This window comes from Megalops cyprinoides, chromosome 12 (assembly GCF_013368585.1).
Source record: "Megalops cyprinoides isolate fMegCyp1 chromosome 12, fMegCyp1.pri, whole genome shotgun sequence".
Lineage (NCBI taxonomy): Eukaryota > Metazoa > Chordata > Actinopteri > Elopiformes > Megalopidae > Megalops > Megalops cyprinoides.
Window position 1 is genome coordinate 23,441,671 of NC_050594.1, and position 72,089 is coordinate 23,513,759.

The 72,089-nt window shown below is 38.1% G+C and overlaps 3 protein-coding genes across 3 annotated transcripts in view; 2 read left to right on the forward strand and 1 right to left on the reverse strand.

Annotated features, from left to right (window-relative positions):
* Window positions 1–2,566: 2,566 nt before the first annotated feature.
* On the forward strand, window positions 2,567–9,769 carry LOC118787276 (adenylate kinase 7-like). Its single transcript, XM_036542788.1, has 18 exons — window positions 2,567–2,656; window positions 3,170–3,355; window positions 3,462–3,570; window positions 3,665–3,759; window positions 3,899–4,009; window positions 4,133–4,216; window positions 4,321–4,409; window positions 4,518–4,608; window positions 4,695–4,772; window positions 4,995–5,144; window positions 5,949–6,077; window positions 6,325–6,436; window positions 6,681–6,809; window positions 6,903–6,968; window positions 8,002–8,199; window positions 8,448–8,668; window positions 9,361–9,519; window positions 9,734–9,769. Exons 1-18 carry the CDS (start codon window positions 2,567–2,569, stop codon window positions 9,767–9,769), a joined length of 2,133 nt encoding a protein of 710 aa, XP_036398681.1.
* A 1,182-nt stretch (window positions 9,770–10,951) lies between these two features.
* Window positions 10,952–30,026, forward strand: LOC118786650 (poly(A) polymerase type 3-like). The gene is made up of 23 exons (XM_036541856.1): window positions 10,952–11,102; window positions 12,189–12,359; window positions 13,294–13,360; window positions 13,584–13,665; window positions 14,043–14,152; window positions 14,581–14,634; window positions 15,930–16,041; window positions 16,415–16,504; window positions 16,817–16,955; window positions 17,422–17,494; window positions 18,158–18,278; window positions 18,622–18,706; window positions 22,964–23,017; window positions 23,336–23,455; window positions 23,581–23,690; window positions 24,321–24,442; window positions 24,706–24,842; window positions 25,174–25,256; window positions 25,337–25,539; window positions 26,011–26,088; window positions 26,285–26,341; window positions 27,940–27,981; window positions 28,762–30,026. Exons 1-23 carry the CDS (start codon window positions 11,095–11,097, stop codon window positions 28,855–28,857), a joined length of 2,214 nt encoding a protein of 737 aa, XP_036397749.1. The 5' UTR covers window positions 10,952–11,094; the 3' UTR covers window positions 28,858–30,026.
* An 18,617-nt stretch (window positions 30,027–48,643) lies between these two features.
* The window catches only part of si:dkey-288a3.2 (protein phosphatase 1 regulatory subunit 37), a 28,957-nt gene continuing 5,511 nt past the window's right edge, over window positions 48,644–72,089 (reverse strand). The window contains exons 3-11 of the mRNA XM_036542296.1: window positions 66,799–66,844; window positions 62,677–62,777; window positions 62,408–62,527; window positions 61,457–61,604; window positions 58,813–58,968; window positions 58,491–58,603; window positions 53,730–53,868; window positions 53,304–53,470; window positions 48,644–48,964 (exon numbers count right to left, since the gene is read on the reverse strand). Of these exons, the coding sequence (XP_036398189.1) occupies window positions 48,644–48,964; window positions 53,304–53,470; window positions 53,730–53,868; window positions 58,491–58,603; window positions 58,813–58,968; window positions 61,457–61,604; window positions 62,408–62,527; window positions 62,677–62,777; window positions 66,799–66,844 (1,311 nt within the window). The remainder of the gene's footprint in view (window positions 48,965–53,303; window positions 53,471–53,729; window positions 53,869–58,490; window positions 58,604–58,812; window positions 58,969–61,456; window positions 61,605–62,407; window positions 62,528–62,676; window positions 62,778–66,798; window positions 66,845–72,089) is intronic.

The following is a 72,089-nucleotide window of genomic DNA, read 5'->3' on the forward strand; positions in this document are numbered from 1 at the left end:
ATGTATATAAAAAAACCTTAGCAGTGCAGTGAGTTTAATGCAGAGATAATTTCATGAATTTCTCATCTGTTGTTGATAGATATTTGCTAGCATTAAAGTAGAACAAAAAAGTAGTTTTTGTTCATAAATTTCAGATGTCTCTACCCAGATGGTAATATGACCTTAAAATGACAAAGCTAGCAACAACAATGTTGCAAGCTGCAATGAAAGTAGGCTTACAACGATGTCAACCTTATTTAGTACATTTGAAGGTAATTAGTTTTCTGTAATTTGCAGACCTATTGTCTCCAGCAAGTTTCCTCAGATCAGCTTGGATTTCTTTGTATTCTGCATCAGCTCTCTGAAAATAACTCTTAAACAAATCAGGTTAAATGCGATTCTGACAAGTGATTGGAGAGACTGAAAGTGACATACTCACTGGCCAGTCCTAAACTTGTAGCCTGTTTGGATCCTCTTCTTTCTGTTTGATGTGGCTGTTTCAAACAGAGAGAATGTGCCATATAGCCACAAGTACTGGGCAGTGAGTGATGCATTATCATCAACTGAGAGGGTTTACAAGTTAAATACATATTTTGCCTGAGCAGCTGGACTAATTTATCTAGCAAGCCACCCTAGACTACCACCCTCATGTTTCCTCTGACCTATTTATGAATCAAGTATGCTTACATGGTGTTAGCCGCTTGGGTGGGGGGCTTAGCTATTTGTCATTGACTTATCATGAGTTTTCAGCCCATTTGCATGTTGTATATTGTTAAATTTATTGTGACCTATCCTAAATATAACTATATTAACAGCAGAATTATGGTGAAATAGCAGTGAAATTTGATTCTGAATTTTACCAGTTTGAATTCAAAGGTAGTTCAAAATTATATAATTATAAATTATTATAATTATACTATAATAAAGTTTATAATACATTCTCTGAGATAATGTATTACAAAGGTAGATATTTTACTCAGAATATTAGAGTGGATTATTTACAACTGAATTATTCTGTCATCTCAAAGTAGCATTTCATATGTAGCATACAGGCACAGCTCTTTGCTATAGCAACTTCTCTCTACCAGATATGAGTTTTGGAGGGCATTTTGGGAAGTTTTGCTGTGAAGAGAAGGCAACACTGAAGCATGATATATGGGTGGAAAGATGTGCTCATTCAGCTGTCATTTTAAGAGAAATAATGTATATTGTGATGAAAGCAAAGTTACAGGACTGAAGTTTAATGCAGTGGAAAAACAACAAATTCAAATCTACTGACAAAGCATCCTCCCCACATACACTCACAGAACTTGAATGCTCATCCATTTCTGCTCAAAATGTGGATAATATTATAATATGTGAAATTTCAGTGAAACAGCAGACACATTAGATTGTCGTCCTTCTCCTGAACCTGCAGGGTAGTCCACACTCCTCAGTGTGGGCATTGTGTTAAATTTGTGATACTCAAAAAAAAAAATCTATTGGAAAAGAGGACATTGTGTCTGAAGAAACACACAGTTTGGATTCTACTTTGTCCATTCATTTCTTTAATACCAATCTTAGCATATGTGTCAAAAACACTTCACTGTCACTTTTACAAAGTAAATGTTTGTATGCATATATGTATGTATATGAAAGTGTGTCTTGTGTGAGAAGCTTTGGAAATTTTTGTGCTGAATATCCATATGGTTGTGGCTGTTACATAAGTGGGCATGCACACATGCCTCATACATAAACTCATGGCACACCACTCACTCAGCAATCTAATATGTATTCCCCAGACCACTCAGGTAAGCAGCACCTGTCAAGTACAGTTATCTGGGTGATATACAAGTGTAAGTGATGTATGAAATCAAGTTTGGTTTGCTGTAATTAAGCTGTTTAAGGCAGATGAAGGTAAAGCAGTGGTATGCTGTGTGAATGTGATCTTTCAATTTTAACACTCCAGCAAAAAAAAAATAAATAAATAAATAAATAAAAGAAAGTTTCTCAGTATGTTAAGCTGGAGTCTTTGAAATGATTGCTAAACCAATGAATCCAAGTGATTGACATAATCATAAAAAGCCATGACAAAAGGTGAATAATTCAAAATAATATTTAAACAGCTTTACCTTCTTAGTTGTAGTTCCTTCTTTTTCTTTGTATTATTATTCTGGTTGTTGTAGCCTATAACTAAAAATCACAGAGGCTCCAAAGGGACAATCAGTGGAAACGCCATAGCGACGGTATGCAGCGTTTGGTCTCATCTGAGATAGGGTTTTTGCCGCTTGAAATGTTATTTCGATGTAAGGAGGGAATGCGTTTACAGGAAATTTGGTGAATTTCGCCCTTGACGGACGTGTTCTTTTGTGAGCGTGGCTTGTAACAGTGCTATCATCCAGGTTCAGTAACTTTTAAATCAGCTGCTACATAGTTAATTCGAATCACTTTGCGCTGCTACAAGCCGATCCACATGTTTTTAACATCAGTGAGCTTGCGCAGAATTGAATTGAACTGAGCACAGAATGACGCCCTCAGACGCAACCACATCCAGCAACAAGACTGCGTCTGTTTGCCTAGCAACGGCGAGAGCGAACATTTCAGGAGGATGTCCGGTGAAAATAAAGAAAATAGTCGGTGCGCAAAACGGATTTTTATAAATCGCATCGACACTTACTCATCTAAATGCATTGCGAAGGTAAAACCATTCCTTACGCTATTTCTGAAGCTTTTATTCTGTCCTACCCCTGCCGAAAACTTTTGCACAATGCTGCGAGGGCATGGGCATGCTGGGTTTACTTGTCAATAACACTGGATAAAACTTAAAATTTGTCGCCTGAAAAATAGCTGGCGAATATGTCGATGTAATTAACTGGTTAGTGACACCTGCCTCGGTTTCTTATTACAACGAGCAATAATAAAATGAAGCGACTAAGTTTGTAACGTTGTTGAGCCATTTGTAACATTCGCAGCGGTTTGAACCTCCTGAAGACTATTGTACCACTATACAAATATACAAATATAAAAGAAAGTCCCCAACTACCTCATCTTCTGTGGTAGTCTGTTAACGTTATGTATATATGGGAATTACGTGTGTGTAGCTTTGCGTGTAACTTTGTGTCTATGTATGCGTGTAGTTGGCCATGTGTGCACAGTATGGCCTATGTATCGACCTGTATGCATTACGTATTTATTTATGGTGACGTTGCAGTTTCTGTCTACCTGTGTTGCTGGTGCATCACTGGAGGAGGCCAGCGAGGTCGAGATGGAAGAGGAAGAGGGCATAATGTCTCAGGATGACCAGTCTAAAGTAAAAAAAGGAACTTTTGAAATAGTAGGAACTGTCAGGAGCAAAACACAGGAGGAAAAATCTAGTTTTGTAACGGAACTTTATTGTGTGAGTAAGATACACTGTCTTGGAAAAACGAAAACAAACAACCAACCAAAAAAGTTTGTTAAAAAGTGTTGTCCCTCATGTTTTGATGTGCTGGCTGTTTTTGCAGTCATTGACTCAGCAAGAACTTCTGTTGAAGTTGATGGACTGTGATGTTATCATTTATAACATCTCTGAAAATGCTGAGCAGATAGAGGAAGCATCTTGGGCGATTTCAGGTACTGATGAGCTATATCATCCTGTTGGTCTCTACATTTGACAAAAATGATTACAATGTCCATCAAAGTGATTCTTAATTGAATTCAATTTCAGCCCTGCATGCAGACTTGGACAATTTTAGCGGTTCAAAGATGTTCATCTTGATATCAACTGTGATGACCTGGGCCCTGAGCAAGCCTATTGATCCAGTGAGTGTTTTTGCCTGCATTAATCTTGTCCACTTTTGACTTTACATTATTTTGGCATGCAGTTAAATGGTTAGTTCATGAAATACTGACAAGATTTTTAAATTACTTTAACATTTGAAGTGATCATTTTTTACCATAGGATCAGCCTGAGATTCCCTTCACAGAGGAGGATTACAGAAGACGTCGACCACATCCAAACTTCAAAGATCATATTACTGCAGAGAAACTTGTTGTTAAAATGGGAAAGACAGTAAGCATTATTGCAAGGGCAATACAACAAATTACAGTTTATGGAGAACAATTTTTAAATCTTAATAAAATGTTCTTCTGGTTTGTATCACCCGACCAGCATAACATTAGATTTATCTTTCAGAATGAGTCGAGGCTTTCTACCTATGTTGTAGCTTCAGGGCTGCAGTATGGAATGGGAGAGAACACCTTCCACTTCTTTTTCAAGGCAAGTCATAATATCTGTGATTACTGATGCCATGACAGTTATTGTTGTTCCTGGGTGCAGTTTTTTGCTAATATCTCATGCTTTCTTAAATCCCCCCTTTTTAGACTTCTTGGTTGGGAGAGGTTTACACAGTTCCTGTCTTTGGACCAGGCGACAACATCATTCCTACCATCCATGTCAATGGTTTAGCAGGGTTTGTTCTCATATTTAGTGGAAACACAAAATCTTATACACAACATAAACCTGTGATTCCTGTAAATTTAGATTAAAATGACTATTTGTCCTTGTTTTTCTTTGTAAGTGTGGTCCAGAACGTTATAGATCACAAGCCAAAGACACATTATTTGGTTGCAGTGGATGATTCTAAGAATACACTTCAAGATATTGTGAAGGTGAGCCATATGTTTTAATAAACAATGAGACAGTAATAGGTTCACTGATATAAAATATATAATCGTAGGCTGTGTCCTTCACCTAGGTCATAAGCCAGGTGCTAGGACCAGGAAAAGTTGAGAATGTCCCAAAAGAAGATGCCTTCCTCCTGAGAGATCTTACGGTACATATGAAACAAGTTCACACTCCCACACACACCATGCAGCACTTCTGTAGGCTTTGATGGAAAAAATCTGTTAAATGTGGTTGTTTGCATGTAATGTGGTAGCTCTATTTCAAGCTGTATGTAAATTTGTTCATTACAAAATGCATTTTAGCTCACACTGTCATTAAGATTGTCCGACAGTACTATTAACATGAAAAAATTAATGTGCACTTTCTGTAGCAAACAGACATTGATGGCCTCTTTGTCAATTTGCGGATTGAAGCTGTCTTTCTGAAGGAATATCTGAATCTCCACTGGGTGTGTGAATCTGGAATTGTAGAAAACATTGATAGTGTTGTGGAGGAATACAAGCAATCCAGGGGACTTCTGGTAAGTAAGCAGACGTGGCAGTCTACGTAAGCAGATCATAATCTTGAGCATAATCCTTCAAAATGTTTGTGTACCCTTTTCATTTACTCCTAATCATAATTTATAAATTACACAATCTGCAAATCTGGAAAAAAAACACAACAACGCCAAGGTCAATAACTTGTCTTTATGGTGTTCTTGCTTCTAACCACAATTTGTGTGCAACTTTTTGATGAGATTTACACAAAAACTCCTATGAGAACATCAAAGCCAATCCATTTTTAATGGCTGACAAAATCTCTATGAGAGATGAGGCTGCAAGTATTGCATTAGCCCTAATATTTGTGTCCAGCATATTCTGTTGTCCTTTCAACTTTATTTCTACTCTTTGTACTCATACTTTTTAAGTTGCTCTGGATAAAAGTGGCAACTAAATGACTAAACATGAATGTAAATATAAGGCAGTTTTAATTATGAGGATATTCACATTTAATTAAAACTGCCCTATATTTACATTAATGCTTTGCTCTCAGTCAGGGGAAAATGAATCTTAATGGATGTAATAGAAGAAGTGTATGCATCTACTTAAAAATGTGAAGTATATTTTCTTAGAATGTAATATAGTTTTCTCTTGGAAAATCGAACTTTCGCTTGGCTTCACCATATGTATAATGTATAATGAATGTATCCAAGATAATATAATGGTCATAACAACACCATTAAATGTACATAACTGATATTAATGGTGTGTACGAATGTGTGTGTGTCTGTGTCTGTAGCCTAAATATGTACAGTACAGAAATACCTTTATTTTGTGTTTTCTAGCCAATCCGTATCTGCATCCTGGGACCTCCAGCCATTGGTAAAAGCACAGTGGCAGAGAGGATCTGCAAACATTACAAACTACATCACGTCAAAGTCAAAGATGCCATTACTGAGAGTGTCACACAGCTGGTCAGTTTTCCATGTGAGCTATAGCTGATTTACATGCCCTTTAACTGGGAAGATGATGGGAATAGATATATTTCTGCATCTTCCAGTTTCACTTGAACGTTTTTTATGCCATATTAATTGTTTGTGTTTTAAGCTGTGTTATATTAATAATCTAGGTTTGTCTGCAGCTCTGAAAATGTTCAAGACACATATATATATTACATGGTAGACAAGCAAAGTGAGATAACATTGCTTTCATTATCATCAGGAAAAAATGGTTCAGATGGAAGATGTGGAAGATGAAAATGAGAATGATGACACAGTGGGTGCTGCACAAGAATTCCTTGAAGCTCTAAAAGAGAGCATGGATCAGAATGGAGGTAACTGAGTTACAGTCACAAAAGTAGAAGCAAGCTATTCAATGTCTTGTATCAACTTGTGTTAAAATCTGAAGACTAGCAGGGAAAGAAGATTTCTGAGATTCATACATTGCATACATTGATAGCAATACTCTACTCTAGCATACTTGGATACTGATAATGCATTCCTTTAGCTTAATTCAATCAGATAATGCTGGATAATTATGCTTATATGATTAAGAATGTTGATTGTCTTTTCTTTTAGGCCGTCTGGATGACCAGTTTGTCATTCGAATCATGAAAGACAAGCTCAGTTCAAAGCCCTGCAAAAATCAAGGATTTGTTCTTGATGGTTTCCCTAAAACATATGAGCAAGCCAAGGAGCTATTCAATGGTAATATATGTACAAAATATATACATGTACAAAGACTGTATTGGTTATTAATGTTTTAGTGCCTTAACAAATTTTATTTTGTTTTGTGTCTAGCTGATGAAGATGAACCAGAGGATACAAGGTCAAAACTGCCTCCATTCAACAAAAAAATCATTCCAGGTATGTGATAGGAATGTACATGTACATGTTTCACTCCTGTACATGTGTTTATAAAATTATGTAGAGCAAAAAGAAAGATTATTCATTGTTAAAAATCTGTATTATCCTGTAAACTAACTTGATGAATTGTTCTAGTTGCCCAATTAGCTTGTGATTAGCACAAGCATTAGCTAGGGCAGCGTTTCCCAACCTTGCTCCTGAAGGCACACCATCCTGCATATCTTCTATCTATCCCTGCTCTACCTACCTGACTGAACTCATCAGTGGCACTTTTGATTAGCTGAGCACACCTGATTTAGTCAAGCAGGAAGGATACATAGAAGATATGCAGGACAGTGTGCCTCCAGGAGCAGGGTTGGGAAACAAGGAGCTAGGGGTTACTAAAGTAGCAAATTACTAAAGTAGCAAAACTAGACACAGACATGCAGATACACATACAGAAATCCAGCATGACCACTGAATAATACTCTAGGTTTTGTCTTAAAATTTGATGGCAAACAATAAGACAAGTGGTTTTTATTTGTTTGTCTGTTTTAGTGTAACAGAACATCATTGTGCATCTTGATAATGTTGATAAACTTGAATAAAGCATTCCAATAAATGAGGCAGCATTACAAAAATTGATGAAAGTTGTAAATAGTCGTAGAGACTTAAGCCTTTCAAGGCTTTAATCAAATATTATTTGAATTTACAGATATGTATGCCACTGTTGCTAACTGAGAAAAAAAAAACATTATGGTTTGATTGTTGCGGTTTGATTCTGTGAAAACATTGTTTTTGTTCTAGGTCTTTAATCATGGAAAGTGTATGGTGTCCTACATCTTGGATCAGGGATTTTTCTTTTTTCTTTAGAAAAAGAAAACAACTTGACTGACAGCTCTAAGAACAGATATAGTTACAATTGCAGTGAATAGTTATGACATGTTTAATCAAAACATTGCGCTCTCCATGAGTAAAAGTGAAATAGGACTTTTTAAATTTTATAACATCTGTGCTGCGTTTAGTAATGATACTATTTTAATCTTTGTTTTAGAATTTGTTTTGTCTCTGAATGCAACGGATGCTTTCCTGAAGAACCGTGTGCTAAATCTGCCAGAGAGCGCAGTGGAGGGAACACACTACACGCAGGACCAGTTCCCTCGACGTCTAGCAGCCTTCCGGGAAAACAACGTCGAAGATGAAACTGTCCTCAACTATTTTGATGAATTAGAGATTCACATTGAGCACATTGGTAATGCAACAGTTCAATATCCAGATTTCCTGCGTGAGGAGAAGGTTGCTTGATCCTGGAAGGCCACAGAATCTGCTAATTTGTATTTTACGTTAGCCTTAAAGCAGGTTTAACCCCTGTTACACTCCATGTGTAAAAAAGTGAACTTCACATTTGCAAAAAAATTTTAGATTCCAACCTTACAGAGGAACTGTCTGTGTGAAGATGGCATAGAAGGTAATGCAGATATTATACGCCTTTTCGTTCAGAAATAACCAGCAGTGATGACATGGAGTACTTGATTGTGATGGAGAAAATCAAGGAAGTTGTGGGGGATGCCAGAAACTATGGCTTGACATCAGAGGAGCTCGAGGAGGAAGAGAGAAGGAAGGCTGATGAGAGGCTGAAGGAGGTGGCAACAGAGAAGGCAGAAACTGAGAGAAAAGAGGCCAATGAGGCAGCCAGTAGGGTTGCACGATGGGAGGAATGGGTAAGTTAAGTGGCATGGTTTGCTCCTCCCACTTCAGCGCTGTCATTTATGTGACTAGTTTCATGTTCATGTCAGCAGTATGTTAACTCATATAACTGTCAGCTGCACGTCACACAGGATCAGGTAGTACATTTATCTGATATTAAATTAAGAAGTGTCATTAGCTAAATACTTCAAAAATTGAAAACAATTCATTTGAATGTAGAGTGTTTTATGAAATCCTTTATTAAATGAAAATATGAATATGACATTATTTACTTGAATATCACCATTCAAATTGGTAGTGCTATATGGTCTACAATGTTGTTGTCCTTGAATAAATTTTAAAAATAATAATTTGACACTCATTTCTGACTGTGTGCACAAATGTATCTTTTTTGTTGCAGTGGTTTATCATTCAAGATTGCAATGATGGTCTTTTAGTACGAAACTATGGAATGAGGCATTCTATAGTCTACGCTGCAAATGCCTCATTCCATAGTTTCGTCCCTCCAGTAAGTGGAGTGTATTGTAATATGTTACATATAACCCCTGCAGGATGTTAATCTAAAAGTAATATTTCTTATTTGACAATGGGAAGGCACTCATTTAATGCTGATGACCAAAGAATCAACAGTTAAATAATCATTTTTTTCCACTGGCTAATATTCACACAGTTATATTGTCATGCTTTTTGTTTTTGTGCTCCTCAGAGTAAGCGTATGGAAGAGGTAAATAAGCTGGAGCAGGAACTACTGGAGGCCCAGACAGTTCCCTTGCGAAACTATCTAATGAAGAACGTGATGCCAACCCTCACTCAAGGGCTGATCGAGTGCTGCAAAACAAAACCTGATGATCCAATAGATTTTCTGGTACATTGTCCCCTCATTACCTTTGTTAAAAAATCCAATTATACTTAAATAACAATGTTTGTATTAACCAGAAACATAGCCACGCTACAAAAATATACAGAGAAAGATTATAGTTTTTAATCAAATATTGAAGTTATATGCCCAAATTGTTTTGAAATTGTTAACATTATTGTGATGAAGTTACTATTTTTGTTGTGCATTTTCTCTGTTTCAGGCAGAATACCTCTTCAGAAACAATCCTCAAGTCTGAAGCATACTGCAAGGCATACTGCAAAGTAAATCTATTCCCCTATTCATTGATCATTAATGTAGGGAACATTCTTGCAAGGCAGTGGCATCGAATGAATAATGAATGCACCTGCCCATGTTGAGGTGTATGACATCCAAAAATAATGAGTGTCATTGTATAATAAAGCACACATATGTTTCAGTTTGTTATTGCACTCATTTCAACATACAGGGCAAGTAAAGATAGCCCGTAAGGTGAAGAGGTGGCTTGTGTTTGACAAAAATAGTGAAATGTCCAATATGGCAGTACTCGTGTTTATATTGCAAAACAATATGTATGAATATATGTGTGGAGGCCATGCCATTTGACTTTACAGCAATGTCCAAATGGCAGGCAACAACTATCCATTTAACAACTACCTAGCAAAAATGACAGTCTGTGTCAACAACAAAACTGCTTTTCAAAGTGTTTAAGCAAACTGTCTGCATTTGTTGGGTTGTAATGCACATTGGACAGTCATACAAGGTTAGTGTTTCCTGAACTAGCGAGCTCAGTAAATCATATGTAAAATGTAGCCGCTGTGTTGCTGGTTCCAAAGTGCAGTTGCTGAAAGCCTGTATTTTACATATGATTGATGATGAGTTTGTAACATTTAAACGGTGAACAGTAAATTCCTTGGTCAGGCCAGAAAGCCTCATCATATCTCGTCTCACTGCTTTTTTCTTTCTTCTAAATCTTCAAAACAAACAGTAAATACAACAGACTAAACACAACCTTCATTTACATTCTGAGCAGCACTGAGTAAACACGTAAGCACTTGCCATTGTTTAGTAAGAAACAACAACAAACTAAGTAGGCTATACACACATATACAATAAGCGAAAAATAAATGAAATAAATAAAAATAAAGCACAAGGGGCTAATTCTCCGCGTATACAGCCATTTCTTCACAACGTTTGCGGGCAATTTTAGTAATATAATATCTCATTATTGAAAGCCGTAAAAATGGGGGCAGTCTTGAAAATCTACATTTATGAATAATATTTAGCCGTCATTATTATAATATTTTTACAGAATCTAATGTCCCTGCAAAAATGTGTGTAGAAACTGCTGTGACTAACGAACAGCTTTACGTTAACACTGCCATGAACTACGACAGCACGCTTATGCAACGTCATTCTTCAAGGTTGCTGTGGCAGCAGCCGCGCCATGTTGAGTGGAAATAGAGGGAACCGTCCCTGTTTCAAACGGAAATTTGGAGACCATTTGAAATAAACGTTCAATTAAAATGAAAATTCCATGAAAAGACCATTTGGGGGGGTTTGATTGTATACACTGGAAATATCATGCCTTTGTAAGTATGCTGTATTCTTGCTTTTAGTGTTCTCTCTTTCTAGTTCAAACTAGCCAGTTATTTTGATGTGTCGGACTAGGCCTAACTTGCCACCAAGCTAACGTTTGGAAGTCCACCATAGTTGAACTTGAGTCATGTAAGAGTTTAGCGACAGAATGTTAGGTGGCTTAAGAAAACAGTTTGTTTAGACTACCTAGCATGTTCCTTTTTCCTTGTTCATCTATCATACCCTTGTTATCCCATACGCAAGCTTGTCGATGCCGTGTTTAATTTACGTCACATTTGAATATACTATATTCGCTAGCCTGACTGAACATTACACAACAGTTGCTAACACGGCTAACGTTAGATAGTTTTCTTAGGTTGTGTTTGAGCAGCCGGATAGCCTGCTAGCTCACTGTTGACTGTCAGTGTCACAAACAGGAGCCTGCTAACCGGTATTGTGTCCAGATAAGAACGGACTAGCTTGACAATTAGTCGGTCAGATAAGATTTTACACATAGCACCTCAGCTATCCAAAGTTAGCTTGCGAAAAAACCAAACAGTCTCACTACATATTCTGCTAGTGTCGCTAACTGTGATACTAGTTAGCTAACTCCCCCGCTAACAGAGTTAATGCTTGGTTAATTTGCCACCAATTTGGCAAACGTAAGTAGCAGCGGCTAGTTATGTCGCTAATCGCATTTTGCAGACTAGCTTTCGCAATTCAGAGAACTGTCAGCTGGGTAGTTACGCTAGACAATTAGGTAGCGGCAAGCTACGGACATTTAGCTGGGCAGCTAACTTGGCTTGCAAGGAAGAGATTAATCATTACGAATATTACTTGCTGGCTAGCAAGATAATGATTGACATTAATTTAGATGACTTGTTTTGTATCTCAATTTGATTAAAATATGAACCGTGGAGTTGACTAAACTCAGTTAAGGATCCTAGGTAGCAAGACAACTAACGTTAACTACATAGCTGAAGGCGGCCGAGTAAACATCTAACCTTAGCTAACACGCAAAAAAGACGACCGTTAGTGCCTTTTAAACGAGCGGTTGCTTCTGTCGACTCATTATACTACGCTTTGTTTACTTTGCACAGTCCTATCGTAAACCAAGTGCAAACGTCTCTGCAGTCGTCAAAGCACTATGGCATCACGTCTCCGATCAGCCTTGCCCTCCCCAAAGAGGCAGACCTGGCTCTCACGCAGAAGTTGACGGAGGCGCTGAAACCTTACGGCGTGTTCGAGGAAGAGCTGGAGTTGCAGCGCAGGTAAAATGCAGGGCTTGCCTTTTTCTACATGCTCAGGGAATCTGAGCACAGAGAATGGCCTGTACAGCACTACATGGACCAACATCGCATCTCCACAAATCCACATTGTTGAAATGTCTTTAAATACAAGGAGGGCAGACCATTGCATCTTTGCAGTTCATTTGGAATGGCCTTAAATGTAAATGTAAAATGTTAATTTAACTATTATACTAATTAAAGTACATTTCATTCATATAGCACCTTTATGACACACAGGGGCATGTCCTGAGAATTGCTGTGGCAATACACTAATACAGTACTCAAAAACATGCCCATTAAAAGTAAGACAAATAAAAATAAGAACAGTAATAAAATAACATAAAAAAAAACCACCAGAAGCAAGGTACACTTGGTAATTGTAATGAATCATGTTCAAATCACAGCATTGGAAATAGTGACCACAACAATGGTAATGACAGTAAAACAAAGTTTTAAGCCTGTCAAGATTCATATCTAAGGGACAGGTTGGTTTTAAGCTTGTGAGTTGGTTGATATGGGATTTTCAGAATTGTGCATCCCTTCTTGGATAAAAATATACCTCATTCATGGATTACTTGTGGGAAATGTCATGTTTGTACTCAAGCCACTCGTGCAGTGGAACATTTGGCTAAAGAAAGCATTTGAGACACATAAAACAAGAACCCAGCTACTGTGCCTGTCAGAGATTATAAAACTCAGGGAATGTGTTTGATTACACATACCAAATGTTCATAATTTCAGCCTGGTACATCTGTCAAAACACATTTTATTTGACCTCATTTCATCAGTGGCAAGATATATCTCTACATATCAAACCATCAGTTATATGGTAAAACATGAGGTTAATCAAAAACAGCCCAGGTGATAATGGAAACCTAAAATTGTAAATTCAATGCTTTTTTTTATTTTTATACAGGATACTGGTCTTAGGCAAATTAAACACATTAGTGAAGGAGTGGATCAGAGATATCAGTGAAACAAAGGTATGCCGTTTCATTTTCTAAACTACAATAAAAGTTGTTACTGGGAAATGGGAAAATAAGGCTTGGTAGAGGATCATTTAAAAGGATTTCAATGTGAAAACTATTGAAATGAGTGAAAATAATGAAAAAGTAAATATTAAATATGCCACTCATTGTATTTTACAATTCATTGAAAGACTTGCTTTGTTAATATTTGTTCTGTTTTTTATATTATTCCATACAGAATTTGCCTATGTCAATAATTGAAAATGTTGGAGGGAAAATATTCACATTTGGCTCCTACAGATTAGGAGTTCATACAAAAGGTAATTCGAACTATGTTGTGATGGTGAATTTAGATATGAAATGCAGCCTGCCTGTAAGGCCTCTTAAAGGAGGCACTTGGCATATATGTTTCCAAATGGGTTGATCAGTCTAAACAACATGTTGATGCAGTTAAAATGAAAGTGCTTGGTCAGTGACACATTGTTGTGTTTCCAAAGCTACACACAGAGAACCCCTGAGCGGAATGAATGGGCCTTGAAATGCTTTCTCTAGCAAAAGTTGTTGAGTGGGTGGTCTAAAGAGAATGTGCTATTGTTGTGCCTCTATATGAAGAAATGTACTTTCAGGAAGCTTTCGTACGTTTATATACACATAAAATGTAATGGTTGTAATGTCTCTTGGTGTGGCACTCTTGAAGGTGCTGACATTGATGCTCTCTGCGTTGCCCCACGCCACGTGGAGAGATCTGATTTCTTCTCTTCATTTTACGAGAAGCTGAAAGAACAGGAGGAAGTCAAAGACTTGAGGGTAGGAAAACCCCTCAGTTGTCAAAGCATTAATTAATTGTGCATGTGTTTTGCACTAGGTTGTCATGTACTGTGAAATGAATCATTTTCACTAAAACCTTGTAATAATTTCTGTAGCATAGGTTGTACATCAGACATATTGTGCGATAGTCAGGAACCACTAAATGAACAACCAGTATAAACAAACCACTGGTATTAATAAACCATTGCTGAACTGTATTTAAGAGTAGTACTTAACACAATAATGTCATGTATAATAATAAGGTCTACAACTATGAATTTCTCCAGGACAAATAACATCTGTTAGTATCACTAGAGAAGTATAATATGATTACAGATTTTGTTTAAATTTATATGAAAAATGTGATTCCCAGTGTGAACTGTGACCGTTTGTGTTTATTTATTTACTTATTTTATTTTATTTTCTAGGCTGTGGAGGAAGCATTTGTTCCAGTGATTAAATTGTCCTTTGATGGCATTGAGGTATTTTTCCAAAATTACGAGGACTAGCCTGTAGATGGCCTTGGCCGCTTGTTGTTTTACTAGATATAATTCCATTTCCACCATTTTACTGTTTCTCCAGCTTTATAAATATTTTTAAAGTCTAGGGAATAGGGAATAGCATAGGGAAAACCCTTAGTAGGAAGCTTTTGATAATATGCTGGCATATCATGCATGTTTTGTGAGTCCAGTCCAAATACTGCCTTAAGCTAAGGACACACATACCCGATGGTCAGTCAGATAGTAGGTTGTTGAATATTGACTGTAGTCACTGCAGTGTGTTCCACGCTTAGTCTAAAGTCACCCATCACAGACAGCTGTCAGTCCTGATTGAACGTGTAGAATTGCCATCAGCCATCGTTGAGAGTCACCCATTTCACCCTTCAGCCAGTCAGGGAGAGGGGGGGTGTCTGGATGAGAGGACGAAGTAAACAACAAGGGGAAACGAGTTCGCAACCCAAGAATCAACTTTTTAATTGCAGTTATGACTGCGATTTGAGGAGATGTTAACGAGGACAAATTGATCAGCTTGTTTGAGGAGAGGCCAGTGTTGTACTGTAGAACAGAGAAACTAACATCTAGCAACGAACTTATGAAATCCAGCATGCCACGTAGCTTACATTGTTTAGCTAACTAAGATATTTATCTCACATTAGTTCGAGACATTATTTGGCTGCACAGTAAACAGGGGCGGACATTGAAATTATTGCTGATGAAAAGTGCATATTTTTGCTGCCTCTGTGAGGGACTATATCTTTTTTGTTGTGTGAGACTTGCCTTTACTCGCTTGTAGTTCTTTCCCTTATGCATGCGCACCTACAGCTAATTGAGTGATTACGGACAAGGCACAACAGCAGTCTGTAAAAAAAAAAAAAAAAAAGTTGCCAGCCATAGTCTGTGTTGTCTGTTCCAGCACATTTTTACCAAAGATTATTGGCAGGCCCTGACTGACTGTACCATCAGAGCATGTTGACTGACCATCTGTTGTGTGTGTCCCTACCTTTAGACTGCAGCTGCAATCTATAAAGGCTTAGACTACAGGGACATCTTCAGTCACAGCTAATAGCTATCTATAGATCATTTTTTCATAAGACAGTAAATATTCAAATATAAATGAGCTTATTCCTTAGTTTTGATGTCCATGGAAACTGAAAATTGGAAATTCAGCCTACACTTTACTACATAACTGGTCTTAACATATTTATTAAAAAGCATAATTTTATACATGGTGTAAAATTGTTTATAGTTGTAAATATTTTTTCTCCTTTGTTTATTAGATTGACATTCTGTTTGCCCGGTTAGCACTGCAAACAATTCCTGAAGATCTGGATTTACGAGATGATGGTTTACTCAAGAATTTGGACATCCGTTGTATAAGAAGTCTTAATGGTAAAAGTGATTAAGAAAACTGCAGGGTTCTTTCATGGTACTATTTTGTGGTTACAGGAGTTAAATTCCATTTATACACTTCATTTGGAAAATTCAGCAATATATATATGATAATAGGTAGTTCGGACTAGAATTCTTAGTTTTTTTATCGTTCAAGAAAAATAATTTGTAATTTGTCATTTTTTCCCAATGAGAACTATTAAGTAAATTATTTTACTGTCTGTTGCCATAACAAAGTGCTGTTCATCTGCATTGAGATTAGTGAACGGTTTTCATTAGGCCCAAATCTCTGATTAAACAGATGTTTTCATTTTGAATTTTGAATATATTTATGCAAATTATGTTTAGCAGTCTTATCCACCCTCATTTTTAGGTTGCAGAGTCACTGATGAAATCTTACACTTGGTACCAAACATTGAGAACTTTAGACTTACCTTGAGGGCCATCAAGCTGTGGGCAAAGCGTAAGTTTGGACATATGCATTATATCGGTCATACTTTTTTTAATATTAGAAGGAACTTGAAATGTCAACAAATGTGAATGCATGTTATTTATTCACACGCTCACATACTGTAGTCTGTATATCTGTATTAACTAATGTCAGAAGAAAGTGTGTAGGCTCAACTGTTCTCAGTTCATTCTCTGTTTGTATCTTAATGCGTTATCTTAATCAGTCAGTTTTATGCTGTTGAATGTAAATTATGTGAAACTCCTCTGAACTCCTTGAGTTGAACAGGGATATTTTATGAGTTATTAATGTCTGTGATTCCTTTAGGTCACAATATCTACTCCAACATTCTTGGCTTTTTGGGTGGTGTCTCTTGGGCAATGCTAGTTGCGAGGACCTGCCAGCTGTACCCCAATGCTGTGGCATCCACACTAGTGCACAAATTCTTCCTGGTTTTCTCAAAGTGGTGAGTGCTGAAACATATCCCTTTATGAAGCACTGTCATCCCAGACCATAGTCAGCATTCCCTAGAAGCCCTCTTGTTGTAGTATTCCAAAGTTAAAAATATTAAACTAAATTATCAGAGATTTTGAAAAAGCATTATTTTATAGTGCTATGCTTAGAAATTGAATACATGTGTAGTATTTTAAGCAAACTGGCATTTCCATTAATTACGCGCTGGCTACCTTGAAAACACTAGCTTCTCTCTCATAGTATTCCTGAGCCCTGCTAGATTGTATTGAAGCTGTTATAACTATTGATAAAATTAAAGTTCTTGTCAAAGGCACTGTAACCTAGGCAGTATATTTCAGTACGGGCTGATTTTGTTAACTTTACTGTTGAAAGGGTACTGTTAACCATAGTAGTTGTAAGCATACCAATGCACGATTTTGTGTGATCATGTAGAGTGTGATTTTTCTTACCTCTTTCAGGGAATGGCCAAACCCAGTCCTTCTGAAGCAGCCTGAGGACTGTAATCTCAATCTCCCTGTGTGGGACCCCAGGGTAATGTCTCACTCTACCACATTATCCCTATGGAAATTCTCCATGATCAGACTCTGGAGGATGCAAGCTATTTTCTGTACAGTTATGATTTTTATGCTTTTTCCCCTTTATGGAGTCCTGTTTTTGGAATCGGAAAATTGGTATTGGTGCCATCTTGCTGCGACAATCTCTGTGCTCATGCAGGAGCACAGAAACAAGACAAATGCAATTCTCGAATATACTCACATGTTCTTCCATAAGAAGAAGTGATGCAGCACACCACAGTGGGTACTCATTGGAAGATGGGCATTACCCCACTGACATTTTGTAGGCCCCCAACCAATTTCTTGAAAGTGGTGAGATGAGATAACCCTGACCAACCAACTTGCCTCTATCCCTGGCAAAATGAAGCCAGTTTATTCTGCCACTTTGGGTTCTTGGTTATTGTCAGCAGATGACACAGCCAATTTTTAACCTGGGTCATAGGGCCTAGCCTGCACTCAAAACAACTGCCTTACTGACTGAGTCAATGGGGAGCCCTGCATAGTTTCACTATGTTAATATGGGTCTTTTTTTTAACCACTGTATTGGTAACGATATACGTTTATGCAGAGTCCTGCTGTCAAGAATATAAATGCATGTTTGTAATATTATATTGTAATATGTTTAAAACTGTGTTCACAGGTCACTCCCAGTGACAGGTACCACCTGATGCCAATTATCACCCCAGCTTACCCCCAGCAGAACTCTACCTACAACGTTTCAGTGTCCACCCGGGCGGTCATGATTGATGAGTTCAAACAGGGTTAGTCAAAAATATACACAGAAAAAGTGTGTGTCCTTCCTTCATGGCTTGCTAGTACCGCTGTGATAAAAATAGTATTGAATAATTAGCAACTAATTGGTAAAGTCTTCTAGTTAGTTGTGGGGCTAGTTGAGTTTAATTTGGCCTTTATATACATATATTCATATAGTGTTGAGGAATTATTGGCTGCATTAATAAAACAACAAGGGAAGGAACACTCGTGTGTAATTTAAATTAGTGTGCATGTTAACGTAATATTGATAAGGAAACTTTTTCCAGCACATGTGATTTCAGTGCAGCTATGTAATGCTTACTGCCTATTCAGCTGTATGTTTTTTCACAGGTCTTGCCATCACAGACGAAATTTTGCAGAGTAAAGCAGAGTGGTCCAAACTATTTGAAGCACCAAACTTCTTTCAGAAATACAAGTATGTATTAAACTGTTCATCTTGTTGGACACACATGGTGAGACATATCCCTTTAAATAAAGATTTATTTTTCAAACAAATTAAGCATTTTCTTAGTATACGTGACATGACTTGTATGATTTGTGATCAAGCCAGTGTTGATTTTGAAATAAAGACATATTCAGAGAAGACTCCAAACATTTTATTGACTTACACAATCCCTTTATCACTCTTATTGAGGGTGTTTCTAATCAGAAACTTTGTTTATAAAATAAACAAATTCCTAAAAAATCTGTGGTAAAGAAATTCCATTTTTTACAAATAGCTTTCTATTTGGAGCAGCACAGGCCACAATCAATATTAAAGGGTCCTAGTGCCTATATGTTTTACCAAAGGTAGGTTGGGTAGTTGTTTTGTTAAACATTTGTTTTATTTTCTTGTGACTTCTTAAACTGTATCAATTCCAAATAAAATGCTTTAGTACTCAATTTGCACTATGTATTTCTTGTTAGTCTGTCAGTATTTTTCCCTGTTTTTAGTCCTTCAACATCAGTGCAGACCATGACTGAAAAGTACCATTATGGGTTTAACTGAAACGAGGCTACTTGTTAATTTTGTTGTTCAGTGATTCCTAGGTATTAGAGAGAATGTCTTGACTTGACATCATTCCTGTTTTAAAACACACATTCACAGCAGAAGTTAAAAATGTATTATGATATGCATGTCTTTGTAGTTCCTCATTATTATTATTAACCATATGGAAGATAGTTAGCAGTGGTCTGTTTCCTGGTAGGAGTCAGTTTTTTTAAATTGGGCATTTTTCATAACCAGTACATCATTAGTTTTACAGGGTTTACAAGTTAACCTGAAAGCTGTGCTTTAGACATTCATATATCAAATACCCAGCCAGTGTCCTCATTATAATTGAGTCCAAACCTCAGTAAGGCTTGGAGCAAACAAAAATTTGTTATGGTGAATGGTACCATTTGCATTTGCCTGCAGTCCTGAGTTAGTTTTAACTCATACTTGGACGTCCCAGAGTTTTTAAAATGCACTACAACTCCTGACATGTATTGCTGTGAATATGTAACATATCACTTAAGCGTACTGTGTAGTTTCCATGAGAAATCCGCTTTTAGCTGGCTCCCACTCATGTCTTTTCACTTGTGTGCTAGGCTTCTGTTCTCAGAACCTGATATACAGGCTCTTTAGTCAACCTTATTAATCCGTTTTAAATTTGAATTGTAGGCCCTTGTTCACTGACACCAAAGGGATAAACCCATCTCACTCAGGTTCTCTTTCAAACCTTGAACTAGTCCTTTTCTAGTTGCGAGTTGCTCTTCTTGACTTTTTCTGAAGTTGTGGTTTTCTACATGTTGTATAGGCACAGCATTGTATGATGTAGTGCAACCTGTTGATTTATACAGAGGTCCTAATACTGAAGCTCATTTGTATTACAGTGGAGTCAAGTTTTATGGCGCATAACTATTTGTGATTGGTTTTTGCTATACATCCAAACCTAGACAATATGTCAGATTTAATTTCAGAATCGAATCAAATGCAGATACATCACTTTAACATCTGTATAGGAAATATGGCAGTGCATGGCACTATCCAGTCAAATTGCGGTTTTGATATCGCATTAGTACATCAGGATTTAAGTTGATTGTGCAGGTTGACGGGGTTCCTTGGAAGTTGTATAATTTCAGTTTTTTTTTTGTTTGTTTTTTGGCAGGGTTGGGGGGGGGGTAGGAGTATGGGATTAATACTGGATACTAGAAACTATTTAATGAATTGAATAGTGCAAAAAATACAAAGATTGGAAATATATTGCAAGCTCTGATAAAAATTACCGTAATTTAGGAAAATGTAGAGTAACTAGGGCAATGGTCATGCAAAACCCTGCGGAGTCATGTAAGGCCTATTTCTCTCTAGTGGAAGAGAGGCTTTTTTAAATTAAAAATTTTTTTTTGAGGAATGCAGTTCCATGCACCTTTCATTGTCAAGAACGATATCTTTAGTATTCTGGCAGTCAGCTACCAGGGGTTACATGGATTGAGTGATTCAAGATCGGATTGTTTCTGCCAGTCTTCTTTGAAATTTGAAGGCTTCTCGCATACGGCTGTTTGAGAGAAGGTTCTTCCTCAGTGGAAACGTTTCAGTTAAATTATTGACTACTGAGGATGTCTGTGAGAAGGTATTCTGTTCGTGACATTTGTGTGCTTTGCCCTACTTTTAATGCCCCAATGTCCCATATACACTTATATAGTATGTAATGTAATTCTCACACACACAAATGATATAAAGTAAAAATATTCATATTGTGTGGACTCCGCAATGTGCAGTGGCAGGGAATTAGCCTACTTATAGTGTCTGGCCCTGGTATTATTAAGTTATTTTTCTTGATTTTTTTTTGTCAAGGGAGCAGTGGTATTCAAACGGCACAAATTGAAACGCAGGTGATATCACCTGTCCCAAAACTGCTGTCACCTCTTTCAGGCTTTTGCCTGAAGGAAGTTACAGTTGATAAACATTTTGGCTGAACTGTAAAATGAGTATTGGGTGGACATTAAGATTTTATACTTAAGCTTCATTGATCTTAATCATGCTTTAATGTATGTAAGCTTTTAAATGATCAAATATTTTCCCTCATACCAGTTTTCTGGTACCCAAATATGCTGCATTGGAAGTAGAAAGGGATAAACCTAAGGTCCATACATTTGTGCTACAGTTAATAGGTTGGATGTTATCAGTAATAAAACATGAAAGTTTCTTTTTTTATTAGGATGCTACAGCCATGTTTAATGTACTGTGCTAAATAATATTTATATGGTTTGTGAATTAATGTACTTAATGCTTTGAATAAATAAATCATGTATTCTCGTCTCAGACCTTTTCATTTTACACCAAGGCCTGAAACTTGAACTGTACCTTCCTTTATCTGTCATTTGTAATTCTACTGTTAATTTATTTGTGTTATGGAAGATAATGTATACCTTTTTAGTTATTGTAGTATGTTGCACCATAACCTCTAGTTAAGTTTTTAAATATAAATAGGTTTAGGTCATCAGAAAGCATATTTACTTGTGCATATGACAGACTTGTCATATCCCTCTCAGTTGAATATCAGGGGATTTTGAATTTAGTCTGAGGCCTTTGTTTAGATTATATTGAATTTGATGTATTGATTTTGTAGTTATGCACCATTGATTTACACTTTGTTTTTAAATACATTGGGACATGCTATTTTTTTGGGGGGGGGGGGGATTTAGACAATTATCCATATTCTTAAAGCAGGGACAGATGAGCTAACAGGTGAGGAATATGTTAAACATAAGAGCAGTTTTATTCAGTTTCTGATCTGGTACCCTCCTATGAGTTAACTGTGGTTGGTGTCTTCCAAGTTTTTTGTGTTTTTTTTTTTTTTTTGTCTCTGGATTTATCAGGGACCTCCAGTCAACAGGTCAGTGAAAACTTGTTCAAGTACAAGTACTGTTTTCAGCATGTAGGTCAATTCCCTCCTCTCAGAATTACTTAAATACAGGCAGCTAACTGAAGATTTATTAAATTACCTTTTTCTTTTTGCAATTCTTTTGACCACTAGCATTAAGCTTTATGGTAAAGGTCATGTTCTATGGCAAAATTGTTATTGATTGTCAGTGTAGACTTGCGTATAGTAAAGCTTTGTCATAAGTAGACCTCTTTGGTTTTAATGACTTGAAAAGACACTCATAACTGGGGAAAAGAACATATCCCTGAATTTTAGGACAGGAATTCTGCCTTGTCTAATTGGTACAATTAAAGTAAGCATTTTCTTTGGTCAGTTTTAAGTATGTTTGTTAAGAATTTATTTATTTTGAATTTCTTTTTTTTTTTTTTTTTTTATTGCAAAGGCCAGTGCAAACCTGCACAGCATGCTTGTACTTCCCTCACGGTATTTGACACTTTCAGTTGTGTGCAATTTGTTATCTACCATTTTCCAGTCTTAAAGTGGCCCATCTGTAAATGGCTTCAATGTGTTCCCTAATGTGTCCAATCATTTTATATGTATTTGGTTAACAATAGTAGAGAGATGGCAGTCCTGCTTTTGAATTTGTAGCCTGGCCTCAGATAGAAGACTGAACCTTGACATTGTGTTCCTCATTCTTCCTGTTGTTTTCAGACCTCGTAATTGTGCTACTATTCATGAGTCTGAAGGTGAACAGCTGCACTTGCTTTTGTTTGGGAGATTCTGTTTTAAGCATATAATGGCATTGTTCTGTTTTTTTATATTCCAAGGCATTATATTGTGTTGCTAGCGAGTGCACCAACAGAAAAGCAGCACCTGGAGTGGTGAGTACGACTCTGAAAAACAATGTGGCAAATCTTAATGATTTTTCTTTTTGTTGATTTGCACATATTTCAAGCCCAGTAAACCATTTCAGAAACAAACCGGCACAAAGGATTAATTGAATGATGTTTTTGTGACCCTTGTTTGCTTTATTGAAGACATCATGGATTTTGTTACCTTAGTGTCAACTCGGTGTTTGCCCTTTTTTAGTTCTCGTTTTTTGACAGCAGTTTTTCCTCACATTACTGTTTTCAGCTAATGCAAGCCTGCAGACTGACCTTAAACTGTGACAAAACCCTAATGTGTCATTTTGGTTGAAGGATTGGTCTGGTGGAGTCTAAAATTCGCATCCTGGTTGGGAACTTGGAGAAGAATGAATTCATCACTCTTGCTCACGTGAATCCACAATCCTTTCCCGGTCCTAAAGAAGACAGTGAGAAGTGAGTTTCACAATCTTTTTTTTTTTCCCCCTGCGTCCCCTGAGTCAGCTTTCTGGTGAGGTTTTTAAAAATGTGCATGTTGCATTTACTGTATCACAGTGTTTTGTTTTTGTGTTTTTGATCAGAGAGGAATTCAGCACAATGTGGGTCATAGGGATCGTATTCAAGAAAATGGAGGGATCTGAAAACCTCAATGTTGATCTTACATATGACATTCAGTCATTCACTGACACTGGTAAGCCTGTGTTTAGTCACATTTATTGATATCTGCATGTGAGGTATTTGAACTTTGATTTCGATGATCACATGAAGTGATTGAGAAATTATGGCTTTTTTTAGTCAAAAACAATTAACTTAAACATTAAACATTAATTTTATGTTTATTAGCAGAGTATACCTCCAACAACATTTTACTCCCTCCCAGAGAACAGCTGTTAAATCCATATCAGTGTTTAATAAAAAGGTCAGTCTAATAATTGAGTGAACTGAGCTCAAACAGCAACTGGCGTTGAATAGTAGGCTGGACCTTGCACATTCATCACAAAAAATTTGCTCAGTGTTATTGAGGCATTATGATTTTTGCGAACACAGCAAAAGAGTTGTATCATTTCCAATAAATTATTACTGAAGTCCATTACAGGAAATGAAAATATTTTGAATTTGTGTGTTTTCAGCTGTGTGACAGCATGTACGTTGTGCTGCCTTTTACACATGAAATTTAGTACTGTACTGTTATTATTAACTTTGACTTACCAGTATGATTATTTGTCATACACACTAGACATTGCCATAAAATATATCCATAATGAATCTGTGAATGAATGATCCACAAGGCAAGGGTGTGCTTTGTTTTCAATAACACCAGTTTACAGGCAAGCAATAAGCAGTAAGATGTTCGAGACAGACATGAAGATCACAGCCATGCATGTTAAGAGGAAACAGCTTCACCAGCTGCTGCCAAACCTGGTCATACAGAAACGAAGGAAAGTAAGTTGTACTTAAAAAATCATTTTAATGTATATCATGTTTGTAAAGTTAATTTTCTATTAACCTCAACCTTTCCGTTATTTTGGGTTTTAGTTTACGGTTATAATTGCATACGTTAAAAGCATGTATTTAAGTGCTTGTGAATTTCAAATGCTCTACTGAAAACAGTCTCAAGTTTGGAAATAAAACTGTGTATGAGTTATGAATGTGTGAATGTATGAACTATGATTACATGAGGTCCAAACTCTGCCTGTTTTCATCAGCACTCAACAGAGAGCGTGCGCCTAGTGAATGAGAGCAGTCTGGACCTTTCCCTGGACAGCGACAACAGCATGTCCATACCTTCACCAACTGCTGCCCTCAAGAGCTGCCCGTTCAACCCCAACACCAATCCCCTGCGGTAAGTCCCAGCATTCACTTCAGCCATCAGCCACCCGAGTTCAGGAACCCTACCAGTTTAGCATTAACAGCCTGCTTCCATGGCTTTATGGTAATTACCATCCAGGAAACAAAAGCTTTGAATTGTAAATTTGCTGCACCCTCCTTTCCTTATTTTATTTTTTTTTGTATATGATAAACAATAAAGAATATTCAATGTGACCTTGATCAGATATCACCAGAAACATTCTTTTTAGCAACTATTCCCATGCCACTATTCACAGTCCATTTGTAATGTCTAATAGCAGTTTTCAGATCATTATTTCATATCTCGTTTTTTCTCCCCCTTGAAGGAACAGCCCTGTACCTTCGTTGACCAGCCCTTCAGATACCCAGCCCAAGACTGATGCAGTAGGAAGCGCCATCCCCTCAGGAGGTCTGTGTGATTACCTGTTCTTCTTTGCATATTCCATAACTGCTAGGCATCTGTGATAACTCAACACCGTTTTATCACAGGGGTATCAAATGGCCAGAAGTCCGCCTCTGCCTCCGCTGCCGGTCCTGCTGCCTCCAAACCGGCACTGACCCGTTTGGTGTCCTCCGCACGGACAACAAATCGCACCCCTCCCCCCACGGGAACTCCTACAGCCAGGCCAGCAGCGAAGAGGACTGGCTCCCCTTTGGCGGAGGAGAAGGCCAAGAGGCAGAGAGTGGAGGAGGTTGGCTGGATTTGAATTCTTGCCACATCTATCTGTCATTAATGCTTCCCTCAACTTTAAATCCCTTAATATTTTAACTGTCATGAATGGAGACCTACACAAAATTCAGTATTTTAACATGTTATGCAAAAGACTCAGGGCAGAAATAGTAAACTACAGTTTTCTGTTGTTAAACATAACCATTCATTTAAGTAATAGGCCCATGAGGCACAAAACCATAAGCTCTGGTATCCCTATAGTTTTTTATGCAGTGTAACATTTTTTAAATTAGGTAGGACATGGATGTTGGCTACTAATAAATCTTTATTCTTAAATGCAGCTAGCAAGCTATTTAGTAGTAGGTTGCATTTTAAATATTAAGTGTGATTCATAACGGCTACTTATTTTCATTAATTTGTACATCCCAAATTCAGTTGGAAGATATAGCTAACCAATATTCAGCCAATTGTATTGTCTATGTTTGCCACTCAGGATCCAGAGACAGAAACAGGTGTTTGTCGAGACGGCACTGCAGCTGAACTTGAGGCCAAGTCATCTGTGGAGATGATGGTAACTTTTCTCCTCTCAGACCAGAATATTACACGCCAGTTTTGAATAGTGTTTTAAATCTTTTAAGTAGTTCACAGAGGGAACCTCTCGATTGCTTACTGCTGTAGGTTCATAACTGTAATGGTAAGACTTTTCCTGATCTTTTAAAGCCTAATTGTTATGTACATAATTCCATTTTAATATTTTGTTTCGGCAGAGTGCTGAAGAAATGGCTGAATCACAAGGTGAGGTGAAAATGGAGACTGAAATGAAGGTAAGGACAAAGAAAAAATGCTCATTTCATAATGTCTATAGAATCTTGTTAAGGTAGCATTTACTTTAAAAAACTGTAGTGAGCATCAAAAGAAATGTTAATTTGTTTACAAAAATAAATGATATGGATTTTGGTTATTGATTGAATGTTAATGGAACATGTCTGTTAATGGAAGAGCTTGATTAATTAATCGTCAATTGATTAATTAATCATTGGTGACCGTGATTCGCTTAAGCAACTTTGCCTGTTGCATAGGCATTAATCAGAGAGGTGTTCGCACGCAGGTGATGAGCCACATTAACACATTAACAAGTGAATGTCAAAGCCATTGAGCAAAACTGAGGAGGAGAAACAAAACCAACATGGCCAGCTGAACAGCAGAATAACGCTTTCATGCCACAGGATGGCAAACTGGCCTAAGTAAGTTTAGGTGCTCGCTGTCTGGGGGTGTTCGCAGGCAGCTATTTCTATCCTGACAAGACCGTATCGTCAAAAATAGTCCGTCAGCAATGGGCCCTGATCTAAGAAATCGTGAGTCACAACACCTTGCCCAGATGAAGCATTGTCATGCGTCATCCTCCTTATCATGATTGGGTTTGCACTGCCGGTTCCACTGCATCAGAAATACCAGGGTGCAACAACAACGTCCTCATCCTCAGTGTAGGTTCATGCAGTTGGGTTGCGTTCAGTCGTTACAAGTGGTGGTTTTTAGTGGCTAGAGTCTTCTAGACAGACTGTCACTGTTTGCTCCCCCCATCTATTGGACACCGCACTCTTGTTTGTGTTTTTGCGAAAGGCACTCATCTCTGTCCAGTTGTTGTACACAGAAACTTCATCACCAAAGTACGCTTTCCTCCGTTAGAAGTGTGTTCAGCTGAGATGTTGTTGATACGTATTTATTCTTTTACATCAACTAACACTAGTGAACACAAAGGCCCCCACTGCAGCTGGTGCCTCACAGTTGTGCTACTGATAGGTTGTTGTGAGCTGCCCTTCATGGTGCGCGACAACTGGCAGCACAAAAACAATCAACGTGATGTGTGCTGAGGTGTTGTCTCATGGTCTCCCAGATTATGGCCCATTATTGACTGTCTGACTGTTTGGGTGTGATGTCAACAGTAAAAATGTCTGGCTATGACCTCTCAGTAGTAGATCGCAGTAGTAGCAAAAAAAATGTTGCCTCAATCCAGCATCCAGCATACCAATGACATGAAGGTGTTGCTGTCCTTATGAGCCTTATTAGTTTGTCTCGTTTTTTTACTTCTATAAGGATTGGGATTCAGTAAAATCAGCACATCACGTGTGCTCAGTCACGTCTGGTTAAGGGTTACGCAACAGTCACTTGATCATATTACCGTCAGTTATGAATGGTCAATTAATCAAATTGATGGTGAAAGCATTTAAGCAGTGTACAGAATCCTACATTATCCTCCCTCATCAGCACAGGTATTCTTTTCTAAGGATTTACTACCTTAGCAACAAAAAATATTGATGTTGAAACAATATTTAGTCAGGGACCTAAGCAATTACTGTACTATCATGTACTATCATACACATGAACTGCTCTTTAATTTTTTTTTTTTTTTTTTGCTGTGTAGGATTCAGAGGAGAGGTCCACACCTTCAATTCCAGTTCCAGAGGTAGGACAGTCCAGCCTGGAAGCTTACTACTTTATATATATATATATATATATATATATATATATATATATATATATAAACAAGATAAATTCTTGTAGTCCTGTACCAGAATCCTAAGAAGATACTGATGATTAAAAACTGAAACTGGATCATTTTTATGTTAATGATGTTAAAAAAAAAAATGACAGTGACCATTTTTTGAAATTATCTTGGGGATATTCATAAAATTGGTTTCATCTAAACAGTAACATCATCAGACCATGAGTCAAAATAGACTATATAAAGCAGCATGCCACTGCATTTTACATTTGGCTTCTTTCATTGATGAGTTCATGTGAATAATTACTAAAGTTAGTAAAGTATCGTTGATCATTCATGTTATAAATAATATCATTACAGATGGTTGATGATGGTTGCAGTATCCAGCTAGTTCGTAATGCAAGTGCTGACAGTCACAGAACATCTAGTTGCTTTGAAGATTCATTATGAATTTCATCTTAAAAACATGGCAGAACAATGGCCGCCTCTGGTGTTGCAAGTACAGCTAATACAAATATAACTGGATTTTCAGTAGGTCCAAGCAACTTTTGTTGAACAGCTGACCACAACGTGGAGATGAATAAAATGAAATGAAATTTCATGAGGAAATAATTGTCACAGTGTCGCACATCAGTGCTCTTGATGTTAGCATGCTGCTCAGTTTTTGAGTGTGGTAACATGCATTTTTTAACTTTATTTTTGATATTTAGGATTTGATAAATATGTTTTTGATTCTTGCAGAAAACGCTCAACACAGACCTCTCCGATGTGCCCCTTCTCCCAGCCAATCCCATTCCAGTTGTGAAGAACTCCATCAAATTAAGGCTTAGCCGGTAGGAACACAGAGAATCTCACAAAGCCTAGACTGTGTCAGGTCAGAAGAGGGCGGCTTTGAAAGCTGCAGAAGCAGCAAAGGGTGAAGCTGCAAAGGAGAAAATCGGAATTCCAGCTTTGTCCACTAGGTGGAGACTCAGCCCTTCTGTGACGACTTCAGTGGCATTATCCCCCAGACTGGTAGGGTTTCAGGAAATAATGATACATAAATATGATGTCATACTTTCACACTGTCAGATGTGACTGCTATAGATATATGTGTTTGTGGATTTTTATTTCTGGAAAATGTACATTTTGTTTATATGGAAAATGAAGACAAAAAAAGTCCAGAGCAGATGCTAATGGTGGTTATGTTTTGTGGTAGTGTGCTTTATTTTGATGCAGAGTTACAAGTTGATGTGGGTTTATGCTATCAACACTCAAGATTAAATTCAGTGCTGTCCTACAGCTGTTAGTGAAGACCACTAATCGTCTAAAAATGTCCAGATTTAAGTTTGATGATAATAATTACAATATGGTAGGCGCTGTCAGCTACTCTGTGCCTTTGGGATATGTATGTGGTAGATCATCAAGGTAATGGAATAGTGTCACTAATTGAATTAGCTCAGGTTTGAGTACATAACTTGACCAAAAACATGTCTCCAGATCTTTTTTTTTTAGTTAACGTAGCATCTTTTGATTTTTACCATAGTCAAATATATATATGAAGAGAGAGAAAGAGAGAGAGGTACATACATTTGGCTATGGTGGAAAGTTATCCAATGAAGTACTGGTCCAGAGTATTCACAGTAGCTGAAGACTGACATAAGAACAGTGAGTCAAAGTAGAAGTTTTCTGTATAGTACCATTTGGAATAATTTGCTTTGTACCTTGTGAGTTGTACAAAATAAATAAATGGATTTTCTTTGAACATTATATTTCAGTCATTGCCTGGATTTCAGTGCAGTAAAATATCTGGTAACACTTCATATCTAGGTCCCATTAATTATCCATTAATTACTGTATTTTAAAAACATCAACATTTATTGTAGTTTTTGTCCTTAAGCAGACACCTCTCCCCTTGCAAGTAACTTTACAATAGGCACCGTTTAACAGGTCAACTAACACTTTATAGTGTCAGGTCATTTTTAAGGGTCAGTAGTGTTTACTGTAGGACACTACTGCAAGACAATATGGGGTAATGCAAAACAGTTTAAGAACACAAATAATTGTTCATTTGTAATGCTTAATTAAAGGGATCTTAAAATGTTATTAAATACCCTTTTCAATAAAACATTACATAACATTGTTGTACAAAATAAATGATTAAATATCTGTTGGTACTTTATGTTTTTGATGATTTGGTCTTCAAATTAAATGCTCAAATCATGAATTATAGAAGCTAAAATGATATGGGTGGTTATTTTTCTTCACAGTTGAAAGGACTGTTTTAATCTGTTAGTGGATGTTAGTGAAATGCACAAAAAAGCTTTTTTCCTGTTTGCACTGTGAGTGGAAAAGATTGACTACACCACAGAACTAATTAAAACTACTGTAAGGAGGTGCATTAATCAGTTTGTACAGACTACTTCTTTAAATGATGTGCATCCCATTGCTCTTTTATTCAGTTTTGAAACACATTGGTGTTTTTTGTCTTACAAATAAGCTTTTTAAAATGTACTTTTCCACAAATAAATGTCTTGAGATGCTCTGCGGCGTATTTTTTAATTAGGTGATGCTGTTTATAATGTCTGGTTTTCTTAATGTTATTAAAAAACAAGAAACAGCAAATGCAATGTTGTGATAAAGTTCAAACTTATGCCATTTGTGTAAACAACTGAAAGATGCACAAATATGTGTTTGATTTATAATTGGCTAATAATTTTTTATTGTATTTGGATCAGGAGTCTGCTCGAAGTGGTATTTTAATAAAGTCCTTGAAACTATGTATACACAGTATACACAGATTCTTACTCACTGTAATTCAGTACTCTGAGGAAGCACAATGATTGGTCACAACGTGATTTACCATAAATGGTTATCTTTTGAAAATTCTTCTGTGTGCAATCCCAGCAAAATAGTTAGTGATAACACTAGAGGGCAGCCTCCCCTCAGTCATTTAACCATTCTCTACGTTCAGAGTTTCAGGGTTACCAAAAGAAAATTATTTTATGTGCAGTGCCAGTCTAATCGTACTTTTAATACACAACCTACAGTCTTGCCTTTATTATAAGCGAGTTCTCAACAAATTACAAAAGGAAGCAGTTAGCATGCTGTCTAAGAGGAGTATTACATGGGCCTGTGTGGTGTCTGGAATACATTGTTTATGTGGCCGATATTGGTTCATGCCCTTTGAAACACAAAGGTCTGCTTCGTACACAGTCCACACCTAAATGATAAACTGGGAACATAAAACGAGGGACTTTTCATAAACCCTTGCTCGTATTTAAAAAGAAAATGTGTTTTGTTGCTTAGGAACAGTTTGCCTGCCATCTCTGCAGGGGGTCTCCTTGTGAATATCATTATGTCCCCTCTTTCAGGGAAGACACAATACATTTTTCTTTTCTGCCAATATTTATCACCAGTTGTGCTCGCTCACAAAGTCTATGGGAAAAATGTCTTTGATCAAAAAGAATTGCCAGTGGCTTCTTGTTTTTTTGAGATTTGTCGACAATCTTTTTAAGTATATTAACCAAAACAAAAGCATGTTTTTGATTAAATCAATATGATTTTCTCTTACATTGCAACACCACCTTTTTAAAAATCACCTTCTGTATTGAGCAAATTTACAAGGTATTGTCCTTTTTATGACACAGTGAGTTTTGGGAGTTTAAAATCGTAATTGCACTGCAAAATATTTTTGCTTAATTTTGAAATTGCAGTCCACAATGTAATATGGTGTAATGTGAAATCGGATGAATCGGACAGTTGTGCACACCACTGTTCTGACATGGCATCTGCATGGCTCCTGTCCTACACATGGGTGCCACTGCAGTGAAAAAATATGTTCTGAATCAAATTTGATACATTTAACTCAAGGCTGAAATTCCTAGATCAAATAAACGCCACAAAAAGAATTGTCTATTTAAAGTTTCCACGTTTCGCGAAGCCGCAGCCACCGTTCGCACTCAACAGAACAGGCGAACCATTTCTCCTCTGAAGTTCATGCCGCTCGGAACTGTGAGACAAAATCATTAATATGCTCCTGATAAATATATGGAAATAATTCAGAGAGGCTGGGGGAAGGAAGGAGCGAGGCGCCGGTTGGTACGATCGCTCACGCTGCGATGCCAACATCGGAAGCGCACGGCGAGTTTTTTCCCAGCCACAGAAGGAGAGAGCCGAGAGGATGCTGCGAGGAGCGGAATGGCACCCGCCGAGCCTGCGCTTCACAACTGATCATCTGTGGGATCATTTTGACAGGGGAGAGAAGGAGTATCAGCCACACGTACAGCAGGGATGCTGGAGGCTGGGACGGAAATTCATAAAGACGGGGGAAAGTCTCCAAGAAAAGGGGGGATCGGGGCGCCGCGTGCTACTGCCTCGGCTGTTGCGTTGAATGATTTGATATATCGATCGATTTGATGTATTGAATCGCCTCCTCTGAAATGAGTGTGTATCATTGGTGAATCCGACCAATCAAATCTGCACTCGACCTGTGCTCCCCAATATGCTTACTTGTCAGTTCAGTTCTGAAAAAAAAGGCAGCTATGCTCAAGTCTTTATTCTTTTTTTCTTTCCCTAAAGTCAATGTGTGATTTTTGACAAAATAGAACACACGAGAGTGCACTGTATCCGAGCCCTTGTGCATCTGTTCCCCACGTCTCTCTCTCTGTCTCTCCGACCGCGTTTCATACCTTGTTGGGCTCGCGGCCGGGGCTGGCTGGATGTGCGAGGAGGAGGCGATGGTGGCAGAGATGGAACCCTTTGTTAAAACATCAGGTGGAGTGTGAGTTAGCACAGCGGCTGGCACCCCATGCTGCTCTGTCAATCTGCCCCTGCTCCATGCCGAGGGGGAGAGGGGGCAGCCACTGGGGGCCCTTCCTGTGCAAAAAACCAAAATCGCACAAGACGGGGGGGGTGGAGATCGTTCCTGCTAAATATGGAGCCGTGGCCCGGTTTGTCAATCAAGACTCACAAGACTTAACTGGATTTAAAAAAAAATGTCACAAGAGCTATAATAAGAAAATTAAACAATTCCTGCTTTTTACTATGTGTTTGTGGCAAAGAAACACAAAACAATGGATGAATCATATTCTGTTCGTTTTATTATTTTTTTTTTCTTCACAAAGAAGTTGAAATTGCGGTATACGGTTGTGAAGGCGTCACTGCCACCACAGCTTAAGAGGAAACAAAAACCAACAAACATAATGGTTAGACAATGGAAGGCTTCCTTAAGTGATAATTAAATTGTGGGTGCATCCATGTCAGTGAGTAGTAATATGTGCCACATTTCATTTCTGTATTCCTCTTTTTCTGTGGTCTCACAAAAATGTACTATGGTTTATGCTATGCACCAAATATGGCATGCGGTGGCATGAAGTGAAATGATATTTTCCCTCGATACATGTTTTGGTTGATGAGGAAATGATTATCAGATTTAAATATGATTATAAAAAAAAGACACAAAAACAACAAGCTACTGCTTCACTGTTGAGTAAACACCAGTCTAAACAAAAGCATTTGTGTGTCCACAAAGAGCTATATTCCCATACACGCGGAAGCACTGTGTAAAATCTGGGTCCTTTCGAGACTTGGGCTGACTCGCTGAAAGGCCGTTTAGAATACGGCTCATGCACGTAACCTAATAAATGTAATGTAACAGAATAACGAATCACCGCGCAATAAGCGAGCGGTCTCTGCGGTGGCCAATTAGTGCCGCAGAAACAGTCTAGGAACTGAAACGTGGCTGGGCCTCGAGGAGTGTTACATTTTCTGCAAACATGCTTCCACTTCAACTGTACTGAAACTGCCACGTTTACCTTACTTTAACTACACTCGGCATGCTTCATTTTTTAAAACGTATTCAGAAAACAATCTGAGCCTGCAAGAACAGGCTTAATCCCAGCGTATCTCTTACAGTTCTTTAACTTCTGAATACTGTATTTGTCCTATTGCCTTTGAATGACTGGGGATGTGAAAGAGTACCTGATAGTTCAGAGGTGTCATTTGGTCCTGTGTAAAACATACAGTACATCCGTACACGCATCCACAAGACAAAAGGACTGTGTCCTCTACCCATAAATGTGAACATTAGAAATGATGGGATACAAGCAAACAGGGATTTGCAACGCAACCTCCATTTCAGCAGAGATTTGGCCTGCGTCACTTTTTCGAGACAACGGCTGATGAAAATCGGGAGCGATTCTCTTCATTTTCTAGGTGATTCACGTTTCGAGTGGGCTCGCAAAATTGCTTTATGGAAAGCGGTGAAAGCCTCGCTGGAAACATTAGACTGGAAACAGCGGGAAGCTGCGTTTCATTAGGGAGAGAGGCTTCAGGTTTATTATGCGGATTTGGAGTTTTATGGTTATCATTATTTGCGATAGAATTATTATTCATACGTGTGGCAGTCAGCTGTTTGGGGCCGAGGTGCGGGGAGACTCGGGGGCTCACGGTTGCCATGTTGTCAGCCGCACCCTGGGGAAGCGGACTGCAGAGCCTTCTCTTTGGCAGCGGCAGCATTGCCCATGCAGCGATCACAGATCTCTCGCAGTAGATTCTTTTGGGTTTCAATCAGAAATTCCTCCTATGAAAAAAAAAAAACAAAAAGACAGACTATGAGAAGATATTATAAATATTTAATATGATACAGCACTCTCTATCTTATCTTAATCTTTGCCTGGCTGTTTCTATGACTTCTTTATTATTATCATGAGATGATTTCATATGCGGAAGGAGAACAAAGTACAAACACCCCAGCTATTCCCTCACCGGCGCACATCTCGTTTTTAAAGCGCGGGGCGGATTCTGGCGGGCCGAGAACTGGCTCGCGGACAGCGCAAGCGACGTGGTTCCCTCCCTCATAAATTATGACGGGGCGTTGACGGGGCCCGGATCCTGCCGGCTGCGGCGTGCCGGCGGTAGGGACGGACTCTGCCCGGGAGCGCCGCTCTCCCACGGCGTCGACCTCCCGACCCGAGCGGAGCGAAAACCTGCGTGAGGTACCAGCAGCATGGCAACGCAAGCTGCCCACTCTCCCTACCCAGGGCTCCGTCTGCAGCAGAGCAGTTAATAAAGAGATTGATTATGAAACTGTCAGGAAGTGACAGTTGGACAGGGCCGCTCCCCATGAGTGACAGAGGGCACGCTCCACTTTCCCAGCCAAGAACTACACCGCCGGCGCAGCGCCGATGGCGCCGCCGACGCCGTGCCAAGGCTGCTGGAGGGGGCCCTGCCGAGAGACGCAGCACCGCCTTCTGGTCCAGGAGTGCTTGCTGCTGGTGACTTCTGCCGCCGGAGTCAGGGTTCAGCGCCGCAGCCTTCTGGACCCTGAGTGCCGCGGGCGGCGACTCCTGCACAGGTCAATTCCCTCACGACCGCCGCAACCTGCCTCTGGTCTCCCTGCCCACCTCACACAGTCAAACCCCACATCTGCACATCCGCTGTCAGCGCTGCGGTGGTACCATTCATGTAAACAACTGAAAATCAGCTCTTTGTGGCGAAGCTATAGAGGCTATAGTTTCCAATGATTATGTTGATGATGGATTGTCATTTATGATCAAGCACTCAAATCACAGAATCTTCATAATGAAACGAACGCTCTGACATCGCTAACCGGTGAGTTTGTCAATTTGAACCGTCTGCTTTTCTTATTTTTCTCTCTGCATGACCATTCCAAATCACAAGTACATTTGGAGCTGAAGAAAAAAAACAGTTATCAGGATGTCCCTTGAAAAGGAATCACAGGGAAGAATTTGGCATCCACCGTAATTAATGATTTAACTCCTCATAGGTATGCACAAACAATCATTCCCTTCATCCGGGGCTTCTGTTGTCAGGCCTCTCCATTGAAGCCTGTCTAAGCGCTACATGCGTCTCCTAGCTGATTTTTTTTGAAGTCGCGGGTTGTCTGTCTCTTTTCTGGTGCGCCTGTCTGTCCACCGTTCTCTTTTTTAATGAAACAGAACCGTTAATAGCATCCCTAAAAAAAAAAAAAACAGGTGATAAAAGTAGATCCCTTGTGCACGGGTATCCACGCTACTCAACGCGAACGTTCAAACAATGTGCGCTTTCAAAGACAATGCATGTTAAAGAGACACCAGATGAAAAAAAAGTGCTCTCTTTCTTCAATAAGATCAAAAACAACCCCCAAGTAAAATATACAATGAAGGGCCGATGATCTGACCAGCATTGCAAATGAGAGCAGGGTGCCATCTCCTCACACCGTTGACAGAGTGAGGGGAAGAGAAGGCTTCCAAGACCTTGTTATCTCTCCTTCCTTATTTCAGACATCCGTGACGCGCGAAAACATATAGCCAGGTCTGTTTTTTCGAGCTCGGGATTTTTACGGACTTTCATTTTTTTTTTTTTGCCTGATTTCACGCTTGCTACTCAAACGGGCGTCAAAAAGATCAATACGTTAAAGCGAGGCTAATATCTATGAATAGATTGAGACTTCTTCTTTTTTTTTTAAATGACATGAGTAGAGCGTTTCACACCAAAGAGGAAGAGGCATATTCATTGCAAAAGGCGACACAGATGGACAACTGCCTTTATGGCTGTAGCTCATGCTGGCACGGTGCCACGGGCACAGACTCTCTTTGTTTGCCAGGCTACTAAACTAATAGAGATGAAACCAGGTTCCTGCTGGCTTGGTATTATAAAGTCATTAATGAATACAAATAACACACTTTGCATACAGGCAGAGAGGGACCGGTCTCAGACCAGCTGAGTCTGTGGCAGGAGTAACTTTAAAAGGTTTACCACGAGGTCTACACAGATCCCAAGAGTTGGAAAGAATATTCATTTTAGCACTGTTTGTTTGAGAGCAGCACATTCTAAAGCAATCAGATACTGCAAAATATAAATCTTTTGATGTTGCATAATCATTCTTCTTAAAAATGATCGACTAGACATTGGTCTCATCTTTGGCCTTGTATTCCTGCGGTGATTCCACACAGCATACATTATGAAGGCACTGTGTTATAAAAAGGGGCTTTATTTTATTTTTTTTTTTTGCTCAGAATAATATTGTGTTCCTGTTTTCCTCATCACAATGGATCCTCAATGTGTTTTCTTTTTTTTTTTGGTATTATCAATGTATTATTTAAAACTGCCAATGCATAATGCCTGTGAATTTAAGAGTCATTTAAGCCCTTCTCCCTGAACAGTGGTTCAGGAAACTAAACTAGCTCATTTGTTAGCTCTGCATTCCCTCAGACAGCCTTGTAAATGGAGGCACTATCCAATTATTACAGGGGATAAAACTCTAGCTTCAGCAAACTTAACTAGTCTATTACCGCAGTATCCGTGAAGGAGTGTAAAATGCTATTTCGACATTAAGCTTTGTATTTTGCAGACAACAAATGTCACAGTTCTGACATCTGAAAATAAAAAAAAATGTTGATAAAAAAACAAAATGCTCTAATATTTACATATTTATGAGTTTTGAAGCATTCTTACATCTGTTCTGTAAAGGCCAGGAATTAAACAAAGCCCAGGGTTGCATTCTTCAGAACAATTTGTGTGAGAGAAAACACCTACATTCTTGAACTTGAATTAACATGTTACTCACTATATGAAAAACGACAAATTCACAAGGCACTCACAGGCCATTAAAAAGTACAACTCGGTTTTGCATGAGTATCTGAAGTTTTTGTTTATTTGTCTCTCAGAAATTAAAAAAAATATTGACTTTCGTACAAAACTGAGCCACGAGATTCAAAATGCTAGCCTTGTGGAAAGCATCTACAATTTAATGTGGGATACTGAAACAGCCCAGATTATGCTGTCTCTGTGTGTGTGCGTGTGTGTGTGCGTGTGTGTGTGTGTGTGTGTGTGTGTGTGTGTGTGTGTCTAAAAGGAAAACCACTGATGAAAAAAGGGCTACTTTGGAAATTCTCTGATAATTGGCTTCTTAAAAGGGGTTCATTTTTAACTATGTCACTGCGCCTGGTGGATGACAATTAATCTGTTTTTCAGTGTTTTCTTGGCATCTGTGCCAATTACTTTATATGCTAATATATGTAAATTACTAAACATTTTATATGCCAGTTACAAGTATAGGCAAGTTTATATATATTTTTTTAATTTTATTAAATATAATATTCTTTAAGCATATCTGTCAAAGGACAACTTTCAATGTTCAAGCCTACCTGTACATTTTTACGTTATTTTCATGATATTATGGTCTCATGAAACTGTGAAGGCAACTGTGAAGAAGTCTTTTTTGAATCATAAACTGTTGTTTACTTCTTCGGTACCTCAAAATACAACTGTATTCATAAAATGGAATAATACTATTTTTACAGTTAAACTTAATGATACCTCTGAGATCTTTGCCAATAACCGGCAGTATTACATGTAACAGCTGTCAAGAACAGGGAATTTAGCAAAGTAAAACACTAATATACATATGCTTAATATGTGGCTGCTGAAGCAAGCGGTAGCAAAAATATTCACACAACCTTGCTAATCAACACCACATTTGTTTTCTCTGCAACAAGAGGAAAAAATGAGTATCTTTGACAGAACATCATATCTGAGTGAAGACAATGGCTTTCAAACCAGTCTGTTTATTCTGCCATTTAAACCACTTTTTTCTGCTCCTTTGCTTTCAGCACACAGTACATATTTATGCCATCTAACTTTATTACGTTCTTCTGTATTATTCTCTACTTTTGTTTGTATAAGATGATGCGTCTTATTCATTTGTTTTTATAGACTGGAAAGGAAAATGACTTCACTGTTAAGTAAATGTTAATGAATGCACTTACCCATCTGACTATTCCTTTTTTTCTTAACATAAATAGCTGTAATTAATGTTACATTCAGATTTTCTCTCCCTCTCTCCTGGGAACCCACATCAAGGCACAGAGATGCGCTAAGCACATCTTCTATTATCCTGTGTTTGCTGGAATACTACAGCTCGTGAATCTCCCTTTTTTCCGGGCTCACCTCTAGATGTCACTATTGTATTCAAAATGGACATGCTGAGGGCATTAGATGGCGGGGTGTTCTGAGCTGTAAGATATAATCTGCAAGTGAAGGGTGTTGTTATTTTCAAGATACAGGTAGAAATAATAGATATTTGTTGCAGTGCCTAAAAAAACTTTTGACTTTCAGCGCTTTGGCACACAAATAATTCTGAAAAAGGTTCACCGCAAAACTTGACTGTGTCATACAATATGGCTGACTGATACCTGCTTGTTTAAAAACATGTCCTTATAATTTTGTCATCACTTCTTTGTAGCAGGATCATTGACTACACTACTACCTATGTGAATTTAATTTAGCTCTTCAACCCCTTTTTCCTTCATCTCAAAAATCATTCATCAAAAAAAAATCAAATCAATCAAAAATCAAATCAAATTAATCAAAAATAAAAATTTTAATGTCTTATTTTCTAACCAGTCATTCCAAAAATGCAATTTATCACTCCACAGAACATATCTGTTTGTGCTGTATGACCGAATGGAGTGTTGGTATGTGTTCTGAAGTCCTAGCAGGAACATCCCTGGGAAAATCGCCCTCATGCACTCTCTAACTTTACTACTTTGGTAGAAGTGTACTTGTTTTGAACGGATGGTCCAGACTTGATGTCTCAGACAATTCAACAATGAAAATCATTCCACAAAAAGTGAAGTATTTACTCATATATCCTGGATGAAGAAATATGCACATTCTTTTCTATCATAGCAGTTTGATATCAGTCATATTAATGCTTTTGCATGAAGATGTAATCAATGAAGATACATTTGCTAAGCCTTAAAGGCAAGCAAGGTGTAATAAAATATGCTAACAAATGGTATGATATACCTTATCAACAAATGCATCACTGAATCCACTGCTGTCAATTAAAATACACACATACATACATATACATGCACACTCACACCCACACACACACACACACAAACATGGTCTGCAAGAAGGGTTCATTCATCCAGTGCACTCCTTCGTCTTCTTCCTATGTACATCCCTGAGTACTAGTCTCTGCAGTTACTGGGGAATATAGCTCTTTAAGCCTTCAGTCTGATTAGCTCCAACATGTATCTTTGAGGCATTTATTATCAATTTAGTTTTATCATCACTTTAATGGCTGTGTAAGATCTCACACTCGTACCTGTAATTAAGGTAGGCTCTTGTGCTTGTCCTGATTTGCAGTGATTATCTGACATGAGTGCAGTAAGCCAACCATTATGACCTCTAGGGCATGGTAAAGTGTCATTGGCTACAGCCACAGCTAATTTAATTGATCTTCACAGCTTTACACTTAAATATCACCGCTCTTAAAATGATCTAGGATTTTCTTTGTCCTTGTTCATGCCACACACAATTATATATATTTACAGATTTACTTGAACGGATTTCTTAGCAATTTTCACTGCAATCATCACAATTAATGCCCTTTATTAATTCCAGCACCATTGTTCTGTCCAAATGTAACAGTAGCCTTCAGTTTTGACTACACCTCTATACTACTGTGGAAGCTCTCATATCCTAAAACACACATGCTGCTTAAGAGGCCATTTAAATCTACTCAATGAATGCATAATTCACAGCTGACATACAATTGATGTTGTTTACATGCATTTAAAAATATGCTCTGAAAAGCTACTTCACGCACCGCACCTCGCCCCATGGTTTTGATTTCAGCGTACAAACCAAACACAAAAAAACGAAACAGCTTTCGGATTCTAAATGACATTTTTTCTTTAAGTGGTATGACTGTGGCACCTTATTGTGGCACATTGAAATTCAGCACAATAGACAATGTGTGAGAGAGAGGGGGAGAGCGAGAGAGAGAGAGAGACCCGGAGCGGATAAGGTCAGGTTCAGATGTGCAGCCGTCCCGGCCGCCTTTGCCGTTATTTAATGAATCATTCCCATGCACAGTATGAAGATTACTCCGCCGATGACGGCAGAGGGCCATCTGTAAGAGAAGTGTGCCGAGTACAGTAATCCGCTTGCTGCAGGGTTGTCGTGGAGACTAATGGCGAGGCCGGGTCACTGCAGGTGTGCAGGCCGGCTCGGCGGGAGTCACCTGAGCGGAAAGCCGGAGACCTTCCGAGGGGACGCGGGGGGATCGGTGACTAAGACGCCGAGCGCATGATCCGCGGCGCAGGAATTAAAGTGGCAAAATCTCGCCCCCCCATCTGAATGTCAATGTCATTTAGTACAGTCAGTCCCTAAGGTGTCCATGATTTTTAGTATTGAACCTCAATGTAATATTTTACTTTTTTTCACCCCCCACCCCTCCACACAAACTGACACAAGCATGCCTGCAAATGTCACAGGTACACAATATGCACCCAGACACAAATAACTTTTGTGTGTGCCCCCACCAACAATTTTAAATGGTTCCTTTAAATGGTCAGACAACAAAGTGTAGAAAGTAGTGTGATAAATGAATTAAAATAAATTTTCTATTTTACTTCACAGTGAATGCTCATTCAGTTCAAAGAAAACAACACTATTTGTTATTTTCCAGTATAATATTTATGTTATAAAAGTCAACTGTTCAATAAAGATAATACATGCCATATGATCTATAACTGTAATTTAGAACATTTGCTTTAATTTTATGAAAATAAACACCACATAGCTATATGGCTTGCTTATTTTTGCTACTGGTGGCTATATTGCAATATTTGGCTACTGGTGGCTAGTTTCCAATGTGGTTTCTTACATCTATCTGTAAAATGAAACAAAAGCTGATTACTCTATAGTTAGATGCACTATTGCATGTTAGCTAGCTACTGGTAATTTACTGTAAACTCAGGGGAGACATTGCAAACACACTATGGCTAGCTATGGAAAGAATTGCACTATGTTCTACTTTTCACCTGCAGTAAGGGAGTTTGTTATAATTGCCTCACATATTCCCACAACACCTCGATCCTGTTGAGAAAGCATGGTTTTATCCACTGATCATTGCCTTATCTAGATCACTGATGTCAGGTGCTGCCTTGCTCAAAGAGAATAATGCTGGGTGCCTGGCTGATGGTGCTGATCTGTGTCTCAGTCACACTTTTCACGCCTTCCTACACTTTCTGCCTTGGCAATTACATGAATGCTCTATGACGTCGGTTAAATGTCACTCAAGGTACTCACTCATTCAGTATTTACACTGGGGAATGGTTTTGGAGTGCGGTCCTGGTTGCACCATAGAGAAACCACAAGAAACAGAAGACACAAAGGGAAAATGATCTTAATAATTCACAACGCAGACATTCTGTTTAATGCATAGTGATGTTCTCGTTCAGGACACTCTTGGTATGTGTCTGGAGTCTATTCATACTTCAAGAAACTGTGCAATGAGAATAAGTTGAAAAAATGTCACTTGGCAACTCAGGCAATCTAATCCATCTTTTAAAAGCCTTGTTTAACTTAACAAGCACTCACACTTTTATACAGAAGCATGAACTATAGCTCAGTCTGTTTAGAGCAAAACTTACATTAAATAAAAATATTGATATCAACCAGTTGCATGACACATTTAAACATTACTTTCACTAATGTCTGCAATTTTTGTTTACTATGAACTGCAATGAAGTAAATACCTCAGATTTTGTTTTTCTCAGTATTTCTTTTACCAAAAGTACTGTGTTGCAAGTAGCCATAGACCAAACTATTGGTCTGCTGATATTATCCTCTATTTGTCTTTGTCCAATATGGCTAGCAGCTAGTGTTTTAGAAACAAATACTGATAATTAGCATTAACTCTGTATATATGTGCTTATTTAAGATTTGCTGCCATGACAGCCAAGTAGCCACCACTGCGACAGCCAAGTAGCCACCATGAAATAACTACAAAACTAAATAAGAGCCATCTATGGACAATTTTTTACAAATGTATGCTTATGTAGCTTTGTGTTCACTTTTGATCTTCAGGTATGAAGCGTGAACTGAATATTGTATGCTCACCCTAGTTTGCTAGCTAGCAAAACTGTTTTGATGTAAAATGAGAACCTGTTTTCCCACCATATCTACTTACACAGTTTAGCTAAGGAGCTACTTTAGCATTGTAGCACATGCATCTGCCAAACTTTTTTCCACAACACCACAGAAAACAGAGATGACTGGGTCTATGTTGCCACTTTTGTTTATGGTATTCACAAATTAATAACTTTATCCAGCTGGCTAGCAACATTTAAGTGATGGTGTAAGCTGTAAACTTAGATAACAGGTATAGGATATTAACACAAATAGCTAAACCTGAACTAGCTGAAATGAAAAGAACAGGTAACCATATATTTAACTTAACCAGTATTGCAAGACAAGTAATATTGTGCAAACTAACCAGCAGTGTAGTTATGGTATGAGATGATACAAACATAGATCCATGAATGAGCTGTGTTTATGGATTTTTCAGTGGTGTGGGAGTTAAGGCTAAAATCAGCTTTACTATTTTTGGGCATGTTTTAACCAGAAATGACAATAGGCCAGATTCTATGAATACACATTTAGGCAAGAAGATAATTTACAATGCAACTCCAATAAAACTGTACAACTATGTATATGTATATGTGAACAAAGTGACCTTTCAGAGTTTAAATACATAAACATGCAGTTCGATTTGCAGTAAATCGGGCCCTTGAGTGGCTCAGTCAATAAAAGCGCTTGATGTTCAAGTGCAAAGCCGAGCCCTACAGCTCCGGTTCAATCCTCGCCATGTCATTAGCCAACAATGACCAGGAGCCCACAGTTGCTAAACATAATTGGCTTTGTTCTGCTGGGAACACAGGGGAGGGTAGGTTGGCTAAGGGCTTATCCATCTCTTGGCTCATTAGTGACCCCTGCTGGTCAGTGACACACTGCAGTCTTCCTGCATAAACCTCCATATGGAGCGTCCTCCTCTGACTCATGTCTGCACAAGCCTGGCATGGGGACTGCATTGTGTATAGAAGCAGTGGCTGACATTACTTGTTTCTGAGGAAGGCATGTGTTTGTCTTTGAGGGTTATAGCTACAGGGTGGCTTTTGTGACATAACTGGGGATTCCAAAATGGGAGAAAAATGAGGGAATTCCAAACTTTAAAAAAAGAAAGAAATTGGGTATTTTCATGAATGCAGATTTCATGAATGCGATGTGACCTTTTCCCAAGAGAGAAATGTGCTTATTTTTATGAACATTTTGATGAAAGAGGCCCAATAAGTTTATCGGTTAAGTAGACTGCTTTTACCACATACAATAGGAACTTCTCAGCAAAAGCTTATAAAGGCATCCGTCTAGAAGAGCTCTTGAAAAAATTGTTTTAACTACAGGTGAGAAACATTCGTTTCTTCAATTTATGAGATGCATTATGGACAAAATAAGTCATTGTGGTAATGTCTTCTAATCAAAATCATTATTGCGTAAGCCACATTTTGTTGATGTGTTTACATACACTTGTACTGTATTTTGGAGAAACATCTCTTTTCCTTACCAGGTCATAATGTATCTTTGCACAAAGCAAAACAAGAAACAATGGCATATTTAATGAAGCATGGTTTAAAGTGCCTGTGTGGCTATTGTAACCACCCTGCTGTTTCATTAAGTAACAAAAATGCATGTGCTTAGCAGAAATGTATCACCCTTATTTAGTTTGGGGATTTCATATTAACATGTTGTTAATTGCTAACAGGAACACAAATCACACCATTCCTATAAATGTTTGCACTGTGCTTATCCAGATTATCAGTACATCTTATTAATATTCAAATTTAAACGAGCTCAATGTTCTTGTCAATATTACAAATAAAAAAGTTTCAACATTTAAATCTCCAGAATAATAATATAATATATTGGAAAAGTACATGAATGAGCATATATCTGTTGGCTAGATTCTGTGCCCTGATATTTCAAACAGTTACAAACAATTTACAATACGAATGGCCTAATTGCTTTCTAAGTGGTCTGTGTAATTTAAAAATTAAGCAGATTTAAAGTTTAGTAGAAGAATGTGAGACTTGTTTACTGAACTATTTGTTAAATTTGGTTATTGACTGTGCTAAAAGTATCCACACCTAGAAGCTGGAAATATAGATAATATGTTCATAGACTGGCTACACAGATGGCTTCTACAGCAAACAAAATACAATATAATGATGGAATTATGAACAGCATGTCTCACATTCTCATGTTTTGTTTTCTTAAACAGTCAAAAACACTGATGTCAACTGAAAGAAACTGTCATTGAGTGTAGAATCCACATCATAAGTGACATCACTATGACATTCTGATCTGGTTAAGATGGTCATCCTAATACCATATTTGTCATAGCTGGTGACATAACACACCCTATAGCAGTTCTTATGTAAGAGCCTTCCTAAAAGGTTTTACCTGCTTATCTATGGCTTAAACCTTAGTTCTCCAACATGCTAGTAACCTTGCATCACTGCCTTTGGGCACATTATCTGACATTGATTCTGTAAACCCTGAGCTTTCATTATTTTTTGACTTTACTTTCATTCAAAGAGGTGTAAAAAGTGGTCAGTATGTCCCTTCTGTGCATGTACCCACATGGCCAATCGGCATACAGTCAGGATTTTTGGTAAATCCACATTAATGCCCTGATTTCATAACTCAATATCGTATATATAATCAAACCACAATACCCCTTGTCTTTATCTTGAATTTGATTTAATTGCTTTTTCATTTTTTTAAAATACATTTTTCATCATATGAAATATGAATCAAAGAAGCCTCATCATGTCAACGGTCATCATATCATCATAGTACCTCTGAATCATAGTACCTCTGAATCACTTGAAATGCCAACCTGAAACAACCAGCAAGGAAGGATGTTGATGACCACTCCTTATGGAGACGGTATGTCAATGTTTGCATAATATGAGCACATATGCTATCATCTAATTAAATACAGTGATAGTCCCTAAAACAATGTTTTGATTTGACCTTGGGTCCAAATAATGGATGCATGTGATAAAACAGATCCATGGCTTTAATCATGTGTAATAAAGCACAGTCACAGCCAGAAGAATTTGACTCAGAGGTAAGTGCAAGAATACTGCTGTTTTGTGTGTTTGATCTTGCCTCTTCTTATGAATGCAAGCTATTCAGCACGGTTAGACAGGCAAGCGCTCTTCAGTTCACCGAAAATCTTTAAATTTTCAAAAGGGTAACGATCAATCCTTTCGAAGGAAACTTAATTATGTGAATTTCAGATTTGCCTTACATTGTAGTTTACCTGTTTTCTTAAGTAGATGAGATAAAAAATGGGGGGTGGGGTAAAGGAATGGGACACAACACATGGAAAAAAAAGGTATTTTACTGTCAGCTTAAATGCATACAAATTGCTGTTGATGAGCTCTTTATTGGGCTAACATTTATCTAGTAATATCCCAAGCTTTTAAAACCAGTGAGACCTCGCTCTTCAGGTGTTCATTTGAATAGAAAGAGCTGAATGAGTGTTTCTGTAATTGATCCCCTGGGTATGGAGATGTCTAGTCCTGCAGAACCGACATTTTTCCAATTACTGATACTTTTTCCCTCTCTCCACTCTCTTCAAATCTCAGGGCCGCAAAATCAGATTAATCCTTTGATTTCTTTTTTTAAATGTCTGAAAAAGAAAACACCAAAATTGTAAGTATTACAAAAAACTACAGCTTTTTAATAACCTCTTAATAGCTTGTCTGGAGCCAACATCAAGTCAATGTGAGAGAGGATTTGTAGTGTGATGGGGCTCCAGACTGCCAAGCCCAATCCCACAATAGCCCAGGTCATCCTGACAGCCCTACAGAGCCTACTATAGGCCTATGAATAAATTCACCATCTCATTTTTGTACAGCTTCACATGTTCCAACAGTACCCTCATCCCACTCATGTCAGGACAGAGATCCTCACTCACACAAATGTTTCTGAGAGGAACATATTCACTGGAATTAGCACAATTCAAACTGCTATCAGTGCCCTAAGACAATAAATAATGTAAAATAAAGGTTTGTAAGAAACCTGTCCTGTTCTTTACCAACAAATACTATCTTGTTATTTAGAATTTTGCCATTTTAATTGATTGTTGTCAATAGCTAATTTTGGAATCATAAGCAATAGATTGCTGTTTGTATAAAGTCCATGAATAACCTGTTGTGAATACTGATTGAAATATTACAATATCCAAATATCAAATATTCAAAATATTTAGATTCATTAATTCATAAGTGGAAGTGGATTCTTAAATGTGGGGTTCCAAATGAGAGAGTAAAACTGTTTTGGAAGATTTTTTTTCTCAGATCATTGAGAAATATCCTCATCTAAAAATGTCCTTAGCTCTTTAAACATGGAACAAAATCTGAATTTGAAATGTTCAGGGTTTTATATAATCCTCTGTTAATTAAGATAAAAAAATAACATGACTCATTAATTGTTTGAACGTCACCATACAAATTTCTGCACTGTTTAAGCTACAATGTCATGGCCCAGTCAATGTCCCTCACTAGTTTAAAACACAGAATCACAGATTCATTCACGATAATTATTTCTGAGTGTCTCCATGGTATTTGGTCCTTTGGTGCATTACCCCTTTGCATTTGTGATCATTATGTGATGCCTCCTTAGTTCTTCATAGAATCTTAGACAGCATACACTATGGAATGCCCATTTTTTCAGTTGCATTACCTTCACACACTCAAGAAAGCATCATTTTTCATCAGGAGGAAGTGTTTCTTATAAAGCGTTTCTGCTATATTAACTGGCATCCAGGTACTCCGCTAAGAGGCACAACTTTTTTCCAAAAGTATTTTACGTGCTAGGTTGTTTGGTGATTAGCAGAAGATAAGAGATAGACTGTATTCACATTCTAATGGCTTACTTCATTAAGTATGCCCCACTGCACTCCATTGAGTACCGTATTACACGTTATATAGGGGAGCCCAAATTGATTCTTAAACAGGATTAATATCTGAATGATTCTGTCCCAGCGCTTTTGCAGTTGGTCCTTCTATCAGTTGAAACCTTATTAGCGGAATGCATTGTAATGGATATAGATAAGTACCTGAAACTGTAATTTCACTTATGTTGCCATCACATGCACATTTACCATCCAGAGGACCTGTCCTATCTATAGGGTTGTTATATAACTCTAACAAATAGACAAGCAATGCAGCATGGTGTGTCTCCCATTGAATAGAATTAAAGAAATTGGTAGCAATCGCAATAAAACAAAGATGTTACTAAGTTCAGATGTAAGGCATGAGAGATGGAACACCTGTGAGTTAACTGCTGATTACCATGAGAGCTTCTAACCTGCAACCCATTACTGCTCCTACAGAACGCAAGCAGGTGACACCACACTACCTCTGCCATTTTTGTCTGGTGTTTCGCTTCCTCTGTCAGAGACAAGCGGTCTACAACAAAACTGGGACAAATGCTGTGCTTTGCCCGCCGGCCTGCGGGGAAACACAGCGCACAGAACACGAACGCGACGGCTCTCCTAAGCTGCGCTTTCCCCTCGTGAGCGATTCCGTTCGCTCGGAGAGGGTAACGAGCAGGCGCGAGACCTTGTTCCAGAATGGGCTGCCTCACGCTCCCCTGCTTGTTTCAGATCTGGCCCCGGGATGCGGTGAACAGCTGGCCTGAGCCTGTCCGCTTGGACATTACACCCACCACTTTATTAGTAGTACCCAGGATACCAGCTGATCCTTTCTCAGGGTCCTGTCACGGTGATGTCTTCATCCCTAACCAGAGCAGACGCCAGCTCCTGGCAGCTACTGGAGGTGACAACAAATCCAATTATCTCCCCTCCATGGCGCCCGGGCAGGCAGGGACGGTGTGACAGGGACAGGGACTGCCACACTCCCCCCAGCAGGGGAGCTTCCTCGGCGGCCCTGACGATCCAGCTGGAGGGACAGGGAAAGGAACCCGGCTCCGCGGTCCACCGTGGCTCCGGGAGCACAGCTCGCGGAGGGCAACTTGGAGAGGAGCGCAAAGTCACACCGTAATAACCTTCAGCCGAAAGGTGGAAGTGCTAATTCGCAGCAGTGCGGTTATCAGATGCAGTTTATAATTGTGAGCTGTGAGTTGAACTAGCACTACCAGACCAAAAAGAAACAAAAAACCCCTCACATGAAACAAAACAAAAAAAAAAAACCTACAAATACGTGCACCTCATGCTCTATATATTTACAGTCTGTAATGCTACCCTAACTTTACGAAAGGGTCCTTTAGAGATTACCGAGACAATTAGTTACCAACGCAATTTAGTTGTCTGAGCAGGGCCTAGCGAAGGTTTACTTTACTATTATGAAACGGCAGGTGTGAAGTGCAGGGGGCCTCAGGAGAGAGGTGGAGAAATGATGGTAGAAAGTGCCTAGCGAGACAGCGCCGCAGCGGAGGACTCCTGCAGACACAGCCACCCGTCAGGACGGCTGGAGGTGTCTCCATTCATTTCCTCCCTCAGCCTGGCCAGCCGCCAGGTTGGAATCCTACCTCATACACAATGGATGGGAAAGGTTAAAACCGGGCCTGTAGAATAACAAAGGCTGGTGTTTTAAGGAGCCACACACATATTACTGATCAAAACTAAATAAATGTACATATTTATATCCCAGTTTCCAACGTTAGCCAGGCCGGTCTAATAGCCTTACATTTTAAAGTGCAGGAATGTTCTCTGTGGATGAGCCACTACAATAGGCTGCTTCATGATATTCAAATGAGGTCCACCATATGCACCGGCTACAGTGACTGGTTACTTGAAGCATTTGAGCGTGGAGTCAGAGAGCACACCCTGAAAGAGATATTCTGATACTCAGACTTCTGCATAGGATAATGTGAAAGAGTGACGCTATTTGCATTTTCAGGATTACTGCTAGGACATTTGTTTGAATGTGTTACTTCGTTTTCCTTGCTTGGGCAGCTGACATAAACGGCTACAGCAAAGGTATGAGGCTGAAGAGTTAATACAACCGATGTCACTAATACTAGCCATAACTCTTCAACCTCGACATGTGTACAAGTAGTTTCCAATACGGGTTCCACGGAGCGCGTTGAGCCATGAGAGATGATACTAATGACCCTTCTGGATAAACGAGAACTTTCTTTTCATCAAGCTTCGGATGCTGGTGCTCAATATCAAACCCATCTGCATGGCAGCAGTTAAAAGGCCTACACTGCACAGTTGGTTTGTTTTTTCTTCTCTCTTTCCCACCCCACATCCCAGCCACCCCCACCACCCCCAAACACACACACACACACACACGCACACACACATACACACACACACACACACACACACACACACAGGCGCACACACACACGCGCGCACACACACACACACACAGAAACTCCTCTGCTTCCTGTGAAACTGCAGGTCACACCTCTGACTGCAGTGAGAGGAAAAGTAGAGCTATTAAACTGACAGGGAGACAGATCAAATGTGACACTTCAAAGAGCCCGGAAAAGCTCAAAAAACTGAGCAACGCACCACTACATCCCCTCAGAGCTGGGAAACAAAGCCGACAAACATGCACCACATGGTCAACAGCAGCACCCAGAGACCCCGGCGTGCTTGCCTCCGTCTCCCCCAGGACAACATCGGGGAGCCCTCCCCTGCGACTACATGTCCGATGATTACACTATCCCCGCACAGGCGCTCAGAGGGGCTAATTAATGCTTTAATATGTAAATGAGCACCGCAGTAAATTACACAGCTGGCAAATATGCCTTTTTTTCCTGAAAATTCATCAAGAGTGCAGTGAGGCTCAGTGTTTGTGGCAAGATGGTGAATTCTGAAGCTGCTCTCACAACAGCCCCCTTTTTCAGAGGTTAAGGTAATGAACCTCTACCATGCTTAACTTTACAACCATAAAGTCATGAAATCCCTTATTTTTACATTCAGGGCAATATACAAACTGGTGGAAATGTCCATTACCAAAGCGATCATTCATTGTTTTTGTTTTTTGTTTCCTTCTTCATTTAGTCATCTGGTGTTATAAGGCTGATCCGAGTCAGTGCCTTGATGTCTGTACAGTGTTTGTTATGTCAGGGACCTAAGTTGTCCCAGGGATGTTCAAACCATGATGATCTGTCAACTGTCCCACAGGTTGAACCCATTTCAGGCTACATGCATGGTCAGCTCCCGGCATCAAAGAGTTAGGCACCATGACAAACTAGTGAAACACTGATGCTCCAGAACATTTCTGAGTTCCATCAGAAGCTTTCCCAAAAGACCACCTTTCTAACAACATTCCTATTCAAACTCCTAATTATACTTAGTGGGAATGGTGCTCAGACAAATCTACAGTGGCACAAAATGAAGAGGAACAGTGGGGAAAAAAAGCAATATATATTTTACATCTACTGTATATTTGCCACTGAAATCTAAGAGGTGTATCATCGAACAGCCTGAATCCAATATTTGCAAACGACCAAATCTTGTGTTATCTTTTCACTTGAAATGGCATAGCTTTGAATTAACTTTGAATGTTGGTCATTAATCAGGTTCACACAGTCCCCCATGGAGAGATAAGAAAAGTCAACACATAGTACCTTGCCATGACTACAGACAACTTGCCCTCCAAATGCTGCATTTCAGAGGACCTCCTCTATGAATATTTTAAGATGAGTAAATTATTAATAATTAACACCAAAACAGGCTGATGATCAAATAGAGCAGCTCAGATACAGACATGAAAATTCAGTAGATGTAAACACAGACGTGAGGAACTAAATTTTATTTACAGCCACCTTTTATGTATCTATAGATAGCTAGATAGATAGATATTAACCATTACATGTCACAGAATGTTTTTTTGCGGAAAAACGGACATGTTTTGCATATTTCACAGGCCCAGGGAATTCCGTCAGTCTAAACCTGATCAGATAACATTCTCATTTCTGATGAACACAAAGATGCTTCATTTTGCCATGCTGTGCCATTGCTGAGACAAATCTCAGCTGTCTCTCTAAATGCTGCCTGAAAAGAATAATACTTACAGTATATTTCGGTAAAAAATGTCACCCCACCTTAATTTCTCACAAGAGTTATTTCAATGACTTGTTATTGTTTCTCCTTCATTATTAAAGTTATTTAATATTGCGGTGTCATCATTCTATGTACTCTCCAGGTACATGCAGATAGGTAAATCAGGCAAGGGCATAAGTACAGAAGAGAAAATAACAAATCAGTGAAAAAGCATCAACCTAAAAGCCACAGTAAAATAAGCATATGGCCAATCAGATAAAAGTCTATATTATATAAAATGATCATAAGAAAAAATGTCATCATCTCACAGAAAGTACATTATAAGAACTGTAAGAGCAATGACAGAAGCAACACAGCAGCAATTCTATGCTATGATCTATAATAACTTACCAGCATACACACACCTAATACTGATCTGTCATACTGTATCATCTGCCACTTCAGGTAAGGAGTATTGAAGTGTCAAAATATGCATTCTGAAAACCAAAATCTCCCTTATTCAGCTTGTTTCTGCTAAATATCTTTACATGTTATCCTTTAATGTTTCTCTCATTGCAAAAAGAAAAAAAAAGATTTATTTCTCACCTTAAATGTGATGTAATAGCTTGTTATATGTCATACAGTAAAATAAACTGGGATGCACTGCAATTCAGCCCATGAAGGAACAATAAAAATTGAAATGCAGCAATGCAAAAGAAGACAAGACAAGTTTAGAGCCTACAAACAAACAGGCTTTAGATTTAATTTTAAAGTAAGCTTACTTTCCTTGGAGATTTTAATTAATGCTTTAATATGCAAATAAGTTAGTGAAGATAAAATCATGACAAACAGATGGCAAGTGAGCTTAATTATTTTTTTAATCCAGCAGGGGCATGTATTAAAGTTGTGGCATCATTTTCCTCAGGCCTTCACAGTGACACAAAATAAGAAACAGAAATGGTACATTATTTGAAAAGCAGACAGAATCAGAGGGCTGGTTACTCTTTCCCACAAAGTGTTTAATTCTGAATCATAGCAGTGGAGGAATGGTTTCAAAGTAATAGATTGATTATTGCCACAGCATAAGAACAAGCTGGTTGCTTAAAAATAATCAGCTGACAAATAAGACCATTTGGTTTTGAAAATGAACCAGTAATAGGGGCAGCAGTTTAGGACAGTGGTAAGAAGCAGGACTTGTAACCAAAAGGTTGCTGGTGCGATTCCCTGCTGAGTCACTGCTGTTGTACCTTTGGGCAAGGTACTTAATTGCCTCAGTAAATATCCAGCTGTACGAATGGATAATGTAAAAATTGTAGCCTCTGTAAGTACCTCTGTATAAGAGCTTCTGCTAAATGCCAATAATGTAGTGAATGTAAAAGGTGTGGATGTAGAGAAGAGAACTGACCTTCTCCTCTTTCAGGTTTCTGTCCAGGTCCACCCTGACCAGAGACCGGTTGATCCTCAGAGCCAGCGAGAGCGCCATTACACCGCCAGTTCGGACCGGATTCTTACGAATGTCAAGTCGCTGGATTTGCGCACTTTCAGCGACGAACTCGGCAAGCGTCACAGCACCTGACGCAAGCAAGAATCAGCCAAGTAAGATAAATCTGTCAAATAGGATAAATTCTATAAACTCTACCATCTGTCAGAGATCAACATTGAACTGTGAAATAATAGTTTATACCAAAAATCTTCTTTAAATTTACATATATATATAAGTACTTTTAGGCAATGCATGCTACATAAATAACTCCACAAAATAAATGTTGCTGGGCATAGTTGTATTAGTTAAAAGTTTATGAAGAAAGAAACTTTAATTACTGTTATGTACCTTCGCAACTAATTTTTGTGTGGGCCAGGCCCAGGCGCAGGATAGACCGGTTGGCAATCAGAGGCTCTTTAAGTATCTGGATCCCATCATTCTGCAGCTCGTTATGTCCCAAATTCAGTGTTTCAAGTGTTACAAGGGGCTGAAATTGAACAGACCATACACAAAGTCACATAATATGAAGTTAACTTTAAATTCCAAGCGTTTTAGCAGCCTGTGAGGATCACATCATTGGCTTGTTAACCTCAATCAAAATACCAGGACATTGGAAATTTCTTTTGGAGATAATATGTCTGAATGGAAGCTTCACCTGCCATGACTTACCCAGCAAGTTCTCTCCAGGGTAACTCACAGCAGCTGAAACACTGAGGCCTGATTAGCAACTATATAAACAAGGAGGCAACATGGGAGATATGGCACGGTGATGTTGCTTAACAAACTGAAGAGCACACTACCTCTGTCCACCCTAGTCACACTCCCTCAGTCACAACATCAGGAAAAAGAAGAAAAAAAAGCAGCTACATAAATCTAAGGTTCACTTCAGACTTAATTCGTACCCGGGCAGCTCCAAACCCGCTTGAGTGTTTCCCACTGCGACTGTGGTAATACCATCTTTGAAATTTGCAGCACGGGACTCACACAAGCACCAGTCATCGGGATGAGTTTAATATTCCCAAGGACTGGAGACCTCACAGGAGCGCTCAGGATAATACTGAGCAATTAAGGGCACAACAGTGCTTTCTGTCAGGCGTGCAGATGTCTTCAAGATAAGCTTACATAACGTACTGCTGATTTGGAGTGAGTACCAAAGGATGCCAAGGTCCTCACATGGGAAACCATTTTTTTTTTAATGTGAGATTTATAAAGCCCAGAAAATGAGACCTTTCAAAAGGAATAAAGAATTAGGAAATCCACAGCATCAATATTCTATTTTTTGCTTCTTTTTCTCAGGCAGCACTTTTTTTGAGGCAACAGATACACATTATGGCCAAATTGTTACACACACTGGACTCTTCCACAGAAATTTCCCATATTATATCATACATTTGAAGAGTGCCATGTCTTAATCTCATCCTAATAACTACTGAGAGACTAAATATTGAACATATAAAATTATCGAAGGGATTTTTCTCTGTGTCATTGAGGATTAACCTCTTTCTGTCTCCATGTGGTGCACTATATACCAGGGTCATCATAAAATGCTTGGGTCTGTGCAATGATTCTCAGTGTAATTTTCAAACCCAGCTCTGAAATTATCACTAAAACGGTGAAAAAATGCCGCCAATAATGTATATAGCATAAAGAAAATGGTATGTATTCACAATTATTCTTATGTAGGTCACAAGAGGTACATTTCAGTTCAGTGCTATCGACAAACCTGGCAAAAACTCCTCCAGGTACTGATGGTTATTATAGTGGGATGGTCCACATATGCTTAGGTCATGTTGGACTGATACAACTCACAGTTTAGTTGGCCTATACATGGATTGAGGTTTTCTTCGTTGTAGAATTTAGTGGAGTGTGTCATCTCATAATGGTTGCTTAAATTGGTTCTTTAGAGCCCCAAGAGTCTGCTTAGTGGAACAAGCTGTATAAAAATGAGATGGAACTGAAATAGATTATTTCTCAATGCACAATTTCTCAAACAAACAGAGAAGTTGTTTTATTTACACCTGTAAATGTATAATGTTATTATTTTGCATCAGGTAGCAAAATGCATTGTACAAAATGCATCAAGACAACATAGGTGTGCTTTCAGCTGGTATCAAATAGCCTAACATTTTCTGAACACAGCTTCCTGGTGCCAATGATTGACATTTGTGCCAAAATTGTATTTATATAAAATGTATTTAGATAATTTCATGTATATACAGTATATAATATTGTGTGAGTATGTGTCATATATATTTTGGTGTATGCACCAAAAATATTTGACAAATACTATATAAGCAAAACTTTGAATATAATGATGAATGACAAAATAGCTATTAATGATGTGTTACAAAATTTGATATACAGATTACTAAGGCATATACAATAATATATGATTCCATCATTTTTTCATATGCTTTGACAGAGTCTGAGCATTCTATCTCAATGGAAAAACATGTAATCCTTATGCTATCTTATTACTAGAAGTTACACTGTGTTCTACTATGTATACTATTGTGTATATTCATGACTGTGACACTACAAAGTAACGAAGAGCATTTGGCATGCATTTCACATTAAAAAAGACTGAATAACATTTGAGAATGTAGTTGAAATAATATGAGAATAAAGTCAAAATATTTTGAGAAAAAAGTCAAAAGCGTGAAAAGGTGGAGGATCTCCTGTTCCCAGTGTTTAGCTAGAACACCTGCAGTCATCACATACCAACAAATGAAAACACATACCAGGGGCAGCGACTACTGTACGTCCCCTTTGGGAGAAGGTGAGTTTACATCAACATTATAAGCCTGTTGTTCACTTAAATACTGTCAATACAGAGAAAGACTACATCTCAAACAATCAACTAGCTGAGATGACCAGCATCTGCATTTAGTTGCAGGGCATGAACCACTTTGTGGAGGGCAGTCTCTGTACTGTGATGGGACCAGATAGAAAGTTTTTGAGGATTTTGTTTCTCCAGATCTTTTTTTCTTTTAAGTTCATAAATGCTTAACATCTAGCAGACGAGAGGAAATTAATAATCAGTTGCCGGACTTAATACACAGTCAACAGTAGAAAAGAATGATTGGATTGTTTTTGTTATCATCAATAATTTGAGAAAATGGCTTTGTTGTACTTAGTAACAGTCTTTAAAGATCTCATCATATAGCTGTAGCTTCATTGTTCTCTATTTTCTTTTCTGCTTTTCTGCAGTTATGTTTTAACACACAGGCTGCTTCAATTCTCCATTGTGTTCTGTGCTTGACAGTGACCATTTTAAATTTAACTGGGGAAACAATGTCCAGAGCCATTTTTACATGGCTGCCAAAACCAGCCACCATCCAACTCTTCTGCCTATAACCAATAAGGAGAGCTTACAAAGGCCTCAGGTCTAGTCATGAAATCTGAAAACGTGGCTGCATCTATAGCTTTCAGGCACTACTTCTTAATTTTTTGCCATGGTCTTATTCATTACAGGAACAATCACATCAAAAGAGATACAAAAATGCAAAGTAGCTAGCTAGCAATACCAGCACGATAGCTACTGTTACTATCTTATAACTTATTAATAACTAGTAGTAGCTAGCTAGTTGGGTATGATGAAATGGACTAATCATGGCTACTGGTGGTGCATTCAGGCAAGCAACCAGTTAGCTAGCTAGCAACAGTAGCTACATCCTGTCAAATAATTGAGAAACATGTACATCTGTCTCTTACCAAACAGACTGAGAATGTTAGTGTAAACTCACCTTTTCACTCTCCCAAGGGAGATGCAAAGTCACCACTGTCCTTTATATGTATGTAGAGATGACAGGTGCTGCAACTGAACATTTGGAACAGGGGAATCCTACACCTTTCACCCTTTTGACTTTATTCTTTTAAAAACATTATTAGAACTTTGTCCTGAAAATGTTATTTCACCCTGACTCTTGAAATATTATTTTGTCTTTTTAACTTCAACTTTCAACTTTATTCTCAAAATGCATCCCAAAAAACTACACTGTATCCCTAATACTCTTCCATGACCAAGGAACTACTGTAAATGCACACAGCTCATTCCATAGTTTTTCTATACCAAGAAGAAAAACAATGTTGCACCATTTCCAAATAACTTTGATAATGTCCCGGAAATTAGTCATTTAAAACCAATAGAAAAAGTACTGTGTCCCGATCATAACATCCCTAATAATTTAATGTTCTTTGACGTTGGAGTGGTTCCATATCTGCCAAATAACCCGCTCTTGCTTCCTTTTTTCTGTTCTTCTTTTTTTTTTTTTTTGGTGGCACCCCGGAAAAAACGAAAGGTTAATAACAGCCCTTCGAGTGTCATATTCGACACGACCAGCCATTGGACTAATTATGATCATTATGGTCGCAAGGATGTCTAGTTATCCTTCTTAATGACAGACTAGATGAGAAAACCTCCTAAACACATATCTATTATTTAATCAAACTGTTCCCATTCAGTGGCACTGAAATGGAACAAGTATGCTTTATTTTTGGCCTGGATGGATCAGCTTTGAATATGCTGGGGCCAAGAAGAAAGAGAGCAGGCCTTTAATTTGTATCCTTTTGATTTTTCAATCGCCATTCAAATGACGGAAGGTGTAGTTTATTCTGACAATCAGTGCGACTAAAGAAGAATGGATATTATTAGGGATTATATATAAGATATCCTGTGAGGAGAAGTCAGGCTATTTTCAGAGTGCCCACTTTCTGTTCCTTTTTTACAGCTAGTCATGTCCCATGTCTTTGGATCGCGGGTGTGTGATTTAAGAACATGAGCACAAAGGCTAAATGCCAGGCCAACAATGAGGGAGTAGAGTCTGTATGGATTTAAATGTCCTGTTTCTTTTAAGCGCTGTGGCATGGCATGTGACAATTTTGATCACTGATCACAAAGAATGCCAGTCCTACAATGTGTAAAAAAATTCACTGTATTTATAAAGATTTAATTTCCCTGTCTCTTTCAGTCTGTACTTTGTGATTTGTAAGGTGGTGTGCCAAATAGATAATTTGTAAGGGAAATTAAACTCAACTGGTAGAGAATTATTAGACAGATGATCAACAGCATTATTATTAATCATTTTTGTTGTTGGCGATTCCTCTCACCAAAACCTTTGCCAGATGGACCATGCTCCTGTGAGTTATTTGGTTGTTCCAAAGCACCAGGTTTCTTATCCCAAATTTCTGAACTCTTAACCCCTCACATATTTCTTCCAGTCCTGTAGAACAAAAGACCTCTAAATTACAAATAGTAATTAACCACATTGTACATACAAATTGAAAGGACCTGAAGCCGACCACTCCTTTCTTAACACAGATGCAGCATTTTATGAAACATCATTGACAAAAAAAATCTACTGATGCATGAACAAGTTTTATGCATCATCTTGGCAAATGACAACATTGTCATATGTGTCCTGTTAATCACCTGGATCTGAAATCTGGTTATTGCTCAGGTCCAGTGACTTTATACAACTGCTGTACTTGAGAAGTTCTCCCAGTTGCATGGCGTCTTGGAAACTGTTGAGGTTATTGTTGGCAAGAGAGAGTTCTTGTAGGGCTGTGTTCCCCTTCAGAGTCCCAACTACAAAGTAAGACCAGATCACAAATAATCAAAATCAGTGATACAATTTTCCTGTTTTAAAAGTATACATTTACACAAATATGCACTTCCAGTGAAGTCCACTGTTTAATGTTATTAATGCACTGACTCGCCACATATGCTCCCAGCGAAAGGCAGGATCAGCCTGTTTTTATACAGTTGGAAGCTACATTTGACTGAGCTCGTGTCCAGTTCTTTGCTCTACAATCATAACCTTTTTAAGAAAGTGTTATTTGTGAGAAGGAACCTTAGCACTTTGCCTCACTCACTTCAGTAAAACCAATAAATTGTTCATAGGATGTTACACTATATGTTACATTATAGTTACACACTCTAACCAACAAATGCCCATTCATTAAAATAACTAGTTCATTAGACACATTATTAGTAGAAGTGTATACTTTTGAATTGATTTTTCAGCATTTCAATTCATTAAAGCCAACATGTAATTTTCAAGGAACATATCAATTTTTCCAATGGAACGTATTTAAAGCAATCATTGCAGTACAATTGAAATGCTTTACCGCAGTGGATGCTGTTGAACACAAGCACAGATTTAAACAGTGAAGTCCAGTCCAAGACTGAATAGTAGTGAGGGGGTTATTAAGAGCTTACTATACTATAGAAATCTTGTTCTTATCAACTCCAGTTTATTTTTTTCTTGAGTTTCAATGCAAAAAAATCCATTTGTATCCACATAAAAAAAATGAATTAGCAAAACTCCAATGTTTAATGATGAATATTGATTCCAAGTTGCAACTAGAAAGTAAGTCACATTATAGAATATTTCATTTTTCCAAAAGCAGTACACCTACCAAATGTTCATTCATATCTAATAATCTGTCAGTGCTGACTTGTTTTAAAACCTTTTTATTTTTATTATTATGATGATTATGATTATTACTACTTGTTATTATTGTCTCTTTTTAGAAAAACTGCTGAAAGCCACTGTTTCTTGCGGTTATTTGTCTGTGGCCACACACTGTTGTTTCTCCCGATCAATGGAGCAGATTTTATCAAACCTTTTGGTTGCATGTGGAATGCCAACATTGTCATCATGCACAGTAGGAACCAAATGGAGTGATCGTTGAAATTGATTCTGGTGACTCCACTGCGCAGGCCGCCAAGTCCTGCAATCAAGGCCTGCAAATCGATGGCAATGATCAGTGGCTGGGTGTCCCGCTGTGAGAGAGGCCACTGTGCGTAGCCAAAATATCAAACGGATCCAGACAGCTTTTAAAGGGACAGGCCACTGTTTCACCCCGAAGAAAAACACTCTCTCTAACAAACATCCCAGCCGGTGCTGCTCCCATTCTGCGTAAAGTCTTTAAGTTCTCTCTCATCTGTTTCTGATTAACTTAAGTTACGGCTAACAATCAAAGACCATTTGATGTCTTAAGACGTCTTGCATGTCACATTTGTGCCTGTGAGGTGAAAATCAAGCAAGCAAATATATTTATGTCACTTTGGGCATTCAGGCTTCAAAGAGACAGGTAAAGACAAGCATATGCCCAGGCGTGAATCCTGCTGGCAATGCTTATATTTTCAAAATCTAGCAGTAAATAAATTATACCTGATTTAAATGTCTTTCACGCAACAAAGCCTGCTTTTTTTGGTGACATATAAAGCATCAAAAAGCTCAACAAGCAAACTGAAACACCCTTTATGGGAGAATTAGCAACTTCATATCACATTGCACTAGCTCAGGGTATGAAGTTACTGGCCGCAGTGATGTCCGCAGATCTGTGCAGCAGTGTGTAAAGTGACAGGCAGAAGATTAGGACATCTAATCCTGGGCGAGTCTGGCTGTGAGGGTCATGGGGCCAAAATCTGCCGCGCCTTTCCCTGTTCTCCGTCATCTGTTCCTGCTGGTCAGGCCACGCACGGACACGATCATCTGCATACCTGCCTTTCTACATCACTCACTCACCCGAAAGGAGCAGGAACACTGCAGGTACACAAGCTACCAGGCATTTCAGTAAATGTATCTACTATGTGTAAGGTATATGCCAAATACATAACATTAGCTGTCTATTAAATCTCAAGAACTATAACAGGTGAAAAAAAATCTTCTGAGAGGTCATTGGTATAATTAATTAATTATATTGCTACCAATGTTATTATATTTTTATGGCTAATTAAATTCTTAAAATTGATTGTCATGTAAGTTTTATTGTTCACAACCTTGTTGAAATGAGTTGATAATACACTATATAATAATACTAATAATGTCTAATGTGAATGTGACCAAATGTGCTATCCACTAATAATGTGCCAAGATGAACACATGAGAAATATTCAGATACTCAGGCAAATACTTGAGAGAGAATTTCTTCACAACGCCTCTGTGAACTGCAGGATTTCCGGGGGAAGGTCAGTCAGTTCTCGGTTATTTCCCCGGAACCCAAGCTGCCGCTCTCCCTCCGTTCAGGTTTAGTAACACCTGTGGTACAACGATGAGCAGGCGTACCGAGTGTGAAGAGGGGCCTGCCACTTAGGCAGGTGTTTTCGAGACGCAACACCGCCAGCCTGCTGGTGAGAAGGGCTTTTGACAGGGCCTGTGCCGGGTACTCTGAGATGGGCATGTTGCAGGCATCCAGTCTCCATAGGCAACCGCTCTAAAAAGACAAGGCAGCGCATCATCAGACGAGGCTCAGGGCTCCTTGCCCCTGCTGTGGACTAGACCCGTGTCTCACCCACCTCATCAAACAAATTCCAGTTTGAAGGGAGCCAGACGTCAGAACAGAAGACGTTTCCGATAGAGAGCATAAGATCTGGGGGCTATAGTTAGGCTGTATCCCTGGGTCTGTAGCATCAAAAGTGTCCAGATTTTTTTTTCTTTTTGTCTTTACATGAAAGGATTTTGGTTGATCTTACACAGCCATGCCTCCATACTTGCTGTTGGTAATATTATTGAAGTGCTTCTTTTTCCAAAACTAGAAAATCAACCTTTCTTTCATCTAATTCTGTTCCTAATTGAACCTACAAAGTAGGCCACATCTTTCATTCATAATTATGATACTCTGTGCCGGAACCATGTACATATGTCTTTAAAATCCATTCAGCGATATCATTGCATCAGGTCTTGAGATTAGGAAGATGGTTCTACCATACAAGGGCATGAAGGACTGTTATAAATGACATTTGGGATTGGTGGGATCATTTTTTCATTTCAGCTCATCAAATGTCTATGGTAATGAACTCTGCAAGAGTGAAGTAATGTCCTATGTATGCCTGCCATTTAGTTGGCAAAGCCTTCACCCCTCAGGGAAGAACCTGGGCTAGCCACTCTGAGATCTTGCTCAGAGTTCACTCATTAGTCATTAGTTTGACTACTGTGTGCACTTCAAATTATTATGTTTAAAAAGTTATGCCAATGTCTCATGTACCACTCCATTTGTTGATTATTATTGAAATATACCTGCTGAATCAAATGAGAGAGCGCTTTCCAGCCAGAAACTCCAATACTTGTGTTGGACGAGATGTCAAGATGTGTTGTTGATTCATAGTATAAAATCATATCCAACAAGGAGGAGGCTCCCTAGAATGAAAGCAGCAGTGGAAATATAAAAGTAATAAAACTGTCTAGCCACACACTATGGTTACATCTCACAGCAAACCTGTGCAGAAATATAAATACCCATAAAGTTCTACAGAAAAATGGTCTTGTAATTTTATTCACCTACTTACATTCTCCTCCAGTTCTGTCTCCCGTAGACTGATGAAATCAAACTGCACTAATTTCAGTATATCTTCAAGAGATTCACACACATGGTAATCTAATCGTTCACCTGAAAAAGCAATCAGAATTTGGATAATTATGATTGTTTACTCACAGCCAAATTGCCCATCTCAGTCAGGAGTCAAAGTTATTTGCAATTGGAAAAGCAAGGATAATAGCAAGCCAGAACATTCCCAAATGTTTGGGCAGACTTTTCAATACTTTTCTTCTTTTCAGCAAAGATCCCTGCAGAGAAAATAATGTATCTATGGATGTGACTCGGCTACCATGAGTTAAATGCGCGACATGTTCATGTACAAGATCACGTCCGATGCCCTGCCATCCCTGAAATAAAAATCAAAGAGCTGCTGATTATTCAGGAACAGATGACTTTTAAACAAAGCCTAGAGAAACACTTTGATGGCCACAGCGGTCCATCTTTATTACGCGCACATTCAAAAGGCCCCTTCTCCTCATAAACTCTTATCTTCCTGGTCGGGGAGTGAACCAGATCGCTCAGAGCTGTGTGTCGGAAGATAATAATTTATTCATCATTAGCATATCATTTATGAAATGATTTTACAATAATCACTTAACTGTACCGTATGAAGGGATCTGAAATCCCATTTTCTAATCCCTTCTGCTGTTCCCAGATAATATGCAGAGACTTACAGTCAGATGTCATCGCTGCATGACAAGGGAGCAAGAAGGCAAAACATGCTGACCATGTTTAAATCACAAATTTAAAGTATGGTTACTATGGTAATACTGCTGTTATACTCATCAAAAGGCTAATGGTTTTATCTCAGACACAAAGTGTTATTGGCACTGTGTGTAATTTTCAATTAAAAGGTGTGTCAAGGTTTGGATTTAATCTGGCCAAAAACATAAAATAAACACATACATGCATATACACACCCGCGTGCACACACACAAACACACACAGATACACACACAAAATGTTGTAACACAAGGGGGTCCTATAAAAAATTTGTAATACATATGTACATTAAAGTATATGAATATATAAAGTATATAAATGTAAATAAACATAACAGCTACACAGAATTTGTGATTTCACTCCTTATTGGTTTATGGTCATTTATAAGTACAATTGATTCAGTTTTCAAATGACTTTGGTCGGGTTGGTCAGAGTGGTCTTTAACCAATTTGGCAAACATTCCATGCTGTCACTCTTGGAGTCAGAAGTACTGTAATAGCATGACAACCAAATGAATTTGAACTCATAATCATTTGAGCAGTGTGCTAGCCTCATTGTAAAAGACATAAGGGAAATACCAGCTGGACAATTGATTTCAATTAAGAAATGCTAGTCTTTTTCCCGTCAACCAGGAAATGATTCAGTATGTCCACCTGAAATTGTTGTGAATACTCACATGTAGATGGGAGAAAGTAAAAGGAATGAGCTAGGAGTTCTGAATCCAGTGCCCTTGCATTGGAGGGGGAAAATATCATGTTCTGACATTGCAGCATTGAAAAATTACAGAAGGAAATTGCGATCCATACCCCTGTGAAACAGCTTCCTTGCTTTTCAATAGTCATACATACTAATTTGTGTAGTAGGAAGGCTACTCTTTAAGTGCTTTTCCTTCTGAACGATTATCAAAATTCGTACTAGCCATTAGAGCAACTTTATAGACATGCAGCGTATCATACCCCATAACAACTGTTAGGACTCGCACAAGGGTGATAACGTCTGATGCTTGTGCTAGTTCTCCCTCTGTCAGCCCCCGTCTTACCACTAGACACACTTTGAATTTTGATTACACCTTATGAGCTGCACATAGAGTGCAGTGAATGCAGCTACAAATCCTGAGAGAATGTTCAAATATGTACACACTGCATAAGCCAGGCACATGCAATAATTTGTAATATTCATCATATTGCCATCTCTATGATTCTGTGCTGTTTGGAATGGAAATGGGGGGATTACTTCCTTAAATTGACCTCAGCGATTATGGGGTAGATTTGTGAAATGGCAATGCACTACAATTACCCTACTAGTTTACACAGATGCGTTATAAAAATTCTCAAAGCAGTCATTTCTTACTTTTTTTACAGTCTGAAGGTGACAGTAATAGGGTAATAATGACAATAACATAGAGAAATAATTGTTAAATTAGAAATCTGACTCTTACCCTGCCCTATACCAGTTAGGCCTCATTACCACCTTAACTATTAGAAATGTATATACTGTACACCAAAAATAAAACGGTACTTCTAAAATATATTCACTGAACATGCAGTTCAGGCAAACTGGCCATTCAGAACAGCTTAATTTTAGCAAGGGTCACAACTAACAGAACAGACACTTGTATTAAAGGGCACCTGTGGTAATTGGCTGTGGTGTTGATGTGACCATTACTTTGCATTTCATCTGTATGCAATCAGTGTAAAATGACTTATCTTTCAATCACTGTGGGGAGGAAATCCACCAAAACACAAATTCTACAAATGTGCCTTTCCCAATACTTTGAACTACTGGATTTGAGATTAAATAAAAAATAAAAATAAAATAATAATAAATAAATAAAGATATTTTTTTCTCCATGGATTGGGTATTACACCCATTCTTCACTATGTATCTTGCTATGATAGCACTGTAAGTTGTGCTGAATAAATGCAGATGGTAAATAAATACTTTATAGTCTGCACACCTTTACCCACTCAGAACTGTACCTATGCAGTGACCTTGGGGATTATTAAATTGATTTGAATGTGGTTCTATTGTTGTGTTTTAATATGATTATTACAGTATATTCCTTCATTTTCAGTGATGATGGTCCTATCCTGAGAGCCAGCTCTCTGTAAATATAGCAGTGCTTCTGTCACCTACAAACTTCACATTTTAGTTACTGGAGAATAAAAAGGATCCACCACCTGATCAAACATTCAGTCAGAGGGACTGAATCATTTTAAATCATTTTAATTGAAATATGTAATCATTGTACAACAGAAAATATGTTATATTAACATGAAGTTTATACATCCTCAAGAATCAAATATCTGCCATACACAATCACAAAAAGTGACGCTACCATTACACTCTATAACTGTTTCACATTTTATTTTCTGATCCTATATTAGTGATGTCTCATGGAAAATACAACTGGTTTTTCTAAAACTACAGCTAAAAATATATGGTTTGCAACAAATAATTCCCATTGCAGACGGCAATGTGGTGTTACATGCAACAATGTGAAAACTTTTCATATCTAGCTATCGATCACTAGTTAGTCTTATAATACAAGAAGGATGAAGTAGAAGTAGGCAGTGTTTTTGGAGGGGGAGGGAGTATCCTAAAATAGACAATGTACTCTCTGCCATTTTCACAATTTACCATCTGGTTGACCACTGATGCACGTTTGGAGCAAATGAATGAAAAGTGTCCCTTAGCCCATTAAGGTTTACTGGACAGGATGACTCTGACCACTTATTATACACAAAATTAGAAGTAAAATAAACAAAGGTGGGCAAATAACTGAATAAATAAATCTACAAATGAATAAACATTTATTAATGCATTTCTGTCAAAATGTATTTTTTTTCTTCTGTTGGCAAACGCCTTTAAACTACTTCTAATTCAACTTTCAAATGTGTAAAAGAATTTGGAACAAAACAACCACTCTCCCCAAAAACTTCAAACTGCAATGGCGAAATCTGCAATGTAGCTTTAAATAACTGTCTGTGTCTTTGCAGCACCTGGTTAATTCCATCCTTACCACCTGCCCTTTTGAAGTATCTGCACTGTAACAAGCATAATACTCAAACCCGTGACCCAAACTTGAGGACTGGATACTGACTAAGCCATGAATGGCACATAGCGATTTGACTGAAAGCCTCCCTAAACCTTTAAACTACCCAATATCAGACAGTGTTTTCACAACTTTACTTCAACATTTACAATGTCACAGCAGTGATAACAGTGAGAAAACAGTTATCTGACATGTCCCTTAAGAAAAATACACCTTGTTAATAAAAGTGGATAGCTGGATACAGAATTGCTTATCGTCAGGCTGATTTATGCATCTTGGAGATGAATATTGTGGAGCAATATTCAGGTATCTTACCTTTCAGATCTAGGCATCTGGCCCTAGTTGTCAAGTTGGTAACTTCCTGTATGTAACACAATGAAAGAAAACACTATTATCAGACAATATGGTATATCAGAAGCTTGTACAAGCAGACACATCAGTGAAAAATGAAGTGATACTGTGATAACAGTCTGTGTTAAAAAAAACATTGTGAGCATTGTATCATGTATTATAATCTATCTAGAATTTACATTTAAATATTATAGTACAAGAAGAATACTATTCACACTACTGTTAACATACATGTATGATTTAGAAACAGATTTGTATTGTTTACTTTGTTGACACATCAGAATGAATGCTAAGCACTGTTTGAACATTATTCACTCACATGCTACACCAATGTTCTTTTGCACAGTTGCACAATAAGAAAAGAATAATGGCAACGAAAATATTTGCACCCTTTCACAGGAGCGTAAAACTCGTCCAAAATGTGAAAATGTTTGCTGTTGCCAGTGTTGTTGTTTTCCATGTGTAAGACGGCCCTAAATCTCCCACAGTCATTACTGTGTCACTCTAGTTTATTCACCAAGAAAGCATAAATTATAAATTCAGATCACTTTATTGTTGATGGCAACACCACATTCCAATTATCCAGTGTATATTAATTAAGAACAGCTGGTCATCTGTTGATGCATTCATTTGCCCATCTACTGTTCGATATACACATAATTTCACTACGTCAATCTCAGGTGACATAATTGCCTGAACTGTGGAAATCATAATCCTGACAAAAGGTAATGGAAACATTTGCAGAAGGATAGAAAAATCAGTCTTAAATGAATCATCTTGGAGAAGGAGGATATGATCATTTCAGTGGTTTCCTCACATGAAGTGAAAGCACATGTCAGTGTCATTTGGGTGAATCTTCTTGTGTGATGTTGATACAGGCTTATGCTCATACATTGCATTGTTCAAACCAAATGAAGGTACACGAAGACTTTGAATAATCTCTTCATTGTCCTTTTTTGTAATAAAAATGTTTCATGTATGGAAGGAAAAAGATCATACTCTGTACTTACTCATGCTGATATGATCAGATATGCTCATACTATTAGATGTCCTTGACGATAAGTAGTGAAGATGCAAGTATTTAACTGTTATTTGTATAATAAAATCTCAAATACTTCATGCAGACAGGACAACACATATATGGTGAAAATGCACAACCTCCATGAATACTGGAAATGTGGAAATGTGGAAATGACCTTAGAACAGGAAGAATAGATTTTCACAGGAATGGTAGGGGCAGTCTGAGCTGCATGGCTCATCACTGTCTGATATTGAACAACCGGACAATTAAGCCACAACGTTAGCCATCATTCTCAAATTATAATGCACGTGTGTAAATATGATTATTGAAATGTTGTGACTTTTCTTGATGTACAGATACATACAGACGTAAGGCAACGTGAGGGGCATTCTTAACAACAGTGCTGTGCACGGATTGCAAGTTCTGTCCACTTTATACAGTACTGCAAATGAAATGGGGCACATCAAAGGCAAAGTTGCTGAAAGTAACACGATAAGATGAGTTTTGAAAAGGTGTGTAAATGTTTGGAGCAACACATTTACAAGATAAGCACAACTGGGTACAAATGAGACCTTTACATTGCCCTTCAAAGCCACATTAAACATTAAGTTATGCACAGTTTTGTTATTTTGCTAAAACTATGAACTTTGGAAGTCCTTATGCAGTTCAGCATAAGTACTTCACATTCCAGTAAATTTAGTAAGTGCAAAATCTATTGATGTGTCAGAAGGGAGAAGACAAAATTAAGTGATAAAAGGAAACAATTTTCTCTTGCAGGCAGAGGAATACAGTTTATAACTTGACTTCAACAGAACTCCATCTCTAGTGCATTTCTATTCTTCAGTCCCCAAATCCTGGAGACCCACTCAAACACTTTTCATTCTGGGTGGCTTTGTGTTAAGAACTGTTTTAGAGCATTTTTTGCTCATTTAATTAGTTTAAAAAATAATTTTCAGAGTGCTCTATACAGTAAAAGCTCTCAGGGGTTAAAATCAGCTGCACATTTCCTTTCAGCATCTTTTCAGCAATAAAGGATAAATTATTTAAAATAACACGACCTTTTATCTCACACCCTTTGAAGGCAGCAAATTAAAAATGTAAATTGGGAGCTAATTAATATGCAAATGTATTCATTCCCAGTTAACAATTAGCAATTAAACCTGCAGTGTCTAGAAAGAGCATAGACAAAATTAGTAACTTAATTTATCATTAAAAAAATGAAAACGTACACAAAATTTTAATTGACTTTCAAAATATTTCCACAGTTTTTCTTTGTTCATCTGTTCTGATTTGAAATACAAGGGAGAACATTCCAAGGCAAAATGATTAATTGGACTCCATGTAAAATATGATGTAACCCTAAAAGGTTGAACATATGCTGTATATATGTATATGGCCTTAGTGTTTTTTTTTTTTTTTCCATGAAGTAGGTGGGCGAGTGATAAACATATCCTGTCCTCCTTAATAACTTTAATCAGTGCAACACCATGGTTCAGAGGGCTTAATGCACATTAAAGTTTAAAAGTCTGGAAGTTATTTATAATAGATGATGTTTAGACATGTGTGAATTTAAATACTGTTTTATATTGTAGGGCAGTGATTTCATTTCTGAGACCTAGTAGCTCTGAAAGTACAGTAGTAGTAGTACAATTCAAATAAGCACTGAGAAAAATAAGGAACTGATTCCACTGGGAGAATGATACGGTTTAAATGATGTGGTCAAGATAAATGAATACTTTCCAAGGAAAGGCAAGTCTTTTCAGAAATGTATTGCCAAATGTATTCACTTTTATAATGAAGAAATTAATAAAGACAGAGCTACAATCAACCTACTGATCTATAGGCCTTCTTTTTAATGAGTATCTGTATCTGTCTTGAAATTTGCAAAAAAAAAAAAAAAAACAACCTCTCACACCTTCACCAGTATTGTTTGTTAGTGTGTCAGAGTAAAGCCAAGTCTGTCACAGTGTGCAATTGATTAAGCACAAAGGTTGTACAAGGGTTGGTGCTATATGTTGTATTTACAAGAAAAATACAAGGGGACAAAGTTGTAGGTGTGACAAAGGTGTGTCCATATCCTGGCCAACTGGGCCTTCTTCAGATTGCCTTCAGGTGTACGCTTGCCCTACTGACTTAGGAGTGTGGAAGTCTGGGGCTGTATCCCAATCCACGTTTTTCATTTTTTTGCTCACTCGCCCTAAGCACTTCCCCTCAAAATGGCAGTCGACAGTGACGGTGACAAAATGAACTTTCACTTTCCCTCAGTTGTTACATCCAAGCAAGTGTACAAGCTCATACCCTTCACATTCAGTGTGGCATCCCTGGATCTCTTTCACTGAGCATTCTAGAGTGCATGTGTGCACACACCGCATTTTACAAATTTTACAACCACAGCGACACAAAAAAGCACTATAATGTTGCCACAGATATTGAATTTCTGGTATTGTATTTCACTACTTGAATGAACATTTCAGAGACAGGCTGAAACAGTGATAACATTGGACCGAATGACTCCAGTGTGTTTTAAATAGATTTGGATTTCAAGACACAAACTAATCTGAATCACTGTGATATGTACCTGGTTATCAAGCAGAGATTGTCAATAGTTGCAAAGAAGACTGTACCAACTGCTATATGTTTTTGGTAAAAAAGCCAGTTTTACAAGTGACTGCCATTTGTGAAAATGTAGATAGTCCATTGAGGTCAGTTCTAACTATATAACATTTAAATTGTCATATTGCTTGTTTGGAACTGTAAGATTAATTGGAGCCTTACAGTAATATTTTCTGCATTTGTCCATCTTGATATTTTACAACTAACATTACCTCCTGCAGATTGATTTGATTTTACCTTTGAGCTGTCCCCCAAGTTTTAAACTAAAGGAAAAGGCCCTCTGTAGGTTAGCAAGCTAGGCAGCCAGTTACTTAATTCAGTGATAATCTAATACAGCTCCCTACAATTAACTAGCCAAACAATTGATCCAGACCACTAGTTAAGGGGTCTAAGACACTGTCAAATGGGTCACTGTGGGTCAGGCTTATTAATATACTTGTTTGCATGCACAAATACGACATTCTGATCATCAGTAGACATTTATATCACACAGATTGAGTCTGGACCAGTTAATGAGCATGCAAGGTAATGGTTTGTACAAGGTATCCAGAGGTTTGAAACAAAAGTTATGTGGTCCTGTTGCTGTGCTGTATGTGGCTCTCTCCTTCATACCCAACAAATGGTTTAAGCATTCTCATTTGCACCTTTAATATAATCTTCACAATGTGGTCCTATGTGATGCATGGGTAAAATGTGAGTATAGGAATTGCCTTCATTATATACAATGAGCTTATTTTGTTGGAAAATGCAATGATTAGTGAAGCTAAATTGAAATGTATTGTACTGAGAAAATGTACTGAGAAAAAGTATATATGACAATACATTATACTATATTTATACCATTATAATATAATGCTCTCCTGTTTGAAAGAGAAGTGCAGCTTATTCATTGAAGTATCCATGTAACAAAAAATTCACTAAAGTTTAAAGTTAGCTAGCTCCTATATTTTACAGACTTACGCACACTGGACATCATAACAGGACCACAAGTATAATGCCTCTCGAAAATGAAGCATGTAAAATTTACCTATTAATTACCTTTTAATTTTAAAATATTCTTACTGGATCAAGCGGTTTTACTGGTTAAATACATCCTTGCCTCTTAACCAAACTGATGTATTTTGAGAGTTGCAGTACAAAATGGATTCTGTTACCCATATCCTTGAATGGCACTATAAATGAATCTAATTCATTTATTCATTGACATTCATGAAATGACAGCAGGAAGGGAACAAGATTTACTAAGTGACTTGTACTTTAGTGGTAATTCTTTGCACCAGGAAGCTGTAATTGCAATCACTGCTCATTTCACCTGAATTTTTGAGAAATGGAAATGAATAAATATATCACAACAAAAGATGTGTTCGCTTTGGAATTGCAAAAGAAAAAAAAAAAAGTTTTGTCTGCCAATACAGAGGGACTCACATTAGCCTATGCTCTTGTAATGCAAACTTAGATGTTGCGGTGCAATAATAATGTTAATATGAGTCTGTGAAAGCAGCAGGATTTGCATGTAAAATACCTGTAATTCTTTTTGTCTTTCAATTGCTGGGAGCATTTTCCTCATATAGCTATGCCTGTAGAAATAATATTGCCATGAAATGAGTCTGACCTTAAGAAT

Excerpts from the sequence above, each read along its gene's own strand:
- LOC118786650 (XM_036541856.1), top strand. Across the intron at positions 13,361-13,583 it reads GAGATATCAGTGAAACAAAG|AATTTGCCTATGTCAATAAT; the intron begins GTATGCCGTTTC and ends TATTCCATACAG. Across the intron at positions 25,257-25,336 it reads AAGCGCCATCCCCTCAGGAG|GGGTATCAAATGGCCAGAAG; the intron begins GTCTGTGTGATT and ends GTTTTATCACAG.
- LOC118787276 (XM_036542788.1), top strand. The coding sequence starts at position 2,567 with ATGTCCGGTGAAAATAAAGAAAATAGTCGGTGCGCAAAACGGATTTTT. Across the intron at positions 2,657-3,169 it reads CATCTAAATGCATTGCGAAG|TTTCTGTCTACCTGTGTTGC; the intron begins GTAAAACCATTC and ends GTGACGTTGCAG. Across the intron at positions 3,760-3,898 it reads TGAGCAAGCCTATTGATCCA|GATCAGCCTGAGATTCCCTT; the intron begins GTGAGTGTTTTT and ends TTTTTACCATAG.